Below are 69,300 nucleotides of genomic sequence, written 5' to 3'. Positions count from 1 at the left end.
CGGAATCCACCCGAAGACCGCGGTCAGGCGCGGAGAGCACGCCGGGAACGCTGCAGCGGGTCGCCGGGGAGGCTGAATGACTCTGAACTCGCAGGCAGCACACACACGGCTTGAGAACACGCAAGGCGGACATCGGCAGAGCCCCAGAACGATCGGCTCTGCGGTCAGAAGGGACGGTGACGACAGACCGGGCCTAGAATTAAGCCGCTCACAAACACTCGGGGGACACGGTCACCAGCAAGACGCGCCACCACAGGATCCCTTACCTTCAAGCGCACGTGGCATGTTTATCAGCAAGGGACGCGCCGCAGGGCCACAAAACCAAATCTCAACAGAACACCCAAGGGGACGCAACGACAATAGTACAGAGACACAATCACCAAACATTTGGAAACGTAAAACCGTAAAATAGCATGTGACTGATGGTTCGGGAACGAATCAGAGTGGGGCCTTAAGACAGGGAGAACCCCGCCACGAAGCAAGACCACGTGCAAGCCTTTTTAGGGCGCAGCTCCCCTCGACCTCGGAGGCAGTCCCTAACCGGAAAGCGTGGGCACGAGGAAGCAAAGGCGGAGAAGGGCTAGAGGGAGACCCGGGGAGCACGGCGAACGATAAAGCAGTGACCCGTGGGACTGAGAACCGGAAACAAGAGCGGACGTGAGGCGGATCGAACAGAGTCCCAGCTGGCTCCCCGCAATGACCGTGCGGCAGGAAGCGTCTAACCCCGCCTGCGGGAGCCCGCTCGCCAGGCCGGCCCTTCCAGAGCCAGCGCGGGGCTGGCCGGCCCTTCCAAAGAACAAGACACAGCAGAAGTGACGGGACGCCCCTGCCGAGAGTGGGCGACAAGAAGGTCACTGTGGCTTCTGCGTCCCCCCTGCTCTGGGGACACCGGCTGGCACGCCGTAAGCTGCCCCGTGCAGAAGCCCACGTGGCTGAACCGGGGAGGGGGGGGGGGCGGCTGGCCGTGTGAATGAGCTTGGAGGCGGACCCCGCCCCGGCCGGCCCGACGCCGCATCCCAGCCACCGCTGCACGGCGTCTAAGACCCAAGAAAGGGACACCGGATCAGGCTGCGCAGAAAGTGCCAGCTAACACGTGTTCGCCGTTCGGGCCGCTGGGCTGTGATGTCCTGTGCTGCACAGCAGCAGGTAATCGTCACAAATAAACTAGAAGGGTCACGACGTGGCAAGACTGAAGGAGACACGGGGGAAGAACTCGCCACTGAACAGTATCGGTGACACAACCACAGATGGAACAGAGATTTTAAATTAAAAAAAGAGATTATAACCAATTTTTGTCAATAAATTCAAAGCTTAAGTAAAATAAGCAATATTTTATTAAAAATTAAACTTATCGGGGCACCTGGGTGGCTCCATCGGTGAAGCGTCGGACTTCGGCTCCGGTCATGACCTCGCGGTTCTTGAGTTCGAGCCCCGCATTGGGCTCTGTGCTGACAGCTCGGAGCCTGGAGCCTGCTTCGGATTCTGTGTCTTCCTCTCTCTCTGCCCCTCCCCTGCTTGTGCTCTCTCTCTCTCTCTCTCTCTCTCTCTCTCTCTCCCCCTCTCTCTCAAAAATAAACATTAAAAAGAATTTTTAGAAATTAAACTTATCAAAATCACTCAAGAAAAAAATAGAATACCCAAACAGCTCGATAACCACGAAGAAAATAAATCAGTAGTTTACAGAAGTACCCTACCCCCAAAACGGATGCAGATGGTTTAAAGAAAAGTTCCACCAACTATTTAAAGAACAGGAAATCCAAATCTAATAAAAAGTGTTTTATATGAGTAAGAAGTAGGAAAGCTACCTAGGTAATCTTGAGAGATCAAACCCAGAGAATGCCAAAATGAAAGTTAAAAAAATGTATAGCCGGGGCGCCTGGGTGGCTCAGTCGGTTAAGCGGCCGACTTCAGCTCAGGTCACGATCTCACGGTTCGTGAGTTCGAGCCCCGCGTCGGGCTCTGGGCTGATGGCTCAGAGCCTGGAGCCTGTTTCAGATTCTGTGTCTCCCTCTCTCTGATCCTCCCCCGTTCATGCTCTGTCTCTCTCTGTCTCAAAAATAAGTAAACGTTAAAAAAACATTAAAAAAATGTATAGCCTAATACATTTAGAAACAGAAATACAAAGTTATAAAATATGAGCAAACGGAATCCATCAACATGCACAAAAATAGTAATTATGCCAAATTAGGTTTATTCCAGGAATCATCAGAAAACGCATGATTCGGGGCACCTGGGGGGCTCAGCCGGTTGAGCGTCTGATTTTAGCTCAGGTTATGATCGCACGGTTCGTGAGTTCAAGCCCCGTGGTGGGCTCACTGCTGTCCACACAGAGCCTGCTTCAGATCGTCCTCCTCTCTCTCTGCCCCTTTCTGCTCATGCGCGCTCTCTCTCTCTCTCTCAAGAATAATAAACACTTAAAAAAAGAAAAAAGGAAGACAAATGAGCATTTAACACATTATCGGCGGAACTTGTCCACAGAAACATCACCACATATACAAGAAACATTACTTGATAAAATCTAGTGCACACTATTTTTTTTTTATTTTAAATTAGGGTTATACATGTATTTGTTTACTAAGGCCACTGTAAACAAAGTACCACAGACTAGATGGCTCGAAGCAACAGAATGGGTCCTCGCTCGCCTGGAGGCTAGAAGTCTGAATGAAGGTATGTGCGGGGCTATGGTCTCCCCTCCTCTTCTTGCTGGAAATTCTCACTTTTCCTTGGCACGCTGTTTTTTCATTGAGGTAAAATGGACATAACATCAAATTTAACCATTTTAAAGCGTACAATTCGGTGGCTTCCAGTATACAGATATAGATACAGATATAGATACAGATACAGACACAGACACAGACACAGATATAGATAGATATCCAGATGTAGATGTAGGCAATATAGATACAAACATAGGCACAGATGCAGATATAGACGCGGACGTACATATCCACTGTGTCGTGCAGCCGTCACCACTAGGTGATTCTAGACCATCTCCATCACCCCCAGAAGAAACCCCATCCTATATGGCAGCCCCTCCCCTTTTCCCCTCCCCTCAGACCCTGACAACCACAAATTTGCTTTCCATCTCTCCCTGCTTTCCACCGCACGGAGGATGACGCTTCCACAAACTCCTTGTGTCCGGGCCGGCCCGAGAGAGAAGTCCTGGCCGGAGAGCTGGACGCGGGTGACACGTCGCTTCGGAGGCACAACACAGAGCCGCCGGCGCAGCTCCCCCAGCGCCCTCTTCCACCGAGGCGGTCCCGGGGCCACTCGCTGTGGCGGTGCCAGACCGGGGCTGCCACACCGCACGTCCCCACCTCCCGTCCCCACGCACGCCCCCCTCCCTGAGCACGAGGGGGAGCTTGCGATGTGCGTGAACCAGCAGAACACGCGAACTCGATGGGATGCCATTTCCACAATTATCGTAATGAGATTTTAATGCCCACCTAGCGAAGCGACTCTCCCCCCTGCATGTGGCAGGTCGCTAAGGGTGGCCTCCAGACGATGGCCAGCAAGAGACAGGCCCTCGCTCTAGCCGGGGCAGGATGCAGTCACGACCAGCAGGTGGGCTTGGAAGTGGGTCCTTTCCAGTCTGTCCTCCGAGGACGACGCAGCTGGGCCACTCTTGACCCACAGAAACCGTCAGAATCACGTGCCAAAATAGGTGTTGTTTCAGGTCCCTGAGTCTGTGGCAATACTGTCACATGCTGTAAGTACGTACGTACAGTGGTGACAGACAGGATGCTGGCCCACGGGGCACGGTGGTGAGGGCATACGGCCATAACAGCAAGACACCCGGCCTGTGGTTTTGAGCCACAGCCGCCGGGGCTTTGGTGACCACAACGTAACCTGACTTAACTATTATCACTGATCACTTTCCAATGATAAATGACCTTCAACGCACAGCTTACAGGACTGGCGATGGGGGGGGGGGGCGGTGCCCATGGCTGAAGGGACGGCTGCCTGGACAGAGAGAGGCTCAGGCCTTTGTCGGAGGATGAGAACCAGCCACCCAAGGTGACCCAGAGGGACCCAGCAGCAAGGGCAGGGCACTGGATGCCTTCACCTCACCCGGTGCCTGTGGGGGTCCTCTGGGTCCAGCTCCCCCAGGGTCCCCCGGGGCCGCAGGCAACGTGGGGGAGGGGAGCACGGGGGACCTCTGGCGGCACCCCTCAGTCATTGCGCATCGAATCTTGACCCACGAAGGGATGCTGGAGTACAGGACAGACAGCCCAGCAAGAAATGGATGGAGGCCAGAGCCAAGCCCCCCGGGTCGCCGCTCCCCCGCCCCCGGCCCGGCCCCCACTCCTTCCTCCTCTTCCTCCTCCCCCCACTGCCCCGTGGCAGGAGTTTGGGAGGTAACAGCTCCCCAGCACGGTCTCTGGAAACACAATTTGGCGGGCACCCGCAGGGTGGGGGTCAAAGTGTGGCAGACCCCCGGGGGGTGGACAGACTGTGACCGTGAACCGTGAACCATCACGACGACAACGATTTGCTGTCTCCCCCAGCAGGACAAATCGAAACAGCTCAGTGGAGATGTTTGGGGCAGTCTACACAAGGAAAACCGCACACAGGACATCGGGCCACGGCAGCCCGAGGTGGGGAGGACCTCTTCCCAGAGCCTGGCGAGTCTCTGGTGCTCTGCCTTTCAGAGCGCGCCCCCCCCCCCAGTCCCCACCCCACTGCAAGCACCCAAGGGTCCCCTCAGACCCCGCTGGAGGCAGTGCCCCCCGGGCCCGGATCTGAAGCCCAGGGCCGGGCCTCCTGCGTCTCACCTTCTCATAAGGACACCAGCCACGCTGGGTCACGGCCCGCCCTGTACCAGCGGGACCCTACCTTAACTAATTACAGCTGCGATGACCCTGTGTCCGATAAGGTCGCTGAGACCCCGGGAATCATAATGTCCACAGACTGTGGGACAGAGTGCAGTCCCGCACCCTCGGCTTGAGGTGAGACGTGCCAGGCGCTTCTAGCTTCCACAGCTCGCCCGTCTCCCCCCAGAGCTCCCGTCAGAGCTGGCGGACAGGCCGCAGGCCCCCGGCCTGCGAACAGGGGTGTGGAGAGGTCCAGGGGGCACGCTGGTGGGCACCCCGACCTCCGGGCACCTCGCCACCGCAGGGGTCAAGAAAGGGCTCCGCCGCCGTTGGGCCCCTTCTGTGTGGGATCCCTCAGGATAGTGGTTAAACCAAAATCGTGACCGTTAAAGTTATAGATGGCTGTTGGAAAACCTTACTTTTAAAACCCTCCAAGTCACCCACGTGCCCTAAACTCGACCGCAAACTTCAGTGACTTCTCTGCTCACCACGGCTTCGTGGGCCCGGATTCGGTTTCCTTCTGTCCGACTGCCCCTTTCTCGACCTTTCAGAGAGCATGTGGATAATCTGCCAGAATCCGTGCGTGCGGGGACCAGGTGTCCCCTGGATGGCCACGTGGCCGGCCACAGCGGTCCGGCCCCCAGCACGTGGGAACACCGCTCTCACGCCACGGCCAGCATCGGTCGGAAGCCTGTGGTCGGCAGGATCGGCGTTCATTTGCGGGCCGTGAAACTCCGGTCTCTAGCAGCTTCTTAGGCTGAACGTGAAGCGACAATTCATTCATTAGAAATTACTTTTTGGCATCCATCGTATGGACGGCTCCAGGCGCTGAGCACGTAGCCGTGAACAGGGCGGGCAAAGCCCTGCTCCCCGACCTGACCAGCCAGGGGCACAGACAAAGGAGCCAAACCAACTACCGAGCAGCACCAGGCGGTGACCGCCACCCGGAGAGACACGAAGGGAAGGTGCTGGAAGGGACGCAGCGACAGGGGAAGGGCCCCGGATCACAGGAACATGGGGCCTGGCACCAGCAGAGGAAGAGGAAGGCCGGGGCTGTGGCACCGTGTGGGTGGGACCTGTTCCCACCCCCTTTCTTCAGGCAGAGGGTCCTTCCTTCACCTTGTCAAGTGAGGGGGGGGGCGGGGCACAGCCAGCAGATGACGTCAGCAGATGACACAGCCTCCCTCACCTGAGCCTGTGTCCAGACGGCATCCTCGGAGCGTTCTGTCCTCTGGGTGTCCCCATGCCACCGTGAGGTCCTTAGAAACAGGTTACCTCCCATTTCTGCTCCCGCCCCCAGCTCCAAGGTTTGCTCAGATAATTTCCCACCTTCTTCTCCGGATGATTATCGGGCATTTCTGGCAGCACATCCGCACCCATTCCTTGAGTGCCCCGCGCAGAACTCCCGGGAGGCTGTGGGGCACGGGCCCCAGAGCCCGGTGCTGGGGGTCCCCACGCCTGGCTCACCAGCCGGGTGCTCGAGGCCAGGGAGTGGCCCCCGTGAGAAAACGTGTTCTCGTCACCGTGCGAGGCCCTGAGGGGCGTCTGAACAGGGCAGTGACGCACCCGGAGTGTGCACGGCTGGGAGGGCTGCGGGGTCCCAAAGAGCAGCAGGCGTCCTCCGGGCCAGACACAGGAAGGCCTGTAATGCCAAGGAGAACCCCGCCTACACCCTCACGTGGCCGGGCCCGGGGGGGGGGGGGGGGGGGGGGGGGCCCTCTTCTGCCTTCTGGTCCCGGCTGTGCCCCAGGGCTCCCGCTCTGCGCCTCCAGTCTTCCCAGTGACCCCGTGTCTCTCTCGGGGTCTACTCACACCAGCAGCATCTGGGAACCACCTACCAACCCCTGACGTCGGTCCCCCTTGCTGTGGAAAAGACCTCTGGGGCCGGGCTCAGACCCCTGAGGTACATCTCAGACTGTGCCCACAGTCCGTCCACTGAGCCACCCTGACCACCGCCCCCTCCCCCTGCGGCCTTCCGGACAACCTCACCCGTGGGCTCCAGCCGCACAGGACCCCCACCCGTTCCTCTCTGGGGCGGGGGGAAGGGCTTCTCCAGCCAGCGGCCAGGGAGGGGGGCGGCCAGGGGGGCGCGTCCCAAGCCCCCGCTGGACACCGGACGGGCTGGGGCACCACCCGCAAGCTCTGTCACCCGCCACCTCCGAGAACGTCCCAAGCGGGAGAACGTCCTCCAGCCGCCGGCGAGGACAGAGGCGGAGAGAGTCCGGTGTTACTGGTGTACCCGCCTCGGGGCGGTGACAATGAGGAGGCCACGCGCCGGCAGGGGCCCGAGCGTTCTCCGTGCTCTTCAGGAGGGTCCCCTGCGGCTCTGCCAGCTGCATGTCCCGTCTCCCCCGCTTTGGTGGTGGCCGCGGCGCCCGCCTGAGATCACACGGCGGCGCTGCCGGTGGAGGGAGCATGAACGCGGCCGCTCGCTTCGGGCAGCTCAGCGTCATGGGGAAGGGCGACGGGGCCCAGACGCGACGGCAACCGTGGGGGACAGTGAAGTCAGGGGGTCTCGGCTAGCGGGCGGGAGGGCACCCCGGAGGAAGCGACGCCCGGCAGCCGACACTCCGGGACGGAGGGGCACGGGCAGAGGCCCCGGGGCCTGAGGACACTGACCAGCCCTGGGAACTGGGGAGTCTGCGCAGTCGACGCGGAGGGAGCCGGAGAAGGGGTCAGCGTGGGCAGGCGAGGGGCCCCACTCCTAGGTCGGCAGCTGTGGGGCGCGGGGGGAACAAGTGTCCGGGACCCCTTCCCAGGGCAGCTGTGCAGCCGGCGTGTACCCCCGATCGGGTGGGGATCGGTGGATCCGCTACGAACAAAATGCCACCGTAGGGCCTGGGAAAAAGGAAAATGAAATTCTCTCATGTAAACAAGCCCGGATTCTCCACAAGATTAGGGCTTTGTGTCCCCCTTTCTGCTCCCGGGCCTTCCGGAGGTTTCCATCCTGGAGGTGCGGCGGAGGGATCCGGCCATCACATGTGGCCTCCACATCGGCCAAGGCGCTGCTGCGTCACCTCCCGACCCCTTCAGAAATGCCACGAGGCCCTTCTTCCCAGCCCGGAGTCACAGGAACACAGCGGCCGCGGAAGCGAAAAACCGGTCCCCGTGGGGCGGGTGCGTGGCTCCACGGGAGGGGAGGCACGGGACATACTCGGGTGAGATATTTAGGTTGTTCCGAAACGGACCCGCGAGGGTGACTTCGGCTTCCTGTGACGGAATCTCTGCCCGAGGTGGCTTCAGTGCAGGTGCCTCGCCCACAGGGGTCGCAGGTCACAAGGCTGCAGGGGTGCGAAGCGCATCCGGTCACAGGGCAGGCCTTTGCAGCAGCTCCTCTGGGAAGGCATCACGAAATCACCCAGCCGGGGCAAGAGCTTGGACCGCCTCCTACCGGCCGCCTTCCCTGGGTGAAGAAGACTTCCGCGGACACCACCTGCCCCCACCAGCAGGTGTCCTTCAGGTCCCCTTGGCCAGAACTGGGAGGACCTCAGCCCAGCCCCTTCTCACGCACTCCCGAGCTGCCCGGCCTGGGCGTTAACTTCAAAAACAAAACTGCCAGTTATTTCCCCAGCAAGACTGGCTTTATTCGGGAACAGCAGAGGCCAACACAGGACAAACAACTCTCGACCATACGGTTCAGGAGGCTGGTTTATAAGGAAGGGAGGGTGGAGTGGGCGGGAGGGCTGTTGTAAACAGAAAGTTCATTGGAGCAAACTCTGAGCTGGAAGTGTGGTGCCTTCTCATTGGCTGGGCTGTGGCAGTCTCTCATTGGCTGGGCTGTGGCAGTCTCTCATTGGCTGGATTGTTGCTGGGGGAGGAGGAAACCTTCCATCCTCCTGCTGAGCTTGTAAAGTGGTGGCTACAGTGGAATCCACCTGCAAGGTGCGTCCCTTCCTGTTGGGTCTGCAATTGACCGGGAGCGGTAGGGCTGAGAGCTCCCCCTGCTGGCCACCCGACTCCATTCTAAATGAGGTTTCCTCTCACTAATTTTCACGTGGGCAAGTCCCTGCTACACCCCGTACCCGGGGGTGGTGCTGCCCGGAGAAAAGGCCAGCGTGGGCCCTGGTCCAGCTGGTAGGGGACCCAGGATGGTGTCCAGGTGATGAGGGAAGGAGGGCCTGGGTGAAAGCTGCCTGGCAATTGGGCCTCCCAGACAAGACCCAGTGAGAGACCCCTGGTGATTGTGGAGGGTGCTGTGGCGACATCAGGAGGAGGCGTTGTGAAACCCTGGCTGTTAGAAAAGCCAGTCACCTGCAGAGCCGCACTGAATAGAGAGATGGCACGTTTCCTGCAGCTTCTCTTAGCTCCTCCTTGCTTCTCCGTTCCTGTCCCTGCTGATGGCGAGGCCCCGCCCACTCGTCCTGCCCCCGGCTTCTCGCGGACTCTGTGCTCCACCTCAAGGCTGGTGCCCACCTTCATGCCGCCTTGCAGTCCCACATACCTACACCTGGCACCTCCTGGACCCAAGCCCAACAAGGGGCTGGCCAGATTGCTCAGTTACGTGTTGTCATTCAGCAGTTGGGAGTAGGGCACTGAAAATCAGAGTACAAGGGACCCTCACCCATCCAGGGAGAGCCCTTCTTGACTTCCAAGGCCACAACCCGGCTCAGCACAGGGTGAACGAGTCCCCTAGGGGACTCGACACCTACCACCCAGATCAGCACAGGGTGAAGAGTCCCACTGACGTCCAGCTAATCAGGAATCCTCCGGCTGGGAGCCCTCTGACCCAGCCCAGCCCAAGGAGAACAAGTCTCCAGGACCCCCAGCTGGCCAGGAGCCTCCAACACAGCTCCGTTCAGGGAAAGTGAGTCTCAAGGACTCCCAGACCGGGCACCCTGCAACCCAGCTCAGCACAGGGTGAACGAGTCCCTGGAAACGCAGCCCAGGGGGTGGACCCAGCCCAGCATAGGTAGAATGCATCCACAGGACACCTGGCCAGCCTGAGCCCTCTGACCCGGCTCAGTACAGGTTGAACAAGTGCCCAGGAAACATGGCTGACAGAAAACCCTCCGACCCAACTCGGCACAGGGCGAATGCATGCACAGGACACGTGGCTGTCTGAGAGCCCTCTGAGGCAGCTCAACATGGAGTGAATGTGTCTCCCAGACCCTCTACTGACCAGGAATTTGACCCAGCATAGCGCAGGGCCAAAGATCCTCCTGGACACCTGGCCAACCAGGAGCCCTTCAACACAGCTTAGTGCAGGGCATAGGAGTCCCATGAACATCTGTGTTCCCGTGGAGGAGCCAGGTCAGGCGCCGTCTGTGAAGGCAGAGGTTCCTTCCTCTGTTGGAGGCTGGCTCCCATGTGTCACTCAGTCATGGCTGGATGCCAAGGCCTGGCTGTTGGAGCCCTTTCAAGCGCAGTCCTGTTGGGTTGCTGTGTGGACTTGCTGGTGGGCACGTGGCCAGTAGTCCTCGGCCTGGGACCGACTTCAACCTGGTGTCCCGGTGCCATGCCATTTCGGGAGCCTTTATCTTTTGGGGAGTTGTCTTCAGAGGAAGCAAAGGGTACCAGCCATAAACTAAGAGACAGAGCAGAAGTTGGAAGAGCCATCCACGGGAATGAAACTCGTTGATACATCTCTGACCAATTTTGGCAGAAAGCTTGAATTTATGAAAACAGCTTTTTAAAAAAATCTTTTTAATGTTCGTTTATTTTGAAAGACAAAGACAGAGACAGAGAGTGGGCCAGGGAGCCAGGGCAGAGAGAGAGGGAGACACAGGATCCGAAGCAGGCTCCAGGCTCCGAGCTGTCAGCATGGAGCCAGATGTGGGGCTTGAACTCACGAACCGTGAGATCATGACCTGAGCCAAAGTCGGACGCTTCACCGACTGAGCCACCCAGGCGCCCCAGAAAGCGGCTTTTAATACAAGCAGGGAAAGGAATTGATGTCTCTTTCAGAAGGAGTCTAAGCTACAGGTTTCACTTCTCATGTGTGAAGAAGAAAATCAAGTTGAGAAATCTGCTTTGTCACTTGGTGTCACAAGGGGGACACAGTTTAAAGGCCTTGCCAGAGACCCAGGCCTCCCCGGACGCAGCACGAGATGAGGAAAGGGACTGGGAGTGAGCTGTGGAGACCCAGGCCCTGAGCTTGGGGGAGGAGTCCTGGCTAAGCTCCTCCTGGAGGAGAGGATGAGGTCTTAGAAGAACGGGCCGGCAGCACGGGCAGAGGCAGGCCCCGTGCCGGGAGCTGGACAGCTTCCTTGGCAACACACAGGGCTTTCCTGGAAGTCTGCCTTCCGGGGAAAGTTCTCAGAGGGGTGAGACCTGCACACCCCCAACCAGGAGGGCGTAGAGGGGGAGCCGGGGCTGGGTGAGGGCCACCTCTGGGATATATATGACTTTTAAATAAAGAATTTCACATAATCATTTCAAAATAATTTAAGATAAATGGTCCCGGGGTAGCCCAGGACTGCGGTCACCACCACGCCTCATGCGTCCCCACCTCCTCCAGATGGGGGACAGGGGCCTCCGTGGCTCTGAGAAAGTGTGGGGAGCTGACACGGAGCACGACCTGTCTGTCCCGTCAGCCCTTTCACACCCATTGACTCCTGTAGAACACAGGCCACCGCTGAGGTCAGCACCATCCTGATAGGAAAGGAAAGGAAAGCAGGTGTTTCTGCATGAACCATTTCTTGCCCGAGACCTCCCAGCTGGATCGTGGTAAAACTTGGGTTTGGACCCAGACGTTACAGTTCCAAACTCTGGCCACAAGAGTAGGAGCATCTCAGCTGCAGGCCTGGGGCCCTCCCTGCCTCTGGGCCAGGGGTTGTGGGCTCAGGGCAGCAGGCAGACTTGGGAGTGAGGGGCTGGAGGGTGGCTCTGCCCTGACAAGGAAGCACTGTGGGATTGGAGGAGACACCTGGGATTCATGCCAGCTGCTCTAGGTGCAGGGGTGGGTGGGCGGAGTAAGGCAGAACAGGGGACAGGTGGGAATGGGTGCATCTCAGAGACTGTCGGGTGCCTGTGGACGTGGAAGATGTCCTCTTAGCTCCAGGGATGTGCGGTGGGAGCTGAGAGGACGTGCGGGTCCCTGAGAGCCGGGGCCGCCTGTGGCTGCAGCCGAGGAGGAGGAGGACAGCCCAGCGCTGGGGCCCCTAGGCAGAGCTGGAGGCAGCACGCTCGGGGGACCTGGGCACGAACTGGTGGGAGCCATGAGGAAGCTGGCTTTTTGGGGTGAGGCGAACTCGAGATGGACGTGGGACGAGGGAGGCTTGCCTCCAGGATGGATGGTGTCTGAGCTGATTCGAGGGCGGCTGTTCTCGGGAGCCGGTGGGGAGGCTGGTGGAGTCCAGATCACTCCAGCCTGAGAGGACAGTGGAAAGTTTGTGTGATCCCAGGGCTGGGGGTCTCCTCTGCTCAGCTGATCTGACCCTGCTCACCGTACCCTGGGTCCTGGGGCGGGGGCCGGCACCTCACCTTGGGGGTGTGATCCAGAGCTGTTCACCCCGTGAGTCCCCAGTTCCTTCATGTGTAAAATGCAAACAACTCTGGATGGGGTGGGCGGGAGGCAGGAGATGGCGGAGGTGGGAGGGGATTGGCAGGGGCAGGACACAGATGGAGACCCGAGGAAGGAGACACAGAGGGAGGGTCCCGGCCCTTCCTTGCTGAAGCCGGAGCAACAGCTCCGGGAGGAGAGCACCCCGGGTGCTGCCTTTGTCTCACACGGCTGGTGTCTCACTCCACCAGCCTCCCCACCGGCTCCCGGGGGCCTCCTCTGCCTTCTTGGTCATGGCTCGCGGGTCACGGGCCACAGCACCAGACCTCTCCTGCTTCCTCCACTGTTGCTTGGCACCAGCAGGTCAGGTCAGAGCCCTTGCACCCGTGGGGAAGCTTTGAGCTCTAGGGAGCAGCGATGGGACCGCTCGCTTCAGGGAACTCTTCTGGGCTGTGTTGACAGGCATGCAAGTAGTGTGTATATTGTGATGTATTTATAGAGTCACAGGAAGCTGCAGAAAGTACAGGGAGTTCCCTTCAGAAAGGCATCCTTCATTCATTTTGCCGCAGCGTCACATCTCACATTACTGCAGAACGTCGTTAATGCAAGGAAACCAACACTGGCTCATTGGGCGTGGCCGGCTGTTTATCGCGTACACTCAGGTAGCCAACGACACGATCCAGGTGTGGACTGTTCCATCAGCACAGAGATCTCCCTCAGGCCACCCACTCCTGCCCCTGTGATCCCCGCCCGTGGCAGTCGCCAATGCGTTCTCCACCTCGGAAGCTTTGCCCTTTGGAGAGTGTCCCCTGAGCGGGGTCCTGTAGCTGGGACCTTGAGGTTGGCTGTTCTTTTCACTCAACACTTGCCCCTGAAATCTATCCAAGTTGTGTGTGTTGTATGCTTCAGCAACGTGCAGTGGCTTCTTTATCACTGAGGAGGGTGCCCTTGTGTGGATGGGCCACAGTTTGTTCATCCGGTCACCTTTCAAGTTTCCGGTCTTTGCCATTACCAATAGGCCCACAGTGAACATCTGCGCACAGTGTTTTGTGTGATATCGTGTTCATTCTCTGGGCTAAAGGTTCATGAGTGTGATTGCTGGGCCGTAGGGTTCGTGTTTAGCTTTTGAAGAGCCTATCAAACTGTCTGACCAGGGGGGCTGTGCCGTGTACTTTCCCGCCAGCAGTATACGAGAGAGCTGCATTTTCCCCAACATTTGACATTTTCCCTTATTTTACCCAGCTGACAGGTGGGTGGTGATATCTCATTCAGGTTTTCGTCTGCATTTTCCTAATGGCTCGTGATGTTGAACACTTTCGTGTGGGTGCTTAATTGCCATCTGTATATTGTCTTTGGTGAAAAGCCTGTCTTTTGAAGATTTTCTATTTGGCCAGTTTGCAGTTTTCCTGTTGACTTTTGAGAGTTCTTTATATATTCTATTTAAAATTTTTTTTTCAACGTTTCTTTATTTTTGGGACAGAGAGAGACAGAGCATGAACGGGCGAGGGGCAGAGAGAGAGGGAGACACAGAATCGGAAGCAGGCTCCAGGCTCTGAGCCATCAGCCCAGAGCCTGACGCGGGGCTCGAACTCACGGACCGCGAGATCGTGACCTGGCTGAAGTCGGACGCTTAACCGACTGCGCCACCCAGGCTCCCCAAGAGTTCTTTATATATTCTAGATACAAGTCCTCTTTTCAGATATGTGGTTTGCAAACAATGTTTTCCTAGTCTGTAGCTTGTCTTTTCGTCCTCCTAACAGGATCTTTACCAGAGCGACTTTTTAACTTTGATAAATTCCAGTTTATCAAGTGTTTTCTGTTGTAGGTTGGGCTTTTAGTACCATGTTTAGAAGCCACCAGTCTCCAGGTCCTGAAGATTTTCTCCCGCACTTCCCTTTGAAAGCATTACAGTTTCACATTTTACTTTGAATCTGTACTGTGATCAGTTTGAGTTCACGTTTGTATAAGGAATGAAGTTTAGGTCAAGGCATTTTTGTTTATTTGCTTTGATGTTGTTTCTTTGCCAATGGATGTCCAATGGCTCTGGCGCCATTTGTTGAAAAGCTCATCCTTCTCATGAAGTGGATTATTCACCTTTGTCAAAATTCAGTGAGTCACACTGGCAGAGGCCTGCTTCTGGGTCCTCCCTTCTCTCCCACTCATCTGTATCTTTTCCTCCACCACCAGCACATGGTCTCGAGATGCAGCATACTGATTCCTCCCATTTTATTCCCTTTCAAAACTGTTTTAGCTCTCCTAGTTCCTTTGCATTTCCGTATAGACTTTAGAATAATCTTGTCTATATCTATAAAATAAATACTGCTGGAGTTTCTTTAGGAAATGTGTGAAGCCAGTATATCGATCTGGGGAGACCTGACATCTTTTACGGTGTTGTGTCTTCCAACCCACGAGCATGGTGTCTCTCCTTCACTTAGATGTTTGATTTCTTTCATCAGTGCTGTGCAAATTTCAGCAGGTAAGTCTTGTACATGTTTTTTAGATTTGTGCCTAAGTGTTTTAATGATTATAAATTTTTAAAGATTGTGATTTTGGTTTCCATGTGTTCGTTGCTAGTAGACAGAAATAAGGTTGATGTTTGTATGTTTATCTTGTTTCCTGAAACCTTGCTGAACTCATGTATTCTAAAGAGGATTTTTTCCCCCAGTCTGTATGACTCCCTGACCCCCTTCCTTGCCTTACTGCACTGGCTGGAACTTCAAGCACTATGTTGAATAAGAGTGGTGAGTTCAGAAGACTTCTGTGCCTTGTTCCTGATCTTAGAGAAAAAGCATCAGTCTCTCATTATTCTGTATAATGGTACCTGGGGGTTTATAGAGGGTTTTCATCAAGGTCGGGAATTCCCCTCTATTCTGATGTGTTCTAAGTTTTTGTCCTAAATGACTGCTGAATTTAGAAGTGCAAGAAATGCTTTTTCTGCGTCAACTGATGTGCATTTGTGATTTTTCCTTTTTAGCCTGTTGATAGAGTGGATTAATATTGATTGATTTTCAAGTATGAAAACTTTCTCACATCTGGAATAAGCCCCATGTGGTCATGGTACCTGATTGTTTTTATACAGTGTTGAGTTCTATTTGATAACGTTCTGGTGGGGATTTTGGCATCTTTATTAACGAAGGATATTCATCTGAGGTCTCCTTTTCTATACTATCTGACAAGTTGAGTTTCAGGGTGATACCAGCTTCATCAAACAAATTAGGAATTTCTCCCTTGTTTTCCTTCCATTTCCTGGAAAATATTATGTAACACTAATGGTAATTCTTCCTCAAATGTTTAGAAGAATTCTCCAGTGAAACAACCTAGGCCTGGAGATATCTTTTTGTTTGTTTGTTTGAGCTTAAAAATTATATATTGAATTTCTTTGTTATAGGGATATTCACAATACCTATTTCAAATGGAGAACATGTAGTAGTTTGTGCTTTTTTGAGAACTTGGTCCATTTCACCTAAGGTGTAAAATTTGTGTAGGCGGAATATTTCCTCCTCATTCTTTTGATGTTTGCAGAGTCTGAGCCGATACCCCTGGTCTAACCCTGATATCGATCATTTGTTCCTTCTCTTTTTCTGTATCAATTTTGCTAGAGGTTTGTCCATTTTATTGCCTGCTGTTTCATTGATTCTCTCTGTTTCTTTTTTCAATTTTATTGATTTCTGCTTATTTTTATTGTTTCCTTCTGCTGGTCTTGGGTTTATTTTGCTCTTCTTTTTCCTATTACTTTAGGTGCAACTTTAGAGGATTGATTTAAGACTTTTCCTCTTTTTTAAAGTAAGCATTTAATGCTGTAACTATCCCTCATAACACCGCTTTAACTGTGTCCCACAAATTTTAATAACATATTTTATTATAATTTAATTCATCAATTTTAATTTCCCTGGGGACTTGCTTTATTTTAATGTTTATTCAGTTTGGAGAGAGAGACAGACAGAGTGTGAGCAGGGGAGGGACAGAGAGAGAGAGGGAGACACAGAATCGGAAGCAGGCTCCAGGCGTTGAGCTGTTAGGCACAGAGCCCGATGCGGGGCTTGAATTCATGAACTGTGAGATCGTGGCCTGAGCCTAAATTGGATGTTTAATCGACTGAGTCACCCAGGAGCCCCTGGGGACTTGCTTTTTGACCCATGTATCATACATAAGTGTGTTGTTCAGTTCCCAAGTTCTTGGAGATTGTTTTGTAATCTTTCTATTATTTCTTAGTATGATTCCATTGTAGATGGAGAACATACTCTGTATGATTTCAATTATTTTAAATTTGTTGAGATTTGTTTTATGACCCAAGATATGTCCCATATTGTTATATGTTCTGTGGGCACTTGAAAACACTATGAACTTTGCTGTTGTTGAGTGCAGTGTTCTATAAATATCTATCTCAATAAGCTAAACTTGTACTTTCCACTAGTCTACTTTCTGTCTCTATGGATCTGCCTGTGTGGACGTTTCACATCAATGGAACCATACAGTATGTGACCTTTTGTGTCTGGCCCCTTCCACTCGGCATGTTTCCAAGGTGCATCATGCTGTGTGTGTATAGCAGGTGTCAGTACTTGGTTCCTTTGCGCGGCTGAATAATTTTCCGTTGTAGGGATGGGCCACATTTTATTTACCCATCAGCTGATACTTGGATTGTTTCCACCTTCTGGCTATCGTGGAATTGCTGGATCCTGTAATTCTATGTTTGAATCTTTGAGGAACCTCCACGGCTTTCCACAAAACACCGCGCCATTGTACATTTCCGCCAGCAAAGTAGGAGAGTCCTGCTTTCCACTCTGTCACTAACACTTGTTGTTTTCTGGCTTGGGATTATTTTGTTATTTGCCCTCTGGGGATTATGGATGTCCTAGTGGGTGTGAAGTGACATTCTGTTATGGTTTTGATTTGCATTTCCCCAGTGACTAAGGTATGGGAGGTAGAATGTATCCATCACCCTCTTAGGGTTTGTGACTAGGACTGACCTGAGCCAGAGTAGCAGGAGAAAAGCATATATGTTTGATTTAATTAAAATGTACATGTTCATGGGAGTCCTCACAGGAAAATAAAGATCCAAAGAAGTGATGAGGCCTAGGTGTTTATAAAGCAGGTAAACAAAGAGAAGCGACTGTGGGAACGTAGCTAAAAGGTGTGCGGAGGGTGAAGGCAGAGGAAAGCTTTTAACAAGGTCTATCCACACAGAATCCCCTCACCTTGACTCCTCGTCTCCAGTGACAAGAACGTTTCTTTCCATTTGGTGGGGGGGGGGAGGGGGTGGGGGGGGGCTGCCTTCCACCTGGAGTCCCTGCTCCTGCTTTCAGGAGGAAATGTTTGGGGGAAGGTCAGAGCCTTGTTGGGGGGTCAGAGTCTTGTTTGGGGGAGGTTAGAGCCTTGTTAGGGGGTCAGAGCCTTATTGGGGGGTGTCAGAGCCTTGTTTGAGGGGGTCAGAGCCTTGTTTGGGGGAGGTCAGAGCCTTGTTGGGGGGGTCATAGCCTTGTTGGGTGGGTCACAGCCTTGTTTTGGGGAGGTCACAGCCCTGTTTGGGGGTCAGAGCCTTGTTTGGGGGGTCAGAGCCTTATTGGGGGGGTCACAGCCTTTCTTGCACCTGCTGTTTTTCAAGTGCCTTTGGTGCAAATGACCAATATGCGGAAGTGACATCTTTTGGAGCAGCTGTCCTGAGCAGCTTCACTGATGACGTTGAGCATCTTGCCATGTACTTACCAGCCACCTGTGAATCTTCTTTGGAGAAACATCTGTCCAAGCGCTTTGTCCACTTCTTAATGAGGTTGTCTGTCCTTTTGTCACTGAGTTGTAAGAGTTCCTTATCTATCTGTGTCAGATGTATGATCTGCAAACATTTTCTCCCCTCTGTAGCTTGCCTTCTCTTGATAATGTCCTTTGATGCACAAAAGTTTTTAATTTTAGTGAAGAGCAATCTTTCTATTTTTTTTTAACTTTGTTACTAGTGCTTTTGGTGTCACAGCTAAGAATCCAACACCAAACTGAGGCCTAGATTTCTTGAGTGCAGTCTTGCCCTGGCATCTCTGTCCTCAGCTGTCACTGGCGCTGCTGCACCTTCCGTCTCCACGCGCTCTGCCCGCATGGTGGCCTCCATAATGACGTCCAGGACCTGTCCATTCTTTCCCGGTTGGCTCTGCTTAACATGGCCACCCCTGCACTTCTCCAATTCCTTAGCCAGCTCTAAAATTTAGGAGTGGGCCCACTCACTGTGCCGTCCACCCTCAGGTGAGCGGTCAGGGTCAGCCCTCATGGGCCCCAGGAGCAGGCTCCAGACTGGTTAAGTGGGGCTCTACAGCCACAGGCGTCTGGAGCAGGTTCTAGAAAAGGAGAGGGCATGTGGATGGGCATGGCCCCTTGGCCTTGAAGACTCCTTTTTCATGGAGACAAGCGTAACCCCAGACGGACACCGAGGGAAGTACTGGGTCTGGTGTCCACAGACACGTGCACATTGCAAGGCAGTGCCACGTGGCTTTGATCCCCCGTGAGGAAGAGGGCTCCACGCACGAACACGCCAACCGTAAACGTGGGAGTGTCCACAGCTCCACCGGGGAGAGGGTCCTCGGAGGCTGTCTCGTCAACCTGCTCGAAAGGGGCTATGTAACTACTACTCCGCCTGTGAACCGAAGTGAACGAAATAAACCCGTCAAGGTGCATTAGCGGTTTAGCATGGAAATAAAATCAGAATTCAAAGAGCGACCACGTGAAATGTGGAAAATCTAGAAGGAGTCATTACCCTTAGAAAGCAAAAGGGGCTCTCGGCTAGCGACAGTGACACGGCCACTTTTATTGTAGTAAAAAGCCAGTAAATCCCAATGAGCTGAAGGAATCGGAGTATCATCCCCACTAAATGTGTCGGACGGGATCACAGCACGCAGCAGGTGCGATCACAGGTTTGGCCACGTTACCCGTCTCTCCTTGGGCATTGACACTGACCTTCAGAGAGGACTTCCGCCTCCACATAAGGTGTAGACGGTTGCAGGGACCGTTGCTCCAACCCTGCCACTGAGATTTTGCCAGATTTGGCACAACGGTGTCACATCAACGTCCTTTGTTTGTTCCGAACTTCGCCAAAGAGCTAAGGATGTGACGATAAAGCAGATTCCGGAGAGGAACGTGGCTGTTGTGGGAGAGAAGAGACCCACGGCTGCTTCTCACTTCCACGGGGTGGCGGTGAGACCGCCGCGGTCAGGAGCAGGACGGCGCCGGCAGAACTTGGAGCTGACAGGTGAGGACGGCACGTGGCTGGCGCGGGCATTAGCGCGCGGGGAGCCCGCTCACCCAGGTGGGGCCTGCACCCCTCGGGCTGCCCCTCAGGGCCTGCGGAGCCGAGGCCGGGGAGCACCCTCCCGGACAAGGGCTGTGCCGAGCGCTTGCAAAGTTGGGGGCAGCACAAAGGGCGCAGAGGGACATCCTGATGGGAAGAGCTGGGGGCGGGACAGGAGTGCCGCCTGGCAGAGAGAGAGATCCCACGGCCCAGAAGGCTGGCGTCCAGCTGGACAGCCCAGAGACCCGCACGGTCTCACCGGAGCTCAGACCCCAGGGGCCCGCCGCCAGAGCCTGTCCCTTTGCTCTCATTAAAAAGCGAAGTACAGCCGACACCCACGTGGCATTAGGTGCAGGTGCATGCCGGTGACCCACCACCCGCCTCGGTCCCGCCGTGCTCACAGGCGTGGCCACCCCCCGTCACCACACCACGCCATCACAGCACCGCCGACCGTATCCTCTACGCGGCACCTTTCATCCCCTCTGCCGGTTCCTTCCATACCCAGGAGCCTCCACCTCCCACCCCTCCCCCGTTTTGCCTGCCTCCCCTCCCCCCTCAATTTTTTATTATAATACGATATAAATCCCATGAAACTTACCGTCTTAACCATTGTTAACTACATGGTTCAGTAGCAGTTAATACATTCCTAGTGTTCCATCCTCCACGTCCAGAGCTCTCTTCCACCTGTAAAACGGACACGCTGTCCCCGTCGAACACTGACTCCAACCCCCTCTCCCAGCCCCTGGTACTCGGCATTCTGCTCTCTGTCCCTACGATCTGACTTCCCTAGTGGCCTCATACCAGTGGAGTCGTACGTGGTTTGTCTTTTTGCGACTGGCTCATTCCATGGAGCATCGCGTCCCCCGGGCTCATCCGAGTTGCAGCAGGTGTCAGAACCGTTTCTCATTCTGAGGCTGAATGACGTGCCGTTTTTCGTAACACGTTCATCTGTCCACGCGCGCTTGGGTTGCTTCTGCTTCTTAGCTATCGTGAATAACGCTGCAGTGATCAGCGGGTGCAGGCGTCTCCTCAAGACCCTGCTCAGAATTCTTTCAGGCAAATGCCGGAAGTGGAACTGCTGGAACATGCGACAAACATCTTTCTCTAATTCTTCGAGTGACCCCAACACCGTTTTCCACACGGCTGCACCATTTATAGCCCCGCCGACCGTGTGCAGGGTTCCAGTCCCCACGCCCGTCAACAGTTGCTATTTTCGGGGAGCAGCCACCCCACCAGGTGGGAGGTGGGACCTCATTGTGGTTTCGACTTGCGTTTCCCTGACGTTTGTCGCTGTTACGCATCTTTTCATGGCTTGTTGGCCATTTGCATAACTTCTGTGAGGAAGATCTGTTCAAGTTCTTTACCCATTTTTGAGTCAAGTTCCTTGTCGTTGGGTTTTAGGGGTTCTCTACATATTCCGCATCTTCACCCCTTATGAGAAATGTGATCTGCAAATATTTTCTCCCATTCTGCGGGGTGCCTTTTTACTCTGTTGAGAGTGTCTTTTGATGCACATAAAGTTTTTCATGAAATGTAATTTGTTTTGTTTTGTTTTGTTTTTGCCTGTGCCTTTGCTATTCTACCCAAGAAATCATTGTCGGGGCGCCTGGGTGGCTCAGTCGGTTAAGCCAACTTCGGCTCAGGTCATGATCTCGCGGTCCGTGAGCTCGAGCCCCACATCGGGCTCGGTGCTGACCGCTCAGAGCCTGGAGCCTGCTTCGGATTCTGTGTCTCGCTCGCTCTCTATCCCTCTCCTGCTCATGCTCTGTCTCTCTCAGAAATAAACATTAAAAAAAATTTTTTTTAAATAACAATCATTGCCAAATGTTGGGAAGCTTTAGTCCTATGTTTTCTGCTAAGAGTTTTGTGTTATTAGGTCTTACATTTAGGTCTTTGATCCGTATTGAGTTAATTTTTTCGTATGAGGTAAGGCTCCAGTGTTACTCTTCTGCTTGTGGATGTGCAGTTTCCCCGGAACCTTAGAATGAGTTAGGAAATGTTCCCTCATTTTCAATGTTTTGAGAGTTTGAAAATAATTGGTATTAGTTCTTTCTTCATTTAATTTTTTAAAATATTTTATCGTGTTTCTTTATGACTTTATTTATTATTTAGAGCACATAAGCAGGGGAGAGGCAGAGAGAGACGGAGAGAGAATTCCAAGCAGGCTCCGTGCTGTCAGCTTGGAGCCTGACATGGCCTTGATCCCATGAACCATGAGATCGTGACCTGAGCTGAAATCAACAGTTGGAAGCTTAACTGACTGAGCCACCCAGGTGCTCCTTATGATTTTATTTTCAAAGAATCTCGACACCCAATGTGGGACTAAAATTCACAACCCCAAGATCAAGAGTCCCGTGTTCTACTGAGTGAGCCACCCAGGTACCCCAGTGTTAGCTCTTTAGATGTTTGGTAGAGTTCACCAGTGAAGCCATCAGTTCTAGGGCTTTTCTTTGTCAAGAGACTTTTTACTGTTCATTCAATTTACTTACTAATTATGTCAATCAGATTTTCTGTCTCTTCATGATTTATTCTTGGTGGTTTTGTATTTCTAAGAATCTGTCCATTTCATTTAGGTTATCCAGTTTCTTAGTGTACAATTATTCATAGTACTGTCTTATAATCCTTTTTATTTCTGTCACATTTGTTTGAATGTTTCCACTTTCATTTCTGATATTAGTAACTTGTCTTTTTTGATTAGTCCATCCAGCTGCAGTTCGTCAATTAGGTTGGTCTTTCCAAAGAACCAAATTTTTTTATTGATTTTCTCTATTGTTTTTCTATCCTCTATTTCGTTTTTCTCTGCTCTCATCCTTACTATTTCCTTTCTTCTGCTAGCTTCGTGCTTAGTCTGTTCTTTCTCGAATTCCTTAAGTTGTGAAGTTAGGTCATTGACTTGAGATCACTCATTTTTTTAATGTGCTTAGAATTATAAATTTTCCCTAAGCACCACTGTCAATGAATTCATTAGTTTGGGTAAGTTGTGTTTTCTTTTCCATTCATCTTTGATTATTTTCTAATTTTCTTCATAATTTATTCTTTGATTCACTGGTTGTTTAAAAATGTGCTGTTTGGACAACAAATTGAGCCTCTAGTGTTTAAAGTAGGTCCAAAGTTGTTGACCATATTTATAGTCTCTACAAACTTACAGCTTGTAAACATAAAATGAAGAATTCATCCATAAGCATTCCTTTTATTCCAGAAATACCTGCGAGAACCAGAATAGCTTCAAGACTTAAACCAGTTGAGTTTTGAGACGAGAGAACATGGAAGAAATCATAAATCCCCTGCAAGTTGCTCAGATGGTGATGGGCATATCTGGTCCTCATCAGTAAACGTAAACATTTTAAGTCGGTACAGTACAAGGAGATATTAAATATCAAAACTAATCATAGATATGTGAAATGTTTTTAGCTTTCTTTGTACAATTTCTAAAATCTGAGTTTGTATTTAAGTTTTATATATATATATAATATATGTATATGTAAAGATATATAAAAAATAAAAGTGGATTGTTTAATTTCCATAATTTTGTGAAGTTTCTAGTTTTCCTTCCATTACTGATTTCAATCTTCATTCTGTTGTGGTCGGAGAGATACCTGGTATTATATCTATCTTCTAAAATCCACTAAGACTTGGGGCACCTGGGTGGATCAGTCAGTTAAGCATTCGACTTTGGCTCAGGTCATGATCTCATGGTTTGTGGGTTTAAGCCCCTTGTCGGGCTCTGTGCTGACAGCTCGGAGCCTGGAGTCTGCTTTGGATTCTGTGTCTCCCTCTCTGCCCCTCCCCTGCTCGCACTCTCTTTTTCTCTCTCAAAAATAAATATTTAAAAATTAAAAAAAAAATTGGGAGCCTTGAATAGCAGTTCAGAGTTTTCTGATACACCTCCATCACCCTGCTTTTTGCCAGCTATTATGACCAGTGCATTTTGGAGGCCATGCTTCACAACTGAGACTTAAAGATCCTTTTATGGAGAGTTCTCTAGTTGAGTAGAAATCCTTCTATAAAAGTTGGCTGTGATTTGAAGCTATACTACAAAGCTATGGTAGTTAAAATAGCGTAGTAGTGGCATAAAAATAGGCGCATAGACCAACGGAACAGAATAGAGACCAGAAATAAACCTCACATATACAGTCAACTAATATTTGATAAGGAGCCAAGAACATACAGTAAGGGAAGGGCAGTCTACTCAGAACATGGGAAAACTGGATGAGCACAGGCAGCAGCATGAAATTGGGCCTCCTCCTGACACCACTCACAAATAGTAACTCAAAATGCCTCAGATTTAAACATAAGACCTGATACTCTAAAATTCCTAAAAGGAAACAGGGAAGAAGTCGCTCAACATTGGTTTGGCAACGATTTTGTTTTATGACACCAAAAGCACAAACAACAAAAGGAAAAAAATCAACAAGTGGGACAACACCAAACCGAAAAGCTTCTGCACAGCAAAAAACCATCAACGAAATGAAAAGACAATGTGCAGAATGGAAGACAATTTTTGTAAACCATACATTTGCGGTTAACATCCAAAATATGTAAAGAAATCATAAACTCAACAACAACAAAAAAACCCAAACCATCCAACTTAAAAATGGACAGAGGAGGGCACTGGGGTGGCTAAGTCACTTGGGCGTCTGACTCTTGGTTTCGGCTCAGGTCATGATCTCAGTTTTGTGGGTTCGAGCCCCACATCGAGCCCCACGCTGACAGCACAGAGCCTGCTTGGGATTCTCTCTCTCCCTCCCTCTTTGCTCTTCCTCCACTCGCACTGACTCTATGTCTCTCGAAATAAATAAACTTAAAAACAAATGGACAGAGAAACTATATGGACTATAATTGGGGCGCCTGGGTGGCGCAGTCGGTTAAGCGTCCGACTTCAGCCAGGTCACGATCTCGCGGTCCGTGAGTTCGAGCCCCGCGTCAGGCTCTGGGCTGATGGCTCAGAGCCTGGAGCCTGTTTCTGATTCTGTGTCTCCCTCTCTCTCTGCCCCTCGCCCGTTCATGCTCTGTCTCTCTCTGTCCCAAAAATAAATAAACGTTGAAAAAAAAAATTAAAAAAAAAATTTTTTTTAAATAAATGGACTATAACTGAATTTTCCAAAGAAGACTTCCAAACAACTGACAGGCACATCACCAGAGAAATGCAAATCAAAAGCATGATATTTCCTCATACCTGTCAGAATGGCCATCATCAAAAAGACAAGAGATAATAAGCGATGGTGAGGACGTGCACTGTTGGTGGGACTGTAAACTGGTTCAGCCACCATTGAGAACAGTATGAGGTGGCTCCAAAAATTAAAAACAGAGCTATTACATGATTCAGCAATCCAACTTATGGGTATACATCCAAAGGAAATGAAAACAGGATACCCAAGAGAAACACACATGCCCTTGTGGAGGGACAGTTGAGTCACAATAGTCAGGATATGAAATAACCTAAGTGTCCATCAATGGATGATGAGAAGATGTTGTGCGTACGCGCGTGCACACACACACACACACACACACACACACACACACACACACAGTGGACTACTATTTGGCCATGAGAGAAGAGGAAACTCTGCCATTGTCAACAATGGATGGACCTTGAGGACATTATGCTAAATGAAATAAGTCAAATACGTCATGATTCGTGTCTTTTATGTGCGGAAACTAAAAAAGCTGAAATCATAAAAGCTTAAAAGAGCATAAAAGAGTAAAATGGTTACCAGGGGTTGCAGGGCGGGGGAATGGGAGAGAGATTGTTTAAAGGTACATACTTGGAGCTTGGAAGTAAGTCAGTCCCAGAGACCTACTGCACAGTGCTGTGATTATAGACAACAAAAATGTATCATGAGCATTAAGCCTGCTAGGTGATTGGACCTGAATTGCTCCCAACACTAGAAGAAATGATAGTTATGTGACCCATAGAGGTGTTCCTAATTCTAAAATGGCAATCATATTACAATATAAGTGTGTCAAATCGATACATCGTACACCTTAAACTTTCACACAATGTTGTTTGTCAAATATCTCTACAAAAAAACGTCGGGGGGGGGGTGGTTCTGTTACTCTAGGAAAGACTTATATCTCTCTGAATGTTTAAAAGGCATTTCCTGTTGGGAAAAAGCACAAAGATAATGGGGACTTATTTCACTGACAACTTAGAATGCGATGCATTAACCTTAAAACCAAAACCACCAGCTATTTTACTAGCAAAACTGGGTTTATTCAGGAATAGCAGAAATCTACAACCCAGGACAAGTGATCCACGGAAAAACCATAGACAAGTGAGAATAAGGTACGGGAGACTCTTTTCTGTTTTTTTTAAATTTTTAAATGTCTTTATTTTGAGAGAGAAAGAAAGTGTGAGCAGGGAAGGGGCAGAGAGAGAGAGAGGGAGACACAGAAACAGAAGCAGGCTCCAGGCTCTGAGCTGTAGCACAGAGTCTCATGCGGGGCTCGAACCCACTAGCCCCAAGATCATGACCTGAGCCAAAGTGGGACACTGAACCGACTGAGCTACCCAGATGCCCCCAGGGGGCTCTCTTATAGAGAAAAGGAGGGCTGTTGTAAACACAAAGTCCACGGGAGGAAACTGGGACCTGGAAGTGTAATGGCTTTTCATTGGCTGATCCACGGCAGTCTCTCACTGGCTGGGCTGTGGCTGGCTCTCATTGCCTGGGTTGTTGCTGGGGGAGGAAGAAACCTTCCTTCCTGCCACTGGGTTAGTAAAGCGGTAGCTGCCGTGGAATCCACCTGCGAGGTGCGTCCCTTCCTGTTGGGGCTGCAACTGGCCGGAGTGGTAGGGCTGAGAGCTCCCCTGCTGGCCACCCGATTCCACTCTAAACCACGTTTCCTTTCAACTTTAACAGTATTTTATTTTTAAACTTCTGAAACTTGAGAACAAGACAACCTAGTTAAATAATACAGTTTTCCAAAGCTGCGCATGCTCATTTCAAGCTCATTTTTTTTTTTTTTTGCCCTGAAATACAGAAACAACTTCCTAAAACTCCTAGACGGGGGCACTAGTACTCTGATGATCTGTGATTAGGTCTGTGATCAATCACAGTTGGTAACATCCCTGTTTCTCCTTGGTAAGGGTTTTAAAAATTCTAGAATAGTGCATTCTTCTAGTCTTACACCAATTTCACTCCAAATGTCTCCTAGAGGCATATGCCATGCACAGGAATCTATCTTCCTCCTTCTCACTTTCACAAGCTTCCGAAATCGGCATCAGACACACTCACCGTGCTACATCGATTCACAACGGTGGGAAGGCTTGATTAGTATTGAGCTGTCAGCCCCTTCTGATGATCCTGATGAACTCACTCACGCGGATGGCCTCAGGTACAAGGAACTTGGTGTGAGCCTGGACAGGAAGCTGCCTCTCCCCGCGGCTCCCACTCCCACTGTATCGGCCTCCCTTGTGTCGAACCTTAGGTGTTTTTTTCAACGCTAAGCTTAAGTTTCAAAAAAATCGTTTCAGGAATAAGTGTGCAACACGAGAAACGGTTTAATTGGGAAGTCTTCTAATTAATGAAAACTAATTTCATTTCTATTTAAAAAGGGGAATGAAGGGACTAGTTATTTTGAAAGGATAGAATGTGGAATGGTTGAAAGGGAACTGGAGTACCTTGCTAGGTGCCAGGGCCGTGTGACATTGGTGAGGACACAAAGGCACACAGGCCCTTGTTCTACTTTGGGAGCTTCTTTCCTGAAAATCAGTTCACAAAAATTTCCTTTCCTTTTCCGATAGGAAACGTCAGGACTCCAGCAGCTGCCACTCTGCGGAAATGCAGCCCAATGGGAAGTAGTTGCCTGACATGCATGGTGGCCTGCAGACCTCTCGGCTACTACCGTAAGGGGTCACGACGGCGAGGGTCACCGTCCCATGCAGAGGGCCACTGTTTCGGGGGCCCGCCCCCGCGGGAGCCCAGGCGCGCCCACGGCTGCGCCACTCCACGAGCCTCAGCCTACCGACCCCAGGGAGCGCCCCGGACCGCCCGCGCCCAGAGGCTGGGATCGGCGGGAGCGTCCCCGGCCGCGAGTTCAAGGAGGAACCCGCCCAGACAGGCTTCCCGCTGATTGGCCGAACGCGAGGAGGGCCAGAGGTGATTGGTCCGGCCGGACGCCTCTCCGCGCGCACGCCGCGGTCGCGCCTCCTTCCGCCGCCACAGTCTGGTGGGCGGACGCGATTGGAGCAGGCGCGTCGGCCCGCCCGGGCGCGCCCCGCCCCCGCCGGAGAGCGCGACGTCACTACCCGGCGTGCCGCGCGCGGCGCTTCCCCCACCCGCTAATGTTTTGCCCGATTCAAGATGGCGGTGCAGGAGTCAGCTGCTCAGCTTTCCATGACCCTGAAGGTGCAGGAGTACCCGACCCTCAAGGTGGGGTCTGCGGGCCGGGGTAGCGGCCGCGCTTGGCCGGGGCCCGCGGGCCGCAGGGGCTCCGAGGAGAGGGAGGTGGGGCAGGGTGGGGGCCGGGGCGCGGCCTGGGGCACCGGGCGGGGTCTGGGGGTCTGCGCGTCCGGGCTTCCGAGGTCTCGGGGTCTGCGGAGCTGGTCTTCCGGGCTCCCCGGGGCCTGGGGGTCTGCAGGGCCGGCCTCCTCGGGGTCTGGGGGTGGTCTGCGGGGCTGGGCTCCCCCGGGTGTGGGGGTCTGCAGGGCCGGCCTCCCCCGGGTCTGGGGACCCGCGAGACCGGCCTCCCGGGCTCCCTAGGGCCGGTGGGGTCTGGGGTCCTGCAGGCCCGGCGGGTGTGGCGTGTGGCCGCCCATGCCCCTGCCCGGCCTTAGAGGACTTCGTGGCAGGGCGTGGAGCGCGTCTGTCTGGCGCCCCGCTTCGCCCTCTGGAGTCCGATTGTGGCCCCTTCATCCTAAAGAAAAAAACACACACAAAAAAAAACCCCACAAAAAAACCGTGAACTGCCCCAGTGACATTTCCGGCGGTAGGCAGGCAGGCTGGTGACTTTGAGGGCCGGGGTGGAGGCCGGCGTTTCCAGGGTGTGGGGTCGCGGGCGCAAGAGTGCCCGATGTGGCTCGCGGTGGGTGTCCAGCTGTCCTCCCGGAAGCTTAACGTCAGAGGGTGTTGGTATGTTGGCTTCCAGTCACTAATTAGGAGCCTACAGGGAGAGACCTAACGACCTAATGGGAACCCATCTTGTGGGGCGTCACCAAACCTGAAATACAGCCCTTGCCACTCGGTTGCCGGTTGTGTGACCTTGGATGGCCACTTAGCCAAGTCGCCTTCCTTGAGGCTGAAGCCCGCGTCTCTCGTAGGAGGGGCTGCACTGGCTCCTTACCTAGTTCGCAGAGGAGTTGATGAGAACAAAGCATCGGGAAACAAGTTCCTTAGGAGACGAAAGGCCGCAACATTCCCAGGAGAACTGTGGCTAGGCATTTGTGATTCCAAATTCCTTTCCCGAGAGGCCGGGTAGCTTTTTCCTCCTTGTGGCAGAGCCCAGCGTCCCCATCCACCTCAGTGGTGACAGGTGGCGGCGATGGGTGCGGTGAGCGCTGAGCCCGGGGAGGGGGGCGGGGGGCTGGGGTTTGAATACTGCCCCGCCTTGCTCCTCACTTTTTACTGAGAGACCACTCTGAGATCGTTGACTCCTGTCAGACAGAGGCGTGATCGCAGCAGCGTCGCCTTGGGTGAATTGAGGGACCCCGTAATGCTTGGAGTGGTGCCGGCACTCTTTGGAAGGTACATGGGATAGCTGTCGCAACTCGTCAGAGCGTCACTGTCCTCACCAGAAAGCAGAAGTGAGGCTTTGTTGCTTTTCTTTAACTGGCTGTGGAGCGGTGGTGTTTCTCGGCGCCTTGTCTGATCCAGGAGGACAGGAGAGCGCTGTTGACATGAACCAGCTGCCTGTTCGCCAGGCCCTTTCGAGATTAGGTGCTGGGTGGTGGTATCTCCAACTCCTTGAAGGCCCTGTGGCTCACTCACATCGTGCCACCTGAGGCCCCGACCAGGCATCATTTGGGTTGATGTTTATCTCCCTCCACCTTCTCCCTCCACCAAAAAAAAAAAAAAAAAGGCTTTATTTGGGGAGCTGTTGATTGCTGGCCTGTTGTCTCAGTCCACCACCAGGCCTGTCGTGGGGCTGACAGAATTGTGGCAGAGTTCATCGTTTGTGGTGCTGGCTGGTGAGTGTGGGCAACATCAGGCAGGAAGGGATTTCCCTTTCGAGTTCTTTCTGTTGTTTCCCAGCTGTGAATGTGATTTGATTTCTAGAATTATTAAATAGTCTTTGATTAAAAATAGTCCTGCAGGTATTCATACAGGTGAAGAAATATTGTAGTGTCATTTCGAGTGAGCTCGCCAGATTGAAAAGAGTTTTACTTCTGCTTTAGAAGGATTTTTTTCGGGTGCGCTTGCGGGGCTCGGTCAATTAAGCCATGAGGCTCGGGCATGACCTCATGGTTTGTGAGTTTGAGCCCCCATGGGGCTCTGTGCTGGCAGCGCAGAACCTGCTTGGGATTCCCTCTCTCCCTGTCTCTGCCCCACCCATGTTTTTTCTTTCTCTCAAAATAAATAAACTTAAAAAAAAAGGATTTTTCAAATGTTTTTGAGAGCACGCACACGCATGCAAAAGAGAGCATGTGGGCAAGCGAGAGGGGGAGGGGCAGAGAGAGAGAGAGAGAGAGAGAGAGAGAGAGAGAATCCCAAGCAGGATTCTGCGCTGACAGCACAGAGTCCCACACCTGGCTCGGTCTCACCAGCCACGAGATCACGACCTGAGCTGAAATCCAGAGTCGGACACGTAACCGACTGAGCCACCCGGGCACCCAGCTTTTAGAAAGCTTTAAACATTTTTTTTTTTTTAATTTTTTTTTTAACGTTTATTTATTTTTGAGACAGAGAGAGACAGAGCATGAATGGGGGAGGGTCAGAGAGAGGGAGACACAGAATCCGAAACAGGCCCCAGGCTCCAAGCCGTCAGCACAGAGCCCGACGCGGGGCTCGAACCCACAGACCGCGAGATCATGACCTGAGCCGAAGTCAGACGCTTAACCGACCGAGCCACCCAGGCGCCCCTAAACATTTTTTTTAAACGTTTATTTATTATTGAGAAACCGAGAGAGACAGAGCATGAGCGGGGGAGGGACAGAGAGAGGAGGAGACACAGAATCCGAAGCAGGCTCCAGGCTCCAAGCTGTGAGCACAGAGCCCAACGTGGGACTTGAACCCACGAACTGCGAGATCGTGACCTGAGCTGAAGTTGGATGCTTAACTGACTGAGCCGCCCAGGCGCCCCTAGAAAGCTTTTAGATGAATTTTTGCGATCAGAGAAGCTATTTCCACCATATCCTCTCACAGATTTAGGTCACCTATGACAAATTTTCTGTTGACACATGTGTCCCTGTTGAGAGTTAACATTTTTTTCTAGAAGTTTTCGGGAGTGATTCCTAGTGCACGATGAGGAAGTTTCACCGGGAAGCTAGGGACCCTCGCCTTAGGAACGCACGCTAATACAGAATTCTACAGAATTCCACAGAACGTTGGAAGGCCTGACGCTTAGGAGCTGTGCCGGTCACAGATGCAGGTGCCGCGGGCGGGAGGGACACCGAATCCACATCAGGGCGAGGGGAGTGAGGGCTGAGGGGCTGGTGTCCTGAGAGGCCGGTGCTCGCTTCTCCTGTTCAAGGGTGCGTTGTGCAGCAGGGTGGTGGGAGCAGGGCCGAGCCCCCATTGCTGTCCCGACGGCCGTTCCTCCTCACACGTGATGGGACAGGGGTCTTCGCGATTCAGAACATCGGCCAATCGGGGCAGGTTCCTCACAGCCTCGGGGCCGGGAGGGGGCTCGTGGGCCCTGGTGGGCACCGCTCTCATCCGCTGGCGAAGCGGGACGAGAATGCTGCCCGCACGTGCCCACCCGGGCACCCGCTCCTTTGGGAGCCCTCCGGTGTGCGGCGGGCGACGTGGCCCGCACAGGCGCGTTCGGGCTGGGCGACTGCGTGGCGGGGGCCCGGCAGCGCCTCTAGCTTCTGCCCACCAGATGCCAGCGGCATGCCCGCAGGATGCCTCCAGATATTGCCAGACGTCCCGGGGGGGGGGGGGGGGCAGAAGCGCCCCGGTGAGAGCCACCGGCCGGGAGTTTGCTCTGCGGAACCTGTTTTTATGTTCTGACCACAGCAGGGAGAGGGGGGGGGTCGGTGGGACACGAGCCCTGTGTCCTGGGCCTGGTCGAGGCTTTTCCTGTCAGCGCCCTGAACCAGAGGCCCTGCTGTAATTACATTTTAAAAAGCGTTCTCTCATAAGAGTACCTTATGTTTATTTTCCAAGTCATTCTGATCATCCTGTTAATATTTTGGCGTATTCTATTTTTTTTTTTCCCTCAGAGAGCTGAACTACGATAATTTTTTAGAGACCTTTACCGCTACCCAAGTTAGGCGGGGTTTTCATCACAGCCCAGGAGAAGGGGTCTAGAATCGGTCCTTGGGAGACCTGGCTCCGGACCCTGATTCCTCATCTGGAGTCTCGCCCGGGACCTTGTCCGGGCCCTCCCAGCCGGAGGAGGGAGGTTCAGTGCCCCCTCCCAGCTGGCCCCTCTCCCTAACTCGTGACAGGCTGGGGCCTGGGGCAGTGCTCCCAGCGGGGTCTGTGGGCCTACCTCCTGGGTCCCGGCGTCCTCTACGGCAGTGTTTCAGCGTCCCGGGCTTGTGCCAGCGCGAGGCCCAGAGTTCCAGCTTTCGGTGAACTTTCCCAGACTCAGCTGGGGATTTAGGGACTGCGGGTTCTCAAGTTTGAGGAAGGGTGGTCGGCAGGAGCGTTTGGTCTTAAGGGACAGATATCCTGATTGTGCTGAGCCCTAGAGAGTGGCAGTCGGCTGGGTCTTTACTTCCTTTCCCTTGAGATCGTTTGGTTGACCGAGTGAGCCCTTCCCTCCCCCAGAAGGTGGTTGTATTACTTGAATCCGGCCTGGGGCCTGGTTCCCTTCCTCTGGTGGGACCTCCAGAGCCTTCCGGAGTCCCATCTGCTCTTCCCTGCAAGAGCCCCGTGTTGCCTTCGCCTTCCAGAACCCCCCAGAGCTAGAGCGTGGTCGAAATCCTCCCGGCCTTCCGCTCTGGTCTCTGCACCGCTGCTCAGATCCTTGACCACAGACGAGACACCTGGGGGCACAGGTCGATGTGCCCGCTCTGCTCATGATGCTTGGAAGCAGCCTCGTGCTGGGAGAGGAAGGGCTGTGGCAGCTGGAGGCATGGGAAGCCCGGCGCCAGGCAGGCGGCAGCCAGAGGTCCCGGGCGTGAGGTCCGAAGGCGGGGCTTGCTGGTACCGCCCCCCCCCCCTCGGAGCCCCCCCGCGAGGCACCCCAGGGTAGAGGTGCCAGCTCCTTCGGCCCGCACTCCTTGCTGCTCCCGGAGAACTCTGTCCCCATCCTGGTGCCACCGGGCTTGGCGGGAGGGAGCTGTTAAACAAGTAGGTGCCAGCCTTTCAGATCCCGGAACCGCGCGTGGAGTCAGGCGAGCGCGGGGCAGTGGGGGGGCGACGGCCCTCGGGGGGCAGCCGGCGCACGCGCACTTGGGGGAAAAGCTCCGCGGGCCGTGTTGGAGCCTAGGCGGACCCTGGCACCATTGGCATCCAGTCCCAGCGGAGCCGTAGGGCCCAGGATGTCCCCGGAGCCTCCCGGAGCTTGGGACAGCGGGGCCCCGAGGGCCCAGACCTCCCCACGGACCGCGTGTGCGGCTCGGCAGGAGTGGGGAGCAAGCTGGGAAGACCCCCGAGCACGAGAGGAAGCAGGAGGCCGGCCGGTGTGTGCAGCGCGGCACCCCCTTGGGGCTTTGGATGAGTGGGGCCGCTTGGTGCTGGCCTAATCAGGGCAGGGCACGGTCTCCAGAGGTAGCTGCTGCTTTTCATGGCTGTGCGCTGGTTTAGTCTTTACACTTGGGGGCCACTCTTGAAAGCTTTCTGAGGAAACCGATTTGTTGGCTGTTTGGATAACAACTAAGTAATAGTACCTAAGTGTTGTTAAGTAGTTTGACACCTGAAGTGTGGCCGAATGTGGCTGAGGGAGGAACACGCCCAGCCGTGCAGATGGCCTCGCTGACGGTCCCCTCCTCGTTGCCCCCCCCGCCCCCCCGCCCCGCTTCCCGCACGTTCCTCCCACACGACGTTGCCTCCCTCCCCTCGTGGTCGGCTCGCCCTTCCTGGCCCGTGGCTCCCGCACGCTCGTCTCGTCCCTCCTGCCTCTGTTTCCCCTTTTCACTGGCTCGCTCCACCAGCGCGCACACGGCTCTGGCCGCCCCGTGCCCTCCAGCTGCTGCTTCCTCTCTCTGCCCCCTCCTCCCGCGTGTCTGTTGGGTCTGAGTCAGAAGGGCCCCTAGGTCACAGTCCCCTCGCCTTCGGTATAAGTGCCAGCCGCCAGGCGGTTGCCTCCTCCTCTCGGCCCCCGGGGCGCCATATCTCTCGCTTCCTCTCATGGTGTGTCTTCTGCAGATGCCTTTGCTCTTCCCTTGGCATCCTCCGGCCCGGGGTGGCCGCGGCAGCCGCCAGCCCTGGGGAGGTCTCTGTGCCGCGGCCTGCCACTCCCGCCTGGCCTCCCCTGGACTCCCGCCTGCTGGGTCTCTCCGTACATCTGGGCAAGGCCTGGAGGACACGGCCCGCAAAACCATGCCCTGCCCTGCTCCTTGGCCCCCGGCCGGCCCATCCCGTGTGGAGCCCGCGCTCTCCTGCCGCTTGTTCAGGGTCCCTTCAAAACCTGGGGGTGTTCCTGACGCCTGTGTTTCCCACGATCCTTGTGATCCCCTGCTGTTCTGCCCTGGCCGTGGGACCGCGGCCGCCGTGTCGCGGGCAGCACAGAGAGGGAGAGGAGGGGAGGAGGTGCCAGCTCCCTCCATGGGGCCTCCCAGAAGTGCTGTTCAGCATTTGTGCTTAAGCTCGGAGGCCAGGGCTTGGGCTTGGCTGTATCTAGCTTCAAAGGGACCTTAAAAAAAAACATCCTGGCTGTGGGCTTGTTGCTGCCCTGGGCCTGAATGAAATTGGGGTTTGTGGCTCCTGCTGTGATCTGTCCCTTCCTCTGTTTTGCTTTCTTTATGGCTTTAATCACAGCCTGACGGAACTACCTCTGTCTGCTTGCTTTTGTCGGAGGCCCCGTTAGAAGCCATGCTGCCCGCCGGCGCTCTGGCCGGGCCTCCCGTGGTCCTGATGGTGTCTCCCAGGGAGCACCCACTGATGGCCCCTCCTCCCTGCACAGGGTCCTGTCGGGCCCCCAGGACTCCACCCTGGCCAGGTTCCTCCCCAGCTCACAGCTGCCCCCTCCTCCCGGCTGTGACCATGCGCCGTCTCGGTGATCGTGTGTGATCTCATGCGCTCCGAGGACGCTCCGTGCGTACCAGTCGCTGCCAAAAGGTCATCTCCCCCACCCCGGAGCCCAGGGTCCAGGGTCACCTGGATCTCTGTGCCGTAGCTCAGCATGAGTAGATCTGAGCTTCTTAACTTGTCTGCCTCCTCCCCGTCTTCCCGGTCTTAGGCTAGGGCCGTGACCCCTCTGTCCTCACAGCTTAACGTCTGTGTGTCGTCCTGTAGCTCCCCAGCGTCTCAGAATCTCCCGCCTTCCTCCTGCCACCGTGGCCGCAGCCCCCATGTGTCTGTGGGTTGGGGTGGCCTCCTCACCGGTCCCTGCTCTGCCCGAGCCCGGCACAGCTACCACAAGGCTGCCCCAGACAGCACCGTCTCCGTTCTCCGTGGGTCCGGAGTGGGTTTGGGCCCTGACCCTTGCCTCTGCCCCCACCTCCTCTTCCTCACCCACCTCTGCTCCCCTGGGCATTTGCCGCGGCGGCCTCCCTGCCGCTAGAGGATGTGCTGGTGGCTCCTCAGAGCCTCTGTACCTGTTTACTTTGCCCGGAACCCTCTTCCTCCAGGGGGTCATCTGTCTTACTCCCTCACGGTCTCAGATCTTTGCTTAGGGATCTCCCTCAAGGTGGGATCACCTTATTTAAACTGGGAGCCTCATCATCTCCCTCTCTGTTTTTCTTCTTCGCCATTACTGTCATCTGAGACATTCTGTATCTTGCTTCTGTCTGTTTCTGACCCCTGGGATTGTAAACTTTGTGGAGGGCAGAGAAGAAATAATTCATTTAACAAGTGAACCATTAGGGGCACCTGGGTGGCTCAGTCACTTAAGCATCCGGCTTTGGCTCGGGTCATGGTTTCGTGGTTCATGAGTTTGAGCCCCGTGTCACATGGAGCTTGAATCCCTCTTCAGGATTCACTGTCTCTTCCTCTCTCTGCCCCTTGTGGGACGGTCTCTCTCTCTCCCTCCCTCCCTCCCTCCCCCTCTCCCTTCCCCTGTCCCTCCCTCCCTCTCTCTCTGTCTCCTTCCCTCCCTCTCCCACCCTCTCTCTGCCCCCACGGGATGCTCTCTCTCTTTCCCCCTCTCTCTGCCCCTCGCTCACTTGCGCTGTCTCAAAAATAAACAGGGGCCCCTGGGTGGCTCAGTCGGTTAAGCATCTGACTTCGGCTCAGGTCATGGTATCACGGCTCGTGGGTTCGAGTCCCACGTTGGGCTCTGTGCTCATGGCTCAGAGTCTGGAGCCTGTTTCGGATGCTGTGTGTGTCTGTCTGCTCTTCCCCCACTCGTGCTCCTTGTCAAAAATAAATAAACAGGGGCGCCTGGGTGGCGCAGTCAGTTAAGCGTCCAACTTCAGCCGGGTCACGATCTCGCGGTCCAGGAGTTCGAGCCCCACGTCAGGCTCTGGGCTGATGGCTCAGAGCCTGGAGCCTGTTTCCGATTCTGTGTCTCCCACTCTCTCTGCCCCTCCCCGGTTCATGCTCTGTCTCTCTCTGTCCCAAAAAATAAATAAACGTTGAAAAAAAAAATTTTAAAAATAAATAAACATTATAAACATTTTTTAAAAAGATAAGTAAGACGTTAAAAAATTTTTTTTTTTTTTTTTTAATTTTTTTTTCAACGTTTATTTATTTTTTGGGGGGACAGAGAGAGACAGAGCATGAACGGGGGAGGGGCAGAGAGAGGGGGAGACACAGAATCGGAAACAGGCTCCAGGCTCTGAGCCATTAGCCCAGAGCCTGACGCGGGGCTCGAACTCACGGACCGCGAGATCGTGACCTGGCTGAAGTCGGACGCTTAACCGACTGCGCCACCCAGGCGCCCCAAAAAAATGTTTTTAAATAAAAACAAACAAAAAAGGAAATGAACTGTTAAATATTATTTTGGCATTTCTGTCCAAAGAAGTAAAAACTGAAACTCGAGTAAATGTAACTTCGAATGGATGAGACGTGTTTATGTACTCAGAAAACACAAGCAAACTAACTGGAAAATTACTACTCCAGTTAATGAGAATGTTTCGCACAGTAACGGGCCCACGAAAAATACCCCCGAATCAGTCACTTTTCTGTGTCAGCAGTACCCCGTTAAAGCACCTCGTGGAGAAGCGCCTCGTGGGAACGTTGTTCAGGGTGACAAAACGGCAACGGAGATACAGCCTCACAGTGAGCTTTGCCGGTGGTGGACGCTGAGGAGACGCCACGTGGTTTCTCAGGAAAGGCCTAGAGGACGACCTTGGCGACGGCAGGGAACGTCGTGTCTGTCGGAAGGACGCTGACGGCCGAAGATGCCCCCGATCGCATACTTCTCGCTTGTAATCGGAGGCGCCCGTCGGGCCGGGCCCGCCCGACGCCGAGGCACGTGCGGGCCTCGTGCAGAGCTGCTGCCGGGGACCAGTGGCAGCTCACCAGCCGGGACGCCCGCGCTGCTGGAGCCACCGACGCGAGCGGACGGCGGGGCCTGCCGGCGGTCGGGGTCGCCTTGGGTCGGCGAGCCCGTCCCGAGGGCCCCGGGCGCTCGACCACGTGGAGTGCGGCCCCGGTGCTCCCACCGCGGTGGTGCTGCTCGGCTGCGCCGTGCGCGCTGGCTGACTCGGGCCGACTCGATCTGGAGCTCGCGCCGCTTTCCGCGTACCTCCCTTTCTAAAACGGGCCAGCGCGGGAAGAGATCTCTGCGAGTGCCCAGCGGGCGGCAGGTGAGACGGTCGCGCACCCGGAGGAGAGGTCATGGGGGCGCTGGCTGTGCTCTTCCCCCTTCCCCGCGATGGCCCCCGGAAGCTGACGGCAAACGTCTTTTTTCAAGAAACCCACTGGAAACCGGACGAGCCTCCCCCGGGGTGTGTGCTGCGCTCGGGAGGTCAGCCCAGGGAAGCAGGGAGCTGCTGTGATTGGGGAGGCGTCTCATGCCACACGCAGGAACGTGAGACAGAGATCTCTGGGATGTAGAGAGATGTCTCCCGCCATTCAGGGCTCAGTCGAACACTTTAGAAGATGTCACTAGCTTTGGAATAAATACGTCGAGACCCCTCGTGAGGTTTCTTCATTGTGAAAGATAAGTCCTGTGCCGTTGGGGAAATACTTCCTTCCTGTGCTGGTAAAAATGGCTGCAGACATTATGATGACAAACTAAAGTGCGTTTCTTTGTCAGCAAATACTGCCAGCAATCCCAGAGCAAACACCGGAGAAGGTTTGAACAAACACACACTCAGGCAGATGACATGGTGTAGGAGGATCGCTATAGAGCTGGAGGAAAGTACAGATGTTTTCCACAAAACTTAACTTACGGTGTTTGCCAGATTCTGTTTCAATCATGAAAACAGGAAGGATTACTTTTTATGAGTCACTGAAGGGGAAAAATGTACTGGAGGAAGTATAATTTAACATCAGCTAACTAAACAAATCCTGTGATCTTAGAAGTTGTCATGCAACATATTAGCAAGGAAAGATGGAGTACATTTGATTAATACAAATTTAAATCCTGGGGATACCCAGATAAAAATAGAACCAGAATTTAAAAGCAAATAACAATTTTATTTGGGTGCTGGGTGGCTCGGTTGGTTGAGCATCCGACTTCGGCTCAGGTCTTGATCTCGCGGTTCGTGGGTTTGAGCCCTGCGTTGGGGTCTGTGCTGACAGCTCAGAGCCCGGAGCCTGCTTCCGATTGTGTCTCCCTCTCCGCCCCTCCCCCCCCCTCAAAAAATGAATAAACACTAAATAAAAAAGCTTAAAAAAATAAAAGCAAATAACAATTTTTTAAAAATTTACCAAATATAAACCATAAAGAACTGATTCACGTTGATGAGAAAGATCCAAAACCTCTTTTTCCTGTTGAATGTTGGGCAAGGAGCACAAAGGGAAAATGTATCAGGTTGAACCATGTAAAATTGCTATTTTGTAGGTTAAAAAACGATGGCTGAACAGGCTATGATATGAAAAGAGGTTAAAAAAAAAAAACAAACGAAAAACTTTCCATACAGAAAAAAGCCCAGGATCAGATGGCTTCACTAGTGAATTCTAGTAAATGTTTAAAAAAGAATTAACACTGATCCTTAAACTCTTTCTAAAAAAATAAAAACGAACTTTTCCCAACTCATTCTGTGAGGTCAGTATTACCCTGATAGCAAAATCAGACATAGATATCCAAGAAAACTGTAAACCAGTATTTCTTATGAATGAATATAGGTGTTAAAATCCACAACCACATGCTAGCAAACTATATTTGACAACATACAAAAAGGTTTGTGTACCATGACTAAATGGCATTTACCCCAGGAATGCAAGGTTGGTTCAACATGCAAAAATCAACGTAACATACCACGTTAATAGATAAAGGGCACAAGCCATGTGATCATCTCCATAGACACAGGGGAAAAAGCACATGACAGAATCCAACACTTTTTCATGATAAAAAACCCTCCATTTATAGGAAAAGGAGAGAACTTCCTCAACTTAATGAAGAGCATCTATGCAAAAACCACAGCTAATGTCATGCTTAGTGGTAAAACACTGAAAACTTTCCCCCTAAGACAGAGGTAAGGATGTCCATTCTGGCCACTTCCCATTCAAATTTGTCCTGGAGGTTGTAAGCAGGGCAGTTGGGCAAGAAAAAGAAATAACAGGCATTCACATTGGAAAGGAAGAAACAAAACTTTGTTTGCAGATGAAATGATCTCGTATACGAAAAGTCATGAGGAATGCACATACATACCCACACGACTCTATAGAACTGATAAACTAGAGCGAGAGCCGGGTTGCAGGACACAAGATAAGTATACAAAGACAAGTTATACTTCTGCACCCTGGAAACGAACAATCAAAAAGGGATGGAAAAAATTTTTATAAGAGCATGAAAGACAATAAAGTACTTAGGAATAAGACTTCACCGTTAAGATAGCAGTAGATTCATCTACAGATTCGACCCAATCCGTATCAAATATCAAAATACTAGCTGGCTCTTTTGCAGAAATTGAGAAGCCAATCCAAAAATTCATATGGAAATGCAAGGAATCCAGAATAGCCAAGACAGTTAATTATCTGAGTCCACTCATGCTGCTATAACAAGAGATCATAGACTGGAGTGGCTTAAACAACAGACATTTATTTCTTACAGTTCTGGAGGCTGGGAGGTCTCAGATCAAGGTGCCAATACATTCAGGTTCCCGGTGACCCTCTTTGGTTTGCAGGTGGTTGTCTTGTCACTGTGCTCACATGAGAGAAGATGCATGCTGGTCTTTTCCTTTCATGAGGACATTGATCTCATTATAGAGGCCTCACACTTCTGACCTCGTCTAAAGCTAATTATGTCTAAAGGCCCCAACGCCAAATACCATCACATTGGGGATTAGGGCTTCAACAAAGGAATTGGGTGGAGACCCAAACGTTCAGCCAATAATGATCTTGAAAAAGAACAAAGTTGTAGGGCTCACACTTCCTGGTTTCAAAACTTAGTACAAATTACACTTAAAAAAAAATTTGTTTTTGATGTTTATTTCTGAGAGAGAGGGAGCAAGTGTGAGTGGGGGAGGGGCAGAGAGAGCGGGAGACGCAGGATCCAAAGCAGGCTGCGGGCTCTAAGCTGAACTCACGAACCACGAGACCATGACCTGAGCTGAAGTTGGACGCTTGACTGACTGAGCCACCCAGGTGCCCCCAAATTACACTTCTTGCTTATTGGCTAAATGGCTAAAAATAGATTCGTGGGCTACAACTGAAAGCCCAGACATAAGTCCAGACATAATTCTCAATAAGGGTGCCAAGAGGGCTCCATAGGGAAGGGAGAGGGTTTTCAACAAATGGTTCTAAGACAGCTGGAGATCCACTTGCAAAGGAATGAAGTTGAATTCTTCCTTCACACCATATGCAAGCACTAACTCCAAATGGATCAGAAAGCTAAATGTAAGAGTAAGAACATCTAAAGCACAAGAAACCAAAACAGAATTCTTGGTTGTTGAAGGTTGGACTTCAAAAGTGAAAGGCTTGGGGCGTCTGGGTGACTCAGTCGGTTGAGCATCCAACTTCAGCTCAGGTCATAATCTCACAGTCCAGAAGTTTGAGCCCCATGTTGGGCTCTGTGCTGACAGCTCAGAGCCTGGAGCCTGCTTCCGATTCTGTGTCTCCCTCTATCTCTGCCCCTGCCCCACTTGTGCTCTCTCTCTCTTTCTCTCAAAAATAAACATTAAAAAGATTTTTTTTAAGTGAAAAGCTTGTGCCTCCAAGGACAGAATGATGAGAAATGTTTTCATATCACATCTAATAAGAATCTAGTAGTGGGGCGCCTGGGTGGCTCAGTCGGTTAAGCGTCCGACTTCGGCTCAGGTCATGATCTCACGGTCCGTGAGTTCGAGCCCCGCGTCGGGCTCTGTGCTGACCGCTCAGGGCCTGGAGCCTGTTTCAGATTCTGTGTCTCCCTCTCTCTCTGATCCTCCCCTGTTCATGCTCTGTCTGTCTCTGTCTCAAAAATAAATGTTAAAAAAAAAAATTAAAAAAAAAAAAGAATCTAGTAGTATCCAGAATCTACAAAGAACTCTTATAGTTCAATAACATAAAGACAACCCAGTTTTAAAATGAACAAATTATTTGAATAGACTTCTCGAGAGAAGATATACAAATGGCTAATAAGTATGTGAGAAAACGCTCTATATTATTAGTCATTAATGAAATACAAATTGAAAACCACAGTGAGATGCCACTTGATGCACACTGAAACGACTGTAATTGGCAAGATGGAAGGTAGCAAGTGTTGGATGATGATGTGAACGAACTGGAACTCTTCACGGACTTCTGGGGACCATAAAAGACACTTTGGAAAGCAGTCTGGCAGTTCTTTAAAAAGTTAAACATAGAGTTACCAGCAATTCCACTCCTAGATATCGCCCCCGAAGAAATGAAGAGATGTCCACACAAAAACCTGTATAGGAATCTTTGTAGCCATATTATCCATAATAGCCAAAATGTGGAAGCCATCGAGATGTCCATCAACTTATGAGTGTGTAAAAAATGTGGTAAACTCGTGTGGTGGAATACTATTCAGCCATAAAAAGGATCGAAGTACTTACATCATGGTGTGGAGCCTTGGGAACATGCTAAATAAAGGAAAAAAGCCAGGGGTGCCTGGGTGGCCCAGTCGGTTAAGCGTCCGACTTCAGCTCAGGTCATGATCTCACGGTCCGTGAGTTCGAGCCCCGTGTCGGGCTCTGTGCTGACAGCTCCGAGCCTGGAGCCTGCATCGGATTCTGTGTCTCTCCCTCTCTCTGCCCCTACCCTGCTCATGCTCTGTCTCTCTCTGTCTCAAAAATAAATAAAAACATTAAAAAAAAGAAAAAGCCAGACAAAAGGCCATAGAACGTATGATTCCATTTATGTGACGTATCTAGGGCGGGCAGATCCGTGTAGGTAGGAAGCTGGCTACTGGTGCTTGGTCGCCTCGCTAAGGGGAGGACTTCAGTAGGTAAGGGATTTCTCTCTGGCTTGGTGAGATGTTCTGGAAGTGTTTGTGGTGATAGTTGTACAACCTTGCGATAACATTAAAAGCTAAGTTGTACACTGTCAGAGGGTGAGTTTTATGATATCTGAGTTGTATTTCAACTTAGAATTGGGAAGTTAACGGCAGCCTGTCAGCATTTTGTACAGCCCATCTCAACAGACGATTAGGGAGCCCTCCTGCACGGCACCACCAGGCTCGGGCCGGTGCCGGTGGCCCGTGGGTCCGCGTACGTGTGCTGGTCGGCCTTTCGGATGGACCCACAGAATTAGAACGGCCGGGTCAAAGGTTCGGCACGGTTTGGGTGGCGACTGTCAAGTCCCCCCGCCGTCCATCTGCACTCCCCGCCAGCCGCGAATGGGGTCCGAGTTTCCCCAGGCCTCACCCCGGGTTTTCCGTGGTGGCACAATCCAGCGCAGCCGCCCTGAGCCCCGCGTGGCAGTGAGTGCTTGCAGGGCTGCTGGTCCAAATACGTGCTCTAAGTGTGAAATAGAACGTACACTCACTCGTAAAGATTTAGCACAAAGAGAAAAGGTAATGCAAAATGTCTGTAAATATTTGGGGGGTGTTGGATTAAGTAAGATCCACTAAAAATCCGTTCAATCCCGCTCTTTTCAGCAGGTGACCGGGTGGGCTCTGTCTAGCAGTCTGGGTGGGCTACTAGAAAACTTAAAATTGCAGGCGGGTGTGACTCAGAGTTGGCGTTGGGCGGCCCCGCTCTGTGGCTTTCTCCTTGCCATTTGTCTTTTGTCTGTCTACTTACTCTGTTTCTGAGAGGTGTTTTAAAAAGAAAAAAGCCTTGCTCTGGTGTTTCTTCCCACGGCCATCCAATTCACAGTGATTACTAATACTGTGGGCGTATCCTCACCCCTTACTCTGTTTTCTGTCTCCTGTGCTTTTGTGTGTCTTCTGTTTCCTTTTTGTAAATTGATAAGGTTTTCTTTGTTCCATTTAATTTCCTCTTGTGGTTTGGCAGGCTCACAACCACACCCCAGTCGTGACAGATCAAAAAAAGTCTCCAGACACTGTTGCCGAGTGGGGGGGGGAGGGGGTAGTCGACCTGGTGGAGAAGCGCCCCTCCCACTGGTCCCGGTGTCAGAACATCACCTTCTGGGTCTCGCTTGTCCCTCACCTGTGTCTGAGCTTCAGTGTGCTGCACCCCACATCAGCGGGCACCAGGTTGCCATCCCCGTGGGTGGGCGTCCAAGTTGGTTCTGGTCTCGGGCTTAAGAATAAAACTACTATGAGCGTTTGTGCACAACTGTCGTTGTGAATACTGTGTGTTCGTTTCTCTTGGGATTGCAGTTGCTGAGCGACACGCGTGTGTTTAGTCGTACTAAACAGCCAGACTGTCTTCCCAGGTGCCAGCGATGGCATCCAGGTGTCCTCAGCCTGGCCAGCAGGTGGTGTGAAGTCTTAGGGCTCTCCAGAGAGACAGAGCCAGTAAGGGAGGGAGAAACCGAGAGGGGAGGTGAAGAGAGATTGAGACTGACCGGAAGGAATTGGCTCGTGGGATTACGGAGGCCGAGGTCTGCAGGAGCCCCTGGAGAGCAGACGGAGCAGCCAGGGTCAGAAAATCGAAAGCGCCTGGGGGCCCGGAAGAGCTGACGTCCTGGCTCTGCTGTTGAGTGGGGAGAGTCCCTCCTCCCAGCCTCTAACTCCCTCCAGGTCTGGGTGGATTGGAGGAGGCCCACCCCTGCTGGGGAGTCCGCCTGCTCTACTCAGCCCGTCACCCAAATGCTGATGGCCATTCATACCGAGAGCCGTGTCTCCCCCAGTGTCTGCGCACCTCGTAGCCCAGTCAGGTCGGCAACACATAAAATTAACCCTCCTAGGGGCGCCTGGGTGACTCAGTCAGTTGTGCATCCGGTTGAGTGTCTGGTTCTTGACTTCAGCTCACATCATGATCTCACGGTTGTGAGTTCAAGCCCCGCGTGGAGCTCTGCCCTGGTGGCACAGAGCCTGCTTGGGGTTCACTCTCTCTGCTCCTCCCCTGCATGTGTGCACGTGCTCTCTCTCTCTCTCTCTCTCTCTCTCTCTGTCTCAAAATAAATATTTTTAAAAATGGGATTGTCTTGGTCTTGAGTCATAAGAGTTCTAAGTATGTTCTAGGTACAGGTCCTTTGTCAGATTTCCATATGGTAAATGTTCTCTCCTTTCTTGCCATAGTTGTCTTTATTCTTAAGTTGTCTTTCAAAGAGCAGAATTTTGTTCTGATAAGGTGTAATTGATCAATTTTTCTTTTATAGTTAGTGCATTCTATATCCCTTTAGGAAACTTTGCTTGTCTTAGGGTTATGAAGATTTTCTTCTATGTGCCCATCTAGAAGTTCTGTAGTTGTAGCTTTTCTGTTTGGGTCCCTGAGTCCATGATCTTCTAAGGGGGGGTTTATGGACCACCTGAGGTATAGACTGAAGCCTTCCCCCTCCCATGTCACTGTCTAGATGGTCCTCTCCGCCCTGGATTGCTTGTCTCCTTGGACAGAACACGATGAGGGTCCATTTCGGGGTTCTCCACACTCCGCCGGTCCCTGTGTTGCTGCACAAAGGCCACACTGGCTTGATCGCTAGAGCTTCACGGTTAAGTCTTGAAATCAGATACCATTGTCATGTAACATCAGTAGCGGGAATATCGTTTTCGTTGTGGTGAAACGTTATGCGAACCAGCCATCTCCGGCCTTTTTAAGCGTGCGGCAGGCGTCCAGACCTTTTCGCCTTGCGCAACTGGAACTATGTCCCCGTTTGTCTCAGTCAATCCAAAGTGCTGTGGACCGCGTGCTTATAAGCCCCAGGAAGGTATTCTCCAAGCTCTAGAGGCGAGGGCGTTGGGCCGGTGTGGTTCTGGTGAGGGCCTCCTCCGGGTTGCCGATGGCCACCGTCCGTCTGCATTGCGTGTGGTGAAGAGTGAATGGTCCCTGTTGTAAGGACGCTGATTCCCGTCTTCAGGACCCCACCCGGGTAACCCAGTCACCTCCCAGAGCTCCCGTCTCCATACGCCGTCCCAGTGGGGGTGGCATTTCAATGCACAAACTGTGGGGGACACGTTCAGTCCCGGTTGCACATTAAACAGCTCCCCCTGCCCCCCAGCCCCTGGCAGCCGCTCTTCTGTGTTGTGCTTCTGATCACACGGCTCCTCTGTCTCATGTAGGAAGAATCACACGGCTTAGTCTTTCTGTGCCTGGCTATGCCACTTGGCACAGTGTCCTGCAAGGTCACCCGTGTCACACCAGTTGTCAGGACTTCCTGTCGTCGGGTGGACCACGTTTTCTTACCTGCGCGTCTGTCGACGGACTCTGGGTTCTTGTTCGTTTTAGCTGATGTGAACGCTTCTGCTGTGAACGTGGGGTGCACACACCTCTTGGAGACCCTGCTCTCCGTTCTTCTGGGCTCACACCTGGGCCAGACGTGGGCTTACTGGATGGCAGGGGGAGGCGGGCGTGGGCTTACTGGATGGCAGGGGGAGGCAAGCGTGGGCCTACTGGGTCGCAGGGGGAGGCGGGCGTGGGCTTACTGGGTCGCAGGGGGAGGCGGGTGTGGGCTTACTGGATGGCAGGGGGAGGCAGGCGTGGGCTTACTGGGTCGCAGGGGGAGGCGGGCGTGGGCTTACTGGATGGCAGGGGGAGGCGGGCGTGGGCTTACTGGATGGCAGGGGGAGGCAGGCGTGGGCTTGCTGGGTCTCAGGGGGAGGCAGGCGTGGGCTTACTGGGTCGCAGGGGGAGGTGGGCGTGGGCTTACTGGATGGCAGGGGGAGGCGGGCGTGGGCTTACTGGATGGCAGGGGGAGGCGGGCGTGGGCTTGCTGGGTCGCAGGGGGAGGCAGGCGTGGGCTTACTGGGTCGCAGGGGGAGGTGGGCGTGGGCTTACTGGATGGCAGGGGGAGGCGGGCGTGGGCTTACTGGGTGGCAGGGGGAGGCGGGTGTGGGCTTACTGGGTCGCAGGGGGAGGCGGGCGCGGGCTTACTGGATGGCAGGGGGAGGCAAGCGTGGGCTTACTGGATGGCAGGGGGAGGCGGGCGTGGGCTTACTGGGTGGCAGGGGGAGGCGGGTGTGGGCTTACTGGATGGCAGGGGGAGGCGGGCGTGGGCTTACTGGATGGCAGGGGGAGGCGGGCGTGGGCTTACTGGATGGCAGGGGGAGGCGGGCGTGGGCTTACTGGATGGCAGGGGGAGGCGGGCGTGGGCTTCCTGGATGGCAGGGGGAGGCGGGCGTGGGCTTACTGGGTCGCAGGGGGAGGCGGGCGTGGGCTTACTGGATGGCAGGGGGAGGTGGGCGTGGGCTTACTGGATGGCAGGGGGAGGCAAGAGTGGGCTTACTGGGTCGCAGGGGGAGGCGGGCGTGGGCTTACTGGGTCGCAGGGGGAGGCGGGCGTGGGCTTACTGGATGGCAGGCGGAGGCAGGCGTGGGCTTGCTGGGTCACAGGGGGCGGCGGGCGTGGGCTTACTGGATGGCAGGGGGAGGCAGGCGTGGGCTTGCTGGGTCACAGGGGGCGGCAGGTGTGGGCTTACTGGGTCGCAGGGGGAGGCGGGCGTGGGCTTACCGGATCACAGGGGCTCCCTGTTTGATTTGGGGGGGACCTGCCACATTGTTTTCCATGGCGGCTGCACCAGCTTATGTCCCCACCGACAGCGCGGGCTCCCAGTTTCCCCACACCCTCGCCAGGCCCGTGGACCCGCTTTTCTGAGGGCCGTCTCCCCCGGGGTGTGACGTGGGGTCTCCTGGTTCCGCTCTGCATTTCCCTGAGGCTCGGTGGCGCCGAGCACCTTTCCGTTCGCGGGTCGGCCACGGCGCCCTCTTTGGAGAAATGTCTGCTCCAGCCCTTTTCCTTGGGTGCTTTCAGCCTGGTGTGGCCCCATTTGTCTACTCTGTTTTGTTGCCTATACGTTTACGAGTATGTTTTTAGTGTCTGCCTCTCATTTTGGGATTCTTTCAAAATCTCTGAAACTTATCGTCCCCATATCCACGTTACTTAGGCCATGGATTTTCTTTTTCCTTTTAAACTAACTGCCTGTTTTTTTTCCCCTCTTGGTTTGATTGTATTTTTTACTCGTTTCTTTCCTCTCAGCTCTTTCTTGTATCTTGCTGTTTCTTCTCATTCGTGTGGTTATTCTTGCTTCGTGGAGGACTCTCTGAGTCGTTTCCCTCCCAGAGAAGGCTGTGGGTGCTCAACTTGGCAGTGTCTCCGTGTTTGGAAGTGTCTTGATTTTGCCCTCCTTTTTGAATGATGGTTGCTTGGTTCAGAATCTTCAGCATTTCTGAAATTCCATTCCTTCATTTGGCAAGAGGCCTTTTGGAAGGAGCCTGTGAAGGAGCCGTTGGTGACGGAGCGGCAGGGGGCAGCTGGGGAAAGGCAGGGACCCCAGGCTGCGGGCCCTGCGGGCAGAGGCTGAGGAGCTTCCCGGGGTCAGCTGCCCTGTGTCCTCGGGCCGGAAGTTGGCCCAGGAGGCGGCGCCGTGCTCTGGGAGCTCCTGCTGCGTGTTTGCGGAGGGGCGGTGGCGGGCGCTCACATCCCTGGCCTTGGTCCCACGCCGACCTCCGGGTGCGGCCCAGGCTGGCGGGGGGCTTGGGCAGATGGGGGTGTGGGCAGCAGAAGGTGAGGCCCCCACAGGGGCCGGAGCCCGGAGGGCAGGAGGCCAGTCCTCGGGTGGGAGGAGTGGCGCAGGAGGCACGCGGCAGGGCCATCCGGAGGTCCGAGCCAGGAGCGGCGGCCGAGGGGCGGGCTCGGGTCGGGTCACACGGCGGGCAGGAGAGGAGCACGGCCGGGCTCGGCGCCACCAGCAGTGCTGTCACGTGGTTTTGTTAGCCGCACCAAGAAGCGCATCAGGTCGTCGAGAGAGAGAGAGAGAGAGAGAGAGAGAGAGAGTAATTCACTTCGTAACCTCACAACATGCGTTGTCAGGCCTGGATGTTGATGACGCACCGAAGGTGAACGTCAGGGCATTGCCGGCTTCCTTTTTGGATACAAGTTACAAGTGGAGGGCTCAAGCCTGTGGCACCTGCTTGGGACCCTCCTCTTGTGTCCCCTTTGGCCCCGTGGGACGAGCCTCGGGCCGGGTGTCCCGAGCGGAAGGCGGGATGCTGAGACACGTCACTCCTGTGAGTCCCGTGCTGTCACCCGCCGAGCGCGGGTATGTCGACCACGCAGAGTCTTGCTGGCACTTAGGAGCACGACCGTGTCCAGCGTGGGTGACAGAGCACAGTGGTGCTCACCTGCCTTACAGCCGCGTGGAGCGGGGACGCTACCGTCACCTGGCGCGTGCTCGGACTGACTGTGTGCGGACGTGTGACTTTTTCTCTTTTCCTTTTGACCGCGTTTATTGAAGTGTAGTTTTAACGTCTGAATCGGAGAGTAAAACTTTGAAGCTTTTGTTATTGTGCGTCACGGGATTTGTCTCGGTACGTTTTGCAGTAATCCTGTTTATTGTGTCTTACGAAAGTGCCGGCCGGGTCAGGTTAGACACACACCTGTCCTCACACGGTCGGTTTGCGGGGCCGCTGGGGTGGGTGGAGGCTCTGAGAACAGCCCGGGATTCTGAAAGGGAGTCTGCTCGTGGCAGCATCCCACCGGCACCCGGCTTCGGCGCCTCCTCTGAGGTTGACCGGAGTCGAGCGAGCGCGAGCACCCAGGTCTCTGTGCTGCGCTTTGTTACTCTCTTGCGAGGTACGCGTGACAGAACTGAGGCCCGGCGCAGGGTGTCCCTTCCCCTGGGTGCGGGGACAGGTGCGTGTCTGCGGCCGGCCGTCTGCCTGCAGCTTCCCCCTCGTCCACGCCCGTCAGGGACCGTGAGATCAGGACAGACCTGGTTGGCCGTCGACCTCACGCAGCTGAAGAGGCGCAGGTGCCGTGGGTGGTCGCGTGTCACCCCACGTTGGGGACGGCCCTGCTCTGTTTCCTCTCAGAGACTCTCGTGTCTTGCTCGTGCCGGACCCAGCGTGGAGGCTGCAGGGGACGAGATCTCCCCGTGTGGCGCCCGTGGCTTGTCCAGTGGTGTTGCGCCTCTTGGGCCAATAAGACCCAAGGTGTGGACAGGAGTGTTTGCCCACTGCCACTGTGTGCCCAACAGAGGCGAGGTGGGAGTGGCAGCCGGGACAGGACGGCGGTGGCCTCGCCGGGTCCCGGGGAAGAGTCCTGTTGCCGTGGCCCTCCTTGGCCGGGTCCGGCCCTTCTGGTTTAGGCTGTCACCTTGGCGTCTCCGCCCCTGGGAATCCCGGCTCCCCCCCACCAAGCGCGGTGCCCCTTGGGAGCGGATCCTTCCCCGTGGTCGGCACCACTGTAGGGAAGGCGTGCGCTTGGCGCGGCTTGTCACAGACTTCTGCAGTGACTGCTGGCCCTCGGTGGGTGGGAAGTGCTGGGCCCGCAGCCGGGAGGAGGGCTGGGAGGGGTGTTCTCTCTGGAAGGACACGCCATCCTTGGTGGGTATTAGGGGAAGGCGGTTCACGTAGTAAACGCGTGCGCTCACGATTTCCCGTAGGTGCTGGCGCGCCCTCCCCCTCGTCCTGCGTGACCCCCCTCTGTTACGTCCCCGCTGCCCCCACCGGGCCCATCATGGGCCCTCTGCAGCCCCCAGCACTACGCGTTTTTGGTCGTTTCCTTAACTGTTTGTCATTCTGGATGAACTTGGGGATTACTTCGTCACAATGTACCCGTAAACGCTCTCCAGAAAGAGTGCAGCTGCGCTACCTCTGTGGATTTGGGGACACGACACACCCTCACATTAGTGTCCTCGTCCAGGAACACGAATGGTCCTCGGTTCACACAGGCCCTTTGTGGGTAGTAGACGTGTGTTTAGACCCCTGGAAGCCTAGGACTTCTGCCTGACGAAGTACCAGGAAGGAGGTCTGGGGTCCCGCGCGTAGGACGGCGGGCGCTCACACGCCAGCTGCCTCTCTTCCCTAGGTGCCCTATGAAACGCTGAATAAACGCTTCCGGGCTGCTCAGAAAAACATTGACCGAGAGACGAGCCACGTCACCATGGTGGTGGCCGAGCTGGAGAAGACGTTGAGCGGCTGCCCCGCCGTGGACTCTGTGGTCAGCCTTCTGGATGGCGTGGTGGAGAAGCTCAGCGTCCTCAAGAGGAAGGTGAGTGTTGCTTCCGGACCGTCCCGTCTGCCCCCCGGTGCTCGGGCTGCGGCGTGGGTCCGTGGCCCCGGCCTCACCGTGTGCCCGGGCTGTCCCAAAAAGGGGCCGTCTTCTGTGGGATCGGGGCCACGGCAGAGGCCAGGCAGCCCTGAGGTGGGGAGGTGGGCTTTCAGGGCCAGAGTGCGGGAGGGGCGAGCCACTCCACGCCGTGTGTGCCCTGCGCCCTCTGTGGGAATGGCAGGCCGGCTTCCAGTTCCACGCTCCCCTTCCTGTGAGGCCGGGTCGTCCTGGCACCAGAGTGTCCCAGGTGCAGATGGGGAGACAGATGACTCCTTACTTCCAGAATCTCACCTCAGAACTTTGTGTCGGGTTTCTCACGAAGCTGGGAGAGCTAGGAAGGGTGTACACTACGCCCAGCGAGAACAACCTGGAAAATACCAGAAGCTATTGTAAAACATCTCGCTGAACGTGTCAAAGGGCTCACGAGACAAAGTTTATCGCCAGAATCGGAGGGCAGGGGACAAGAGGAGAGAAGGGCGGGACCCCCTGCCGCCCTGGGGACTGCATCACACAGGTGAGCCCTCTGAGGGCCTTGCTGGCCGGGGCCCGCTAGCCCTGCTTGTCAGGTGAGGGTGCCCCAGGGGCAGACATCGCGGCCGGTTTCGGGACAGCCAGGTGAGCCACGACCCCTCCTCTTCAACTTGGTGCCAGCGGTCCCCACCGGTGGTACCTCCAGGCGCCAGGCGGACCGCAGCGCTTCTCGGGCGGGGGACAGCTTCCGTCAGGGCGTCACATCTGTCGAGTAAGATGACCAGACACACGGGACGTGTGGCCGAGGCACGGCAGAAACGGTGGACGCCGCGCGGTCTTCGGGGGGTACGGCATGGAGGCTGTCGGGCCTGGCCCGACTCCGCCGCGTCTGAAGAACAGACAGCTGAGACCATCCGTGGGGGACACAGGGGACGGGAAGTGTACAGTGTGAGTGGGTTTAAAGCGAACCAAACAGAACTTCGAGAGATTAAAAGTATAATAACTGAGACGAAAGACGCAAGTGTTTGCTCGTAACAGACTTTTCAACATTTAACAGTCAGACCAAGCTAAAGAGAGAATTTGTGAACTGGAAGGTAGGTGTGAAGAAATTATCTAGAATGCAGCACAGAGAGCAGGAGAACGCGAAAATGCATAAGAGGGTAGGAGGCCTGGGAGAATAGAGCAAAGACTTTGACCGAAGCCAAGGGACGGTGCAGGGGGAATGGCTGAGATTTTCAGAACTGTGGGAGTCGCCAGGTCAGAGCCCTAAATGGGACAAATAAAAATAGACCTACCTAGGATTTCACATTGTGAAACTGAAAAGAGAGAAAAATCTGAAAAGCGGCAGGAGGAAGAAAACCACTTCCAAAGGGTTAGCAGCTACCCTGGCAGCAGGCGGAAGCCGCAGAGGAGCGGACCGTGCCCGACGAGCGCCAGCCGGCTGTGACACCGGCGCCACGATCGGTGGTGCTCGAGAGTCGGCTGCCGTCGCGGACGGCGCCGGCACGTAACACTTCTGGGGAGCCGCACAAAGTGTCACGAGAGGTAGTCGTGACATAACAGGTGGTTTACTTAACCGGGAGGCGAGTTCAAAACTACGCGTCTGGCAGCACAGCAGCAGAGCACGTTGGGCAAAAAGTCGCGTCGCGGAAGAGCAGGTGGGGGCCGCAGAGCCATGGGTGTTGACTTGCCTTCTCGGGAATGACGGGAATGACGATGCAGCCGCACCTGCCTCCGGGGCGCGTGTGGGACCCTCCCTTTGGCCCGGGGCCGTCCCCTCCCCTGCCGTCCTCGGATTTCGTTCTTGCCTCCCGTTTGCGTTTGCGGGTGTTGGGGGCGGGGCGGGCTGGCCACCGCCCGGTCCCGGTCCCGAGCGCCTCTCCGTTGCGTGTCTGTCGCAGGCGGTGGAGTCCATCCAGGCGGAGGACGAGAGCGCCAAGCTGTGCAAGCGCAGGATCGAGCACCTCAAGGAGCACAGCAGCGACCAGCCCGCGGCGGCCAGCATGTGGAAGAGGAAGCGCATGGACCGCATGATGGTGGAGCACCTGCTGCGCTGCGGCTACTACAACACGGCCGTGAAGCTGGCCCGCCAGAGCGGCATCGAGGTGGGCCCGGGCGCGGGGCGGGGCCGCGGGGGCCAGCTCCCCGGGGCAGGTCCCTCCGGGTAGAGAGGCCGACACCCGCACGCACTCGCGCTCCCCTTTCGGTGGCTCGGGAGCCGCGCGGCCGGCTTCCGAAGTGACAAGCGGCTCCGGGGGAGGCCTGCCCGAGGACACCGGGATGTGTCTGCAGCCATCTAGGTTGGCACGCGGGGCCCTCGCTCCCTTTCCGGGGGCCTCACGGAGCCGTGTGCACCTTTCTCTGGCCTCCGGGCCGGTTCAGCTGGGGGCCGCCCCTCTGCCGTTGGGCAGCGGTCCCTCTGGTCTCCCGAGGGCGGCATCTACCGTGGTGGGGGGTCCATAGCACACCCGCCTCCCCACCCACCAGTCTCTGCGCGGCACCCAGTGGTGCCTCGAGCCTGTTCCTCCCACGCTTTTCTTTCCCTGACCTTCCCTGCCCAGTACAGCCAGCTCGTGCCTGACTGTCGGGGCGTCCTGTCCTCCTGTTTGCCTGGCACGGCCTGTGCATCCGCGGTGGTCGTTGGGCTTCTCACAGACACCCCGCCCTCCGTCTTCCTGCCCCGTGAGGGAGTGGCCAAATGCTCCTGGCCCCGAACGTGTGCTTTGATGGGGAGAGAGGCATGAGTCAAACAGGATGTGTACAGGGCGCACAGGGCACAGGGGCAGGAGGACTGGGGATTTTCAGAAGGTTGGTTTCTGGGGGGGCACCTGAGTGGCTCAGTCCAACTCCTGATTTCTGCCCGGGTCAGGGTCTCACGGTGGTGGGTTTGAGCCTTGTGTGGGGCTCTGTGCTGAGAGGGTGGAGCCTGCTTGGTGTTCTCTCTGTTCCTCCCCTGCTCCCCCTCAAAATAAGTAAACATTAAGTAAAAAAAAAAAAAAAAGTTGGTGGGGGTGGGCTTGCAGAGATGAGGGGAGGGTCCCAGGCCCCGGGACCTGCCATATATTTGGGGCGGGTGTCGGAGCGTATGCGGAACTCATCGGTTGGGGTTTCCCCTCAACTGAAATGTGTGCGTGGTGGGGGGGTGGGGGTTGAGTTGGAGGCATTGCTTTTTTTTTTAATGTTTGCTTTTTTTTGAGACAGAGACAGAGTGTGAGTGGGGGAGGGGCAGAGAGCGAGGGAGACACAGAATGCGAAGCAGGCTCCAGGCTCCGAGCCGTCAGCACAGAGCCCAATGCAGGGCTTGAACTCACAGACCGTGAGATCATGACCTGAGCCGAAGCCAGATGCTCAACCGACTGAGCCCCCAGGCGCCCCTGGAGGCATTGCTTTAATAGGCTCACCCTGGTTGCTCTGTGAGAACAGACTGTGGGCGGCAGAGGGGGACCGTACTGTGATTCACGGTGATGGCAGTGGTCAGACCGTGGACATCCTATGGAGGGGGCCCTGCAGCATTTCCAGGTGGAACCCAGGCTCGCAGCTGTTTGCAGCAGGAAGTGTAGGAGGACCCTCATGCCCTTGGGTGGGGGGAGGGCTCCCAGCAGAGTGGGGTGCCGTCACCGGCGAAGACGCTGGTGTATCAAGGTTCCTTAACGTTTAACTTCCGTCCATCCCAAGACACCGTGGAGAGAGAGCTCCGGGGCCGCCCGGATGGGGCCGCGTGCCCCACGCGGAGCCTCGGTGTTGGAGGAGAGGCACAGCCCCAGGGGTGTCTTCGTGCGCCGTCTGGCTTCTCACGCGGGGCCAGCACCTGATCGTCTGGGACGGTTTCCAGCTTCCACGCGTGTTGCGCATGCTGGCCCACCTCCACCGTCCGGCGTGGCGCCTCTGGTGTGAGTCCCCCAACCCAGGGGCCACGCGTGGACCTCGGAGACCCCGTGGGCAGGAAGGAGAAAGATGTGAAGGATCCAGACTCAGAGGCTGCACCGGTCAAACACACAGGTGGACCCTGACACGCGAGCAGGGGAGACCGCCTCTGAATTCAGGGTGAAACTCGCAACCAGAGATGGAAGTAGACAAAGACGATCCTCGTGTAGGAGACCCAGCATTTGCCCGTTAGGGAGGTTCTAGAAAAGAGAGAAGAAAATGCCAGAGAAACGGCGGAAGGAGTGGCTCAAGAAGACAGCCAACCTCTGAGACGCTGTGCTGGCCCTCGCGCGCTTCATAAGTAGGAACACCAGCGTGCGAGGCGTGTGTGTGCGCGGCGCTTACCCGTCAGCTCACGTCGGGAGGGCGAGGTGGGGGCGGGGCGGGAACCGGGGAGCACTGCAGGAGTCTTAGCTGCCCCCCACCTCGCCCTCCCGACGCCCCTGCGTGAGGACGGAGCCCTCTCACTGGGCCGGCCCCCCTCCGAGCTTGCTGTCCTGCTGCTTGCTCCTGCCCTCACCCCAAACTTGGCAGTCAGGACGTGGGGCAGGGGAGCCACGGTTGGGTCTCCGGCCGCATGAGCTTGGGGATCCGTCCAGTGGCTCCTGACGACTTGGGTGAAGCGGCCCTGGGGTGACCCACCCCAGACTGCCCTCCGTTAAGCTGCCGTTCGGAAACCTGCAGAGCTCACGGGCCGTGTCCAGGGCGCCGACCCCGACAGTGGCACAACCCCTGTCCTTAGGTCAGCTACTCTTCTGCCCGAGCCTGGCTATTGCCTTCCACGGCGACACGCCCCAGCGGTCCCTGTGCTGGCCTCGGCCCTGGTGTGGCTGAGCCCAAGGGTCGCTGTGTGGTGGCACTCTGATTAGTATGTTTTCTGGTTACTTTTGCGATAAACATCCGGTGTTAATGATACTGCAGCATCGTTAGCTGTAACGTACTGTTTTTTTTTTTTTTTTGAAGTTTATCTATTTTTGAGAGAGAGTGCCCACGCATGAGCAGGGGAGGAGCAGAGAGGAGGAACAGGAGAATCCCAAGCAGGCTCTGCACTGTCAGAAAAAAATCCCAAGGCGGGGCTCAAATTCACACACTGTGAGATCATGACCTGAGCCCAAACTGAGTCGGACGCTTAACCACCGACTGAGCCACCCGGGCCCCTGTCCAGGATGTACTTCTTAACGTGCAGAAAGAAAGGAAAGTTTCTGGCTTTCGCTTTGGTCACTTTTACTTGAAAGTTCCCGTCTTCTGCCACAGTCCTCCCTTCTCCAGACACCGCTTGTGCGACCCTGGCTGCCGAGGCTGGGAAGCTCGGTGGTGAGCTCCTGACTTGGTTGGCCCCAGGGCAGACCTTACGTGGAGACAGCATGGCAAGAGAGCGGACTCGTCCCACACTTTGCCGTGCCAAGTGGCTCCGTGTGAGGCCTGCCTGAGGACACCGGGATGTGTGTGCAGCCAGCACTCGCCTGCTGGCCACAGGACACTGGCATGCAGAGCAGCACGGTTCCCCCGAGAGTTCAAGTGGGTCAACCCTCCCCCGAGGGTTCGTGCTGGACGCTTCCCCTCCGCTTAGCGAGACACTGATCTTCAGTAACGGTGTTTGCTCCGGTCATTCCAGAAGGGGGAGAAACTTCCCGCTTGACATTCGTTTTCCTCACGGCTTGTCCCTTTGGTGATGTGCAAGCATCCACTGTCTCTTCCCAGCCTGCATGGCCACATCCTTGTCATTGGCGGTGCTCCAGCCCCTTGCTGGGGACGTGCAGGCCCCGGGCACCCCGTGGGCTCCTTCACTCTGGCAGACACGTGACGGGGCTAGTGGCTGTCCTTGCCCCGAGTCCCTGGGCCTGCCTAGGTCCCCCAGAGTGCAGCAGATGCGGCTGTGTAGGCTGCTTCCCCAATTGCACAGGCACCAGAGAAGGGGAAAGAGCAAAGGTGACACAGAGACCGCCCTGCTCATCCACCCTCACTGCCCCTTCTCTAAAATCTCAGAGGAAAAAAAAAGCCCACAAATGAGGGTATGGATTCTCGGATCTAATTGTGAAGGGGTGAAGTGGGGTCAGGCGTATGTTCCCGCCGGGAGGGGGAGGGTTCTAAACTGGGGCTTTGGTTTGGGGCCCACAGCTGCTCTTGGGAGACCGTATGTGGGCGCAGAACGGGCCTTGGGCGGGGTGTTCGGGCCGCTGTGCTCGGCCCAGTGCTGGGGTTGGCGTGCCGGGTCCGCTGTGCTCAGCCGGTGCTGGGGCTGGTGTGCTCGGCCCGCTGTGCCGGGGCCGCGGGGCCCAAGGCGGCCCACAAGAGCCTCGGACCGAGCCCTTCTGCCAGGCTGGGCCCCGCCGAACCGGAGGGAGCACGGAGCACATGGGGCCTGGGTGCGGGGGTCCCAGAGCCCAGCGCACGGAGCTCACGCCGCTACCCTCCCCTAAGGACTTAGTGAACATCGAGATGTTCCTGACCGCCAAAGAAGTGGAGGAGTCCCTGGAGAGGCGCGAGACCGCCACCTGCCTGGCCTGGTGCCACGACAACAAGTCCCGGCTGCGCAAGATGAAGGTGTGCGGGCGCGGGGCGGGGCTTGCGGGCGCGGGGCGGGGCTTGCGGGCGAGCACCGGCGGGAACCAACGCTGCTGCTTCACCTGTTGGTTCAGAGTTCTGTGCTTCCGGTTGGTAGGGTGGGGGGGTGGGGTTTCGCTTTTGGTCACGGTGTTTGGGTTTTGGGTAAAATCCCTGGAAAGTGCACCCCCTCTGCATTACGGTTTGACAAATGGCCTGAGCATGAGGTTCTGAAGGGGCGAGGTGCCGACTGCCTGCGTGTGCCGGGTCCCTCCGGCTCGCCCAGCCCCTCAGTCACCGGTACAGGAGAGCCCCGCCGGGAAGCGTTGTCCACCTGCCAAGGTGCTAAGTGCTAGGTTTTCTTGAGAGCTTTTCTGGAGAGCTACAATACAAGCAGCTTAAAAAATGGACACTTAAATTGCAGAATTTAAACGTGCTTACTGAAAGGTGTTGTCACCATGGGGCTTGCAGAAATGTTTAACTTCTATTAACCTTCCCCTGCCTCCGTTAGAAAAACTGTTTGTTTTCTGTTTTCTAAACCGAGCGCCTTTAACCTCTCCCCGGTTGAGCTTGTCGTGTGCATATAGTCACCAGCCAAGGGTGACGCTCTCTGCCACTCAGGGCCGCCAAAGCGAGCACGACGCGAAGACGGGACGGAAAAGTAGAGTGGCCAGTGGCTCCCCTAAAGAGAGTGAGGATCTTGGTATGGAAACCATAAAAGGAAAGCCAGAATTGGTATGTAACACTTACCCTGCGCTCCTGCTCCAGCCCCCACAGCTGTGCCACACGGTGGGAACCAGGCCAGAAGGAACGTAGGCTTCCCGTCCTGACAGCCAGTTTCTGCAAGCCCCGATGCCTCCAGACAACACTGCTGCTTGGCCAGGGCACGTGCCCCTGGGCCGGGTCTCAGGCGGGGCCTCACAGCCACTGTGGGGGAGGGCGGGTGGGCAGGCGGCCGAGTCCGCGGCTGGCGGCTTCTTGTCACCGGCCCGTGCGCTGGAAAGCACGTGGACAGCCACCCCGAAGTGCGTTGGGCGTGAAGACAGGCTTGTTACGAAGTGCCGGCCGAACAGGGTACAGCAGCGAAGTACCCGCAGCGCACGTATGTGTGGGTACACGCGTGCGCTCACACGCGCAGGCCGGGGAGGGGCCGTGCTGGACCACAGCAAACCCCTCGGAGCAGTCAGAGGCCCTCGGCCAGAAAACAGATTTGAGACCCGAGTTTCCCGATGGGGGTGCCGAGTGCGCGTCTGTTGACTCTGGGGTCCAGACGCTTCAGGGCAATCGGAGCGGCAGCACACGGGCTGCGTGTCCGGAAAGCCGGTGGAGTCACAACCGTGAAGGCGCCAGGCCCCCCCCCAGGTAGCACGCGAGGGACGTAATTCAGCCGTGGGTGCTTGGCACGATCGCCTAGAATCGTGCTGTCTCATGCTGGAGTCTGGGCACCCGACTTCCAGTTCGTTTGTATTTGCCGGTGAGACTGGAAGGTGAGCTGCGAGAGCAGAGCCGTTAAAAATCCTCGAACGCGTCCGCACGTGCAGTCATAGGAGCTGTCGTGGAACGCGCCGTGGCGCTCTCACCCGGGACATCCGCCTGGTGGCTCCCCCCTGTTGTTAGAGCTCCTGGCATCCCCTGAGCCCAGAGCGGTGATCGTCGGCCGCCCTGGGGAGGCAGGCAGGGCATCTCCCCCCCCCCCCCCCCCCCCCCCCCGGGCTCCCCCCCTTGGCTTCTGCTGGTCTGACCTCGGAAGGGAGCGCGTCATTGCGGGTGGGACCACCTTTCTGTTTACAGTTGGTGCCGGGCCCGCCACTCAGCACGTGGCATCTGCTCCATCCATTTGGGGGCCAGGACGGACCGCTGCCTTGGTGCAGAGGGCAGGGGAGGTGGGGTGAGGGCGGGGAAACCGCTTGCCCCGAGCACCTGTGTTGTGGACGTGTTGGGCACCAGGTAGGTGGTTCTCGGCACCTGTGCCTCCGACGGCCTGGCGGGCCCCAAGGTAGGTCCCGTCAGCCGGTGCTCTGCCCTCGTGTCCCTGGAGGCGCCCTCGCAGGGGTCCGGCTGAGACCCTTCGTCAGAATGTCCGTGTGCACGTTCGGAGGCACGTTCCCGGGTGGGAAAAGTCCACGTGACTGGTAGACTCGAGTTACGGTTGAGACACTTGGGGCTGGCTGACTGGCTCACCACGTAGAACTCTGTCCGCACCACCCTGCGATCCAGGTACGACAGAAGACGGAGTGACAAATCGTGGAAAACCCAGAGATTTTCCTATCCCGTTAACTCCGCTTATTCTGTTTCTGGTTGGAAATACTGAGCGTTTTCTGAAACCACAAAGATCCTATAGTTTAAATTACTACTTTCGTAGAATAATCCAGATTTTCAACTTAGGTCACAGAAGTTAATTTTGCCTGCCTTCACCCGTCCCCAGTCAGAGTTTGAACCCAAATTGGACCGGCATTGTTGAGATTTCAGAGTTAGCGTTTGGGCTTCCACACAAATGACCGTGCTGGTGCCGCACCCTGTCAGCTGCCCCTCGCTGCCCCACGAGGCCCACCGGCCACTGCTGCCCCAGACCTCGCGCCCCCTGTGCCCTCTGCAAATCCCGGCACCCCCGCCCTCCCCAGGGCCTCTGAACTGGCTCTTTCTCTGCCTGGAACACGTGTCCCCGGCGTCCCTGTGCACTGTCCCCACCCCCACCCCACCCCAAGGGTCCTCACCCGTGTCCCTGCTCGGGGACCTGGGTTCTCTCCCCTGCTCCCCGCTTGGCGCTCCTGCTTCTGCTCCCCTGCGAGACACCACCTCTCAGCCTCTCCCAACCGGGTGTTGGGGCCTCACGTGGGGAGCAGGTTGAGGTGGACAGTGCCACACGGGATCCTGAGGCCAGGTCCCCGGGGCCGAGGCTGGGAAATGCAGCTGGGCTAGGAGAAGGCTGTGACAGCGTGCCCACACGCTGACGCCTTTGTGTCGATGAAGCAGCCGGGATTGTGAAGGGGCTGGAAACTTGTCTTCATGGGGTCACTTCACACACACGGGAAGTCGTGCCACGGGCCCTCCGAACCCTCAGCCTCCGGCATCCTCGCCCTCAGGGGGTGCCTGTCCCGCCATCCCCGAGCCTGGCCCACGGGTGCACACGCAAGGCCCCGGGCCCCTGGGTGCAGGGCTGCTCCCGCCGTGCTGGGGAGGCATGGGCTGCAGCTGAAACTACAGCTTTGGCGTCCGTCCCACCTCCCTGCTGGCTCGAAGCTCCCTCGGCAGGGCGTGCGGTGTGCGGCCCGTGAGGCGGGGCCGGCCCGTGGGCGTGGCTGTGTGGGGACGCTACCCAGGCCTTGTCTCGTCTTTGCCCCCAGAGCTGCCTGGAATTCAGCCTCAGGATTCAGGAGTTCATTGAACTCATCCGGCAGAACAAGAGACTGGACGCCGTGAGGTACGTGGAGGTGGTCTCCCGGGTCTCCGCAGGGGGCAGACTCCCTCCCTGACTTCACGGGGCAGGCCTTCTGGGCTCTGGGGGGTGAAGCGTGGAGTGTCCAGCAGGCCTGCCCTGACTGGCTGGGCCCTGCCTGTGACTCGAGGCCTCTCTCCCCGTCCCCAAGCAGGACGCTGGGGCCGGGCACCCAGGCTCCTCCTGTCTGGTGCACACGACCGTTCTGACGGCACGAGGCCGACTTACCGTGTAGGCACAGGGCCGCGGGTTCTGCTGTGTCCACCTGTCCTGGGACGGTGCCGGCCCCGGGCTGGAGGACACTCAGGCGCGGCGATGTGCCGTTTAGGGGGTGGACCGAGGGCGTGCGTGAGGGCAGAGGGGGTCCTCTGGGAAGGAGGCTGGCACGCAGGCACGGGGACGTGGGGTCCCCAGGTGCGGCCTGTGCGGGAAGGCACAGCCCTGGGGCCCGACCTGTGGGCTCTGTGTCTCCTGAGAGTCAGAACCCGGGGGGACGGGCTGTCTCTGAGGCCTCCCAGGGCTGTGCCGGGGGCGGGGGGGACCGGTGGGCGTTCTGGCGCAATTAGTGTTGCTGGGCTTTGGGTTCGTGTAGGCCAGGGTCACTTGGAAGAGTTTGGGCAGGTGCCCTTTTCAGCTGGGTCGCTGCCTCTGGCTGTTCCCTGAGTGGGATTCTATGCTCGGTGCCTCGAACCTCACCTCCGACCCTGTGTCCGTGAGGAGGGGGCCCTGCTGAGCTGAGCTCCCAGCAGACCCTGGCCCAGGGCACACGAGGAGGGGGCTTCTTCAGCACTGAGGCTCCGGCATACACTGTGAGCGCAGACTCTTAAAGGTAAAGCTGTAAACTTAGATGGCCCCAAATGTTGTTTTCCAGACACGCGAGAAAGCATTTCAGTCAGGCCGAGGGGAGCCAGCTGGACGAGGTCCGCCAGGTCATGGGCATGCTGGCCTTCCCACCAGACACGCACATCTCGCCCTACAAGGTAACCCGTGCCCGTGGGCCCTCAGGGCTTGGGAGGACTTCGTCTGTGGTCACTTCCACGTTCAGAGTGTGGCCAGCACCCCAAACAGGCCCTTTCCCACCTTGTTCCTGTTTGGCCGGGGAGAAGTTTGGATCGGAACGACGCACGGGGGTCTCAGCCTAGAAGGCCCTTCGGCTCTGAGCGCGTCACCTGCTCCCCTCACCTTTCTCCCTCACTGCCAGTGTCCTTCCTGACCTCCGTCCTCTCTTCGGGGTCTCTGTGGGTCCACGTGGGGTCCGGGCGGGGCGTGGTCATGCAGCATCGCTAACCAGTCCCCTCGGCTTTGCTGGGTGCTGGGACAGGGTGTCTGGCCTCTTGAAATCAGGCAGTGCCCCCCCACCCCCCAAAGCCTAGGAGCAGCCCTGGCGATCTTTGATCCGCCTTTGGGTTCCTCCTTCTCTTGTCTCGAAAAACGTCAACGTGTTCACAGCTGAGTCGCTCACGGTCCCGTCTTGGAAAATCTGGGGATTCCAGCAACTTTCCCCCATTCCTGTGGCTGCTCCCCGTCGGGGTCCCTTGGCCATCAGTCTGGTCACGCCCACACGAGCGTCCTTATAAAGGCCGCTTGGCTGGACCCTTAATGCTCTTTCTGAGCAGCCTTCTCATGTTTCGCAACACGAACAGAAGTTTCCAGATCATAAAGTTCTGCTTTCTTTTGGTGGGCAGTTCCGCCCTGAAGTCATTTTTGTCTTCATGTGTGTTACTGTAAATGGGACTCTGCTTAGAGACCACCTCGGTCGGACTCTCAGTGTCCTCGCACATCTCCATCCTCCGGGGTCTCCAGGACAGCAGCACAAAGCCGCCGCACTCTCTGCCGCCTCTGACAGGGCTGGCCTTTCCTCGGCCTCCCTGCCGCCGTCCCGCTCCTGACCCCCTAGCCGCTCGCCCTCCACGAAGACTGGGGCTCTCGGCGTGGGACCAGTCCCATCGCCGCAGCATGGACTCTGTGTGGTCACGCGTCCACACTGTCCCAGCTGTGGCCCCAGTTCTGGGTGTTCGTTGCACGGCTCCTCCCTCGGTTTTCCGTCGTCGTCCGCCTGGGCTCTGGGACAATCCCACAGGCTTGGCGGCTTAGTCCTCACAGTCTCGCGCCTGGGAGCCCTGGATCGTGGCACCAGCAGGGTCCGGTGAGGCTCCCTGCCTCCACTCCCTTCCTGAGCCTGTGGCTCCTGGAGGTCCACCTGCCGACACTGTCACGGCGAGGGACACGGCACTCGACCCTGGTGTTCCCTCTCGCTGTTGTCAGCCTGTCCCCAGGAGGGAGGGAAGTGAACTGCCTTCCCCGTGGGCTGAACCCGCCTTGTTCTCTGAGCCTGGACGTTGGGCTCTGAGGTCCCACATGCCCCATGCGGTTTTGTGGGCCGCCAGCTCCTGTCCCGGGCACAGCAGAGCAGACCTCGCCCCCACTGACTGAAGTGCTTGGCCGCAGGCCTTCTCCGGGCTGCTGGAAGCTGCTTCTTTGTCCCGACTGGATGCACACAGTCCTCAGGTGTCAGGCATGTCCTGTGATACAGCCTCTGTTCACAGAGATCTTGGGCGTGATCACGTGTCTCTTCCCTGCTCTGGAGGAGGTTTGCGAGGAGTGCAGAAGGGGCCTGCCCTTAGTGCGTGAGAAGGCCTGCTCGGGGTGGCATCCGTGGGGCCCATGCCCACTCTCCTCCCTGGAGAGGCCTCGCGGCGGCAGGAAGGAGCAGGGCCGGTGCTGCCATCGCAGCCTGAGGACCGGAGGGCTGACCGTCTGGGAGACATCCTGGCGGCGTGGAAGAGAAACCACGGCAGCCAGTGCACAGCCAAGGCCGGCCGGGGGTCAGGGAGGCTGGGCGGCACAAGAGAGGAAGGCCGGGACGTGCACAGTCTCAGCGGAGGGGCGCGGGCCGTCAAGGGAAGTGCTGAGGCGGTGGCATGCCCTGGGGGCCGTGTCGAGGGGGCACATCCCTGACCCCTTGTGGCAGGAAGTCACAGGTCTAAGTGGGTCACATGAGAGGCAGGATGAAGTGCTCTGGTCTCGGAGAGGTGGCCACACCAGTGGCCCGAGGCCAAGGGTCTGTTGGGGGGGGGGGGGGGTTTGCAGAGCCTCTGGACTGTGGGCTTGGTCCTCTGTGGGCTTTGCTGTGGTAAAAATAACATTAAAGACACGTGTTTTTAACATTGGAGTGAAGTGTGCTATTTGCCCCGGACTAGGGCTCCCCGTGGGGCTCCCACCCAGCGGTTGCCTGTGCCTCTGCCTTGACGCGGGACCCCTGACCCTTGTGCTTGACGTCCAGGGTTTCCCTCCTGTTGGTGTGTGCCTTCCCCTCCCTGCTCTTGTAGGCTCTGAACTTGGAAAGCTCTGGAGACGGGCTCATCAGGCCCGGTGTTCTGTTCTGCGGTTCTCCACCCTGAGCTGGGCTGCTGGGTCCCATGCCAGCAAGTCCCTTTCTGGAACGAGACTTTTCCTCTGGAACCTCAGTGCCTTTATCCGTGTCCGGCTGTCTTTAGACCCACCGAGTCCCCTTCTTGCCGCGAGGCCACAGGACCCGCACCCTCTATCATCTGTCCGCACAGAACACACTGTGGGCAGACGTGGGGTCCGGGCTTCGGGCGCGCTGTGCCGCTCTCCGGCTGGCGGCTGTGGGCTCGTGGGGGCCCGCCTTCTGTTGCCCGGGACTGCAGTGGGCCCCGGGGTGCCCCCAGCACTGCTCTGCCCTGTCTCTTCCAGGACCTGCTGGACCCTGCCCGGTGGCGAATGCTGATCCAGCAGTTCCGGTACGACAACTACCGGCTGCACCAGCTGGGGAACAACTCCGTGTTCACCCTGACGCTGCAGGCTGGCCTCTCGGCGATAAAGACACCGTATCCTTCTGGCAGGCAAGGGGCCCCGCGCCGCTCCGCCCTTCCGAGCCTGGGGTTCCCGTGCCCTTGCTTCCCTCCACACCCCCCCCCCCCCCCCGGGAAAAGCCGGGGGCTGGGGCCCTCCCAACCCGAGACCCCTGCTCTTGGCTTGTGTTGTGGGGGCCCCGCTTAGGTAGTCGGGTGGTGGTGCGGGCGTGCCCGGGGCCCCGCTTGGTCTGTGGGAACCCGGTCACGGAGCCACACTTTATGTTCTCTCGCCCCCAAACGCTGCCTGGCACGCCGCACGCCGACCGGATGGCCGCCAGTGTGCGCAGCCTTCTGGCGGCCGGGACCCTCACCATGCGGAACCGTTGCCCGGCGTGATACCTGAGCATCCCCTCCCAACTCCTGCGGGTCCGAGCCCGGGCTGCGGCCGAGCGCCCCAAGGCCGGAGGGCCCCTCTCGAGTGCAGCGCGTGGGCCTCCTGGGACCCCGGGCCGTTTGCTTTTGCGTGTGAGGGGACCTGCCCTGAGGGCCGTGAGTGGGAACGTGCTGGGGTGGCCGGGACGTGCTCTGGCCTCCTCGCTGGGGCCGTTTCCCCGCCAGATGCAGTGTTTCCTCTGCCGGGAAAGAGAGCTCTGGGCTGGTTTCCCGCCCCGCGCCCCTTCCTTAACCTGAGCACAGACAGTGCTACAAGGAGGACGGCAGCTCCAAGAGCCCCGACTGCCCCGTGTGCAGCCGCTCCCTGAACAAGCTGGCGCAGCCGCTGCCCATGGCGCACTGCGCCAACTCCCGCCTGGTCTGCAAGATCTCCGGCGACGTGATGAACGAGAACAACCCGCCCATGATGCTGCCCAACGGCTACGTCTACGGCTACAACGTGAGGGGCGGGGCCGAGGGGCGGGGCTGGGGCGGGGCGTGGAGGGGAGGGCCGGAGGAGGGTCCCGGGAGGGGGTGGGGAGGGGAAGGGCCCTGGAGGGGGAAGGGCCCTGGAGGAGGGGGAGCCTGGGAAGGGGAGTGGGTAAGAGGCAGGGAGGGGGTGGGGGGCGGGAAGGGGGGAGGGCCCTGGAAAGGGGCTCGGGTAGTGGAGGAGCGGGGCCTGGAGGGGCCGCGGGAGGGTCGAGGTGGCGCTGGAAGTGGGAGGCATGGGGCCTGGGAGGGGCTAGGGGCGGCGGCGCGCCTGGCCTTCCGCGTGCTCTGCGCCAGGTGCTCTGCGCCAGGTGCTCTGCGCCAGGTGCTCTGCGCCAGGTGCTCTGCGCCAGGTGCTCTGCGCCAGGTGCGGACGTCTCGGCCCCGCGCTGCCCCCAGAGAAAGCTGCAGGGTCAGGGGTTCGCGGGCAGGGCTCAAGGGGAGCGGAGCTCTCCCGCAGCGGGAGGTGGTGGGCGCGCCCGTCTACATGCTCACGTGCGGCCCGTTGTCTTTCAGTCTCTGCTGTCCATCCGTCAAGATGACAAAGTCGTGTGCCCGAGGACCAAAGAAGTGTTCCACTTCTCACAAGCCGAGAAAGTGTACATCATGTAGGCCGGGCCGCCCTGCGCCCCGGGCCCCTGGGCCCCCGGGCCCCCGCGCCCCTGCGCCCCTGCCCGCCTGCGTTTCTGTTTCTTGCGACCAAAGATCAGTGAGCGACGATGGGCCCCCTAAGAGGAGAGGAGTCGGATCAGCACGCGTGTGCTTGGGGACAGCCTCTCCGCTGGTAGGACTCCGGAGCGCGCGCGCGAGCTCCTGGCCGCCTTCCCCTTACAAAGAGAGAGACCTTCTCGGCCTCTTCGGAAACAGGAGTCGGTTGTTTTTCCGCGCCCCGGACCCTGTCTCCGCCCGCCGAGCCCCGGGGCCTGAGCCTGGGCCCGGAGAGGTGCCCGGAGGCACCAGGACCGCGCGCCGGGGCGGGGTTAGGGTGTGCTAGGTTCAATGTCACGTCATTCGTGCCGCCTTATTTCCTGCTTGAGAATGTATTCACGTGGAGATCCACTGGACCGAGTTCTGCAGAGGCCTTGCCGATGGCTCCGTAACTGTAGACGTAACGCTGTTCGTTACAGAAGCTAGTAGTTCAGTTGAAGTAACCACCGGTGACTTTCCAAATCCAACGAACCATTGTAGTTTACACGAAACCATGCCGTAGAGGTTTGTACTTAGCGCTTATTTTTGCATGTCGATGTTGATTAGCTAATAAACTGTAAATGTACAACATGTTAATAAAAGGGCTTTCTATTTCTTACGTCTGTGTCAGGTGGAAGCCGCTGTGCACCCCGGTACCCTCACTCCTGTCTGCTCACCCCGGGCCGCCCCCAGTCCAGGACCTTTGCTCGTTTCTGCTCACCCCAGGCACCCCCCCCCGGCCCCCCAGTCTGCGGCCGCACCGCCGGTGGGGCCGGGGTCCCGGGAGCAGCCCCCGCAGCTCTGGCCCGCTTGTGCCCACATCCCAGAGTCCCGCTCCAGCACGCAGGTGGTCGGCCTGCTCTGCTCGGGGAGGCAAGGGTGGCAGGGCCATCCGAGTGGGGTCTCCCGAGTCGCCGGCACACGTTGGCGGCATGCTGCCAGTGAGCGCCAGGCACACACACGTGGCCGTGGGCGGCCTCTTCCAGAGCCCCTGCTCGGAGCGCAGGGTCGAAGTAGTGGGGTGGAGGCTCCTCCCTGCCGCGCCCTCCAGTCTTCCAGCCGCACTCTGACCACCACCTGTGCCGCCTCCCCCTTTCCTTCTTCCCAAAGGCGTGTGCACGCACGCGTGTGGCCACGCACCCCGGGAGCCCCTTCCGGTCCACTCCAGCGACCGCATCCACGGCGAGAGTGGCTCAGCCGTGGGGCGGCCACAGGGTGGGCGGAGCAGGGTGGCTGGTCCCCGCTATGCTGGGACGTACAGGCTGTGATGGGTGACGCCGCACAAACGCGCTCAGGTGCTCCGTGGAGGTGCCGGCCTGCTCGTTAACGCAGGAGGCGCCGGTGCCAGCCCGCACCCACCCGCCTCGAGGCCGCCCCACCTGCTCCGCGTCCTCCCTGGAGTCCTAGGCTTGCGGCCTTGTGCTCACGGGAGTTTTAACTGAGGTACGAATTGCATCCGTTGAAACACGGCGATCTTCAGGAAGCGGTGTGAGCAGGTTTGATAACCGTGTGTGCAGGTGTAACCCCCGGGCCCAGGCGGCCCACATGCACCCCCAGACCCCAGGAAGCCGCACCTCCGCCTTCTTCCAGGCCATCCACACCGTCTGTCTGCGTGCAGTGAGCACTCGGGCTTTGACCACCAAGGATTAGTTTTGCCTTCGGGTTACATGGAGACAGACGAGGTGCTCCTTCGTGCCGTGCTCGTTCAGCAGGTGCCTGAGGTGCGTCCACATGCCTGCGTGTATCGGCGCTCCTCCCGGGCGGTGGGGTTGCTCCCGGGCATCTGCGGTCATCCTGGCCTCGGCGCCCCTCCTGGTGTCCGCGGTGCTCCCGGCGTCAGCGATGTTCCTGGGCATCTGAGCTCCTCCTGGCGTCGGCGATCCTCCAGCGTCCGCGATCCTCCAGCCGTCGGCTGTGCTCCAGGTATCCGTGGTCCTCCCCGCATTGGCAGTCCTCTAGCATTGGTGCTCCTCCCGGTGTCGGTGGTGCTCCAGCATTGGTGTTCCTCCCGGGCATCTGCACTCCTCCCGGCGTCGGCAGTGCTCCTGGGCATCCATGGTCCTCCGGTGTTGGCAGTCCTCCCGGTGTCCACGATGCTCCCACATTGGTGCACCTCCCGGGCGTTGGCGGTCCTCTGAGTATCGCTGAGGAGTTAACCAGTCCACAGACCCCATAGGCTGTCCATTCTCTTGATAGACCTTTGCGTTTGCATCATTCTTACTCTGAATAAAGCTGCTGTGAACATTGCTGGACAATTCTTCGTGGACATTATTTTCATTTCTCGTGGGTAAACATCTGGACATACGGTACCTGCGCCATGGTGTTGTATACTTGACAACTGCCAAGATTTTTCCCAAAGTGGTGATAACAGCGTTCATGCCCGTTGGCAGTGCGTGAGGGTTCCAGTTTGTCCACATCTTTGCTGGCATCTGCTGGGGTCATTCTTCCCGTGAGCCGCTCGGATGGGTGTGTGCTCGCACCTCCCTCTGGGTTTCATTTGCATTTCCCTGATGCCTAAGGATGCTGAGCCCCTTCTCAGGTGCCGAGTGGTCGGTCCCGTGCCTGTTCAAGTCTTCTCCCCATTTTGTATTGAGTGGCCTCTCTTGATTTGCAGGAATGCAGTACCTATTGCGACACAGACCCTCTGACACACCTGAGTGCACTTGGTTGCCTGTCATCTGACGAGCAGGGTTGTTTTGTTTTGTTTTGTTTTTTAATGTTTATTCTTGAGAGAGAGAGAGCATGAGCAGGGAAGGGGCAGAGAGAGAAAGGGAGACACAGAATCTGAGGCAGGCTCCAGGCTCAGAGCTGTCAGCACAGAGCCTGACGCGGGGCTTGAACTCACAAACTGTGAGATCGTGAAGTCGGACGCTCAACCGACTGAGCCACCCAGGCACCCCTGACCAGCAGGTAACATTCAATTAATTTTTTCTTTTATGGTTTGTGACTTTTTGTGTTCTTCGAAACATTTTCCCACCCCAAGGTCCCAATGATCTTCTCTTCTGTCTTCTGGAAGATTCAGTTTTACCTTTTGTTTGGCTCTGTAACCCGTCACAATGAGCTTCTGTGTGTGGTGTGGGGAAGAGGCTGACGGCCATTCCCCCCCCCCACCATGTGTTCATCCTGTTATTCAGACATCATTTGTTGAAGGCTCTTTTCTGTCCATCAGATGATAAATCCCCTGGCTGTGTCTCTCTGGGTCTGTTTCTTGGGGTGGCCCTCAATCTATCACCCCAGCATCCTGTCATTTCACTGTGGCTTAAAGTACAGTACAAACAAGTCCCTTTTGTTCTCCATATTTTCTACTTTTTCAAAATAAAATTGTTTTGACTGTTCGCTTTAGTTTTAGAGTCAGCTTGTAAAAGTCTACCCCCAAAACAGTCTGCTGAGATTTTAACTAGAATTGCATTGAATCTATTGATCAACCTGGGGATTTTCAAGCTGCCACAACACTACCACAGACGGTGCTTCAACAACAGAAAATCATTTCCTCACAGTTCCAGAAGCCAGAAGTCAGATCTGGTTGCCAGCCTCTTCCTGGCTTGTGGACGGCAAGAAGCCACCTCTCGTGGGCTCCATGGCCTTCCCTCTGTGTGTA

The 69,300-nt window shown here is 56.0% G+C and overlaps 1 protein-coding gene and 1 long non-coding RNA gene across 4 annotated transcripts; one reads left to right on the top strand and one right to left on the bottom strand.

The window, feature by feature from the left end:
* Window positions 1-2,517: 2,517 nt before the first annotated feature.
* On the bottom strand, window positions 2,518-10,499 carry LOC122479145. Its single transcript, XR_006296241.1, has 2 exons — window positions 5,303-10,499; window positions 2,518-2,731 (listed from the first exon to the last, which is right to left on the bottom strand). It is a non-coding gene; the product is annotated as an uncharacterized LOC122479145 (long non-coding RNA).
* A 17,170-nt stretch (window positions 10,500-27,669) lies between these two features.
* On the top strand, window positions 27,670-66,321 carry MAEA (macrophage erythroblast attacher, E3 ubiquitin ligase). Of its 3 annotated transcripts, XM_043573198.1 has the most exons (10): window positions 27,684-27,894; window positions 50,160-50,342; window positions 52,274-52,477; window positions 56,718-56,840; window positions 57,462-57,575; window positions 60,185-60,261; window positions 61,148-61,256; window positions 63,994-64,127; window positions 64,791-64,986; window positions 65,532-66,321. In XM_043573198.1, the coding sequence occupies exons 1-10, from the start codon at window positions 27,826-27,828 to the stop codon at window positions 65,625-65,627; spliced, it is 1,305 nt and encodes a 434-aa protein (XP_043429133.1). In that variant the 5' UTR covers window positions 27,684-27,825; the 3' UTR covers window positions 65,628-66,321. The 3 variants fall into 3 exon arrangements, with proteins under 3 accessions (XP_043429134.1, XP_043429133.1, XP_043429135.1); XM_043573199.1 differs by lacking the exon at window positions 57,462-57,575 and having other exon boundaries at window positions 27,670-27,894; XM_043573200.1 differs by lacking the exons at window positions 56,718-56,840; window positions 57,462-57,575; window positions 60,185-60,261 and having other exon boundaries at window positions 27,771-27,894; window positions 64,795-64,986.
* The last annotated feature ends 2,979 nt before the right edge of the window (window positions 66,322-69,300 follow it).

The sequence above is a fragment of the Prionailurus bengalensis genome, chromosome B1 (assembly GCF_016509475.1).
Source record: "Prionailurus bengalensis isolate Pbe53 chromosome B1, Fcat_Pben_1.1_paternal_pri, whole genome shotgun sequence".
Taxonomy (NCBI): domain Eukaryota; kingdom Metazoa; phylum Chordata; class Mammalia; order Carnivora; family Felidae; genus Prionailurus; species Prionailurus bengalensis.
Note: the sequence above shows the minus strand (reverse complement) of the source record. Positions and strands in the feature narration are given on the sequence as shown.

What these genes read in the sequence shown, in the direction of transcription:
- MAEA (XM_043573198.1), top strand. Translation starts at nt 27,826, where the DNA reads ATGGCGGTGCAGGAGTCAGCTGCTCAGCTTTCCATGACCCTGAAGGTG. An exon ending in TAAAAGGAAAGCCAGAATTG is followed by an intron (nt 57,576 to 60,184) that starts GTATGTAACACT and finishes CTTTGCCCCCAG; the next exon opens with AGCTGCCTGGAATTCAGCCT. An exon ending in CGCACATCTCGCCCTACAAG is followed by an intron (nt 61,257 to 63,993) that starts GTAACCCGTGCC and finishes TGTCTCTTCCAG; the next exon opens with GACCTGCTGGACCCTGCCCG.